The 70,680-nt window shown below is 42.9% G+C and overlaps 1 protein-coding gene and 1 long non-coding RNA gene across 2 annotated transcripts in view; both read right to left on the bottom strand.

The window, feature by feature from the left end:
* Nucleotides 1–31,173: 31,173 nt before the first annotated feature.
* On the bottom strand, nt 31,174–34,686 carry LOC138949709 (zinc finger protein 84-like). Its single transcript, XM_070321503.1, has 2 exons — nt 31,586–34,686; nt 31,174–31,397 (listed from the first exon to the last, which is right to left on the bottom strand). Exon 1 carries the CDS (start codon nt 34,678–34,680, stop codon nt 32,842–32,844), a length of 1,839 nt encoding a protein of 612 aa, XP_070177604.1. The 5' UTR covers nt 34,681–34,686; the 3' UTR covers nt 31,174–31,397; nt 31,586–32,841.
* Nucleotides 34,687–66,844: 32,158 nt separating this feature from the next.
* LOC138949765 (uncharacterized) overlaps nt 66,845–70,680 on the bottom strand; it is a 4,491-nt gene continuing 655 nt past the window's right edge. The window contains exons 1-3 of the long non-coding RNA XR_011450425.1: nt 70,554–70,680; nt 69,671–69,761; nt 66,845–68,686 (exon numbers count right to left, since the gene is read on the bottom strand). The exon at nt 70,554–70,680 is cut by the window's right edge and continues 655 nt beyond it. This is a non-coding gene — a long non-coding RNA (uncharacterized lncRNA). The remainder of the gene's footprint in view (nt 68,687–69,670; nt 69,762–70,553) is intronic.

Raw genomic sequence — 70,680 nt, 5'->3', positions numbered from 1 at the left:
GAGGATATCACGTGTGGGTTCAGTAGCTGTGACGTAGTGCACGCTACGGGAGGTAACCCTAGGTGGCAAGTTTGCTACTTTTTTGTTTGGGTTGCTTCCCTTATACTATGGACGGGATAGCGTTTTCAGACATCTTAGCATCTCGACTGCGTCAATGCTATTATGTGATTCGGAGTAAGAATATGTAATTTAATCGGACTGATGCATTAGCAAATATGCACTCATTAGAACGATGGGAGTCGCCCGACCTCTTTCTTTCTTTCTTTATTTGGTGTTTAACGTCATTTTCAACCACGAAGGTTATATCGCGACGGGGAAAGGGGCGGAGATGGGATAGAGCCACTTGTTAATTGTTTCTTGTTCACAAAAGCACTAATCAAAAAATTGCTCCAGGGGCTTGCAACGTAGTACAATATATGACCTTACTGGGAGAATGCAAGTTTCCAGTACAAAGGACTTAACATTTCTTACATACTGCTTGACTAAAATCTTTACAAACATTGACTATATTCTATACAAGAAACACTTAACAAGGGTAAAAGGAGAAACAGAATCCGTTAGTCGCCTCTTACGACATGCTGGGGAGCATCGGGTAAATTCTTCCCCCTAACCCACGGGGGGTCCGCCCGACCTCACCACTCCCGCAATCCATTGGCTGTGTACAGAGAGCATCCAATGAAAAATTGCAAGGAGGAGACCCCCTCCCCCGCCATCACCAAAGTGGAGGGCGGGGATATCGGGGGCACTTCCCTGGGGGGAGAGGCTTGCTGCTAGAGCTGCCCTTCTCCCTACCCGACAGTGATCTATTTCTCGAAACTCGAGAATCAGGCAGAGACTGCCTATTGGCTGCCAGCTTAGCTTGGCCAGAGGCCTGAGCATGCTTCCCCTGGGGGGGGGGGGGGGGGGGGCTAGCTCTGCTTCAACCCTTGCAGAGAGAAGTCGGAGACCTGCTGATCTCTATTCAACTGGATCTCCTTTCTTCTGGTATTAACACCAAAGTTCAAAAGGAGATCCCTCTACCCCGGGCAAAGCTCAAGTGTCTCTCTTAGTCTGCTCAGAGAACTAAGAATGCGAGAGAAACAAGTACCTCCAACACATGACTGTATGATCGTAGTGAAGGGAGGACAGCCTCATTTGCTCTTCATTCAACCTAGCAAGGGCTGATCAAAAGAGTGGAGATGTCATCAGCGTCCTGATACACACTAAGTGTGAAAGGATTCAGTGACTCCGTGAAAGAGCAAGAGAGCGGTCTGAAGATCATCTCCGAAAAAGAGGCAAGTTCCCAAAAACTGACGTCCAAATTCCTCCGAAGCGACAAGGGTGTGGCCTGGGAACACAACACCCAAATACTTCTAAAACCTGCTTCACCAGCAGAGGAAGAAGTTCCTGCGTTACCAGTAAAGGTGTACGCGGAAGAGCAAAGGACGCCAACAAGTTCGACCCGGCTTCGGCAAAGTGAACTTCTTATGACAAGAAGAAACAAAAGTCGAAGCCTGTGTAGCCGAAGCCAGCCAAGGCTGAGAGTGTTCCGGAACTGAACCAGGCAACTCGACAACTGCCTCAGCACCCTGTCTCAACACAACAAGGTGGTGCTCCAGTGGATACCGGCTCATGTCGGCATTGCCGGCAATGAAGAAGCGGACAGGCTGGCAAAAGGAGGTGCGAGACTTCCCCAACCACACAACTCCACCTCGTACAAAGAAGCCAAGACTCTTCTACAACGGAAGAAGAAAGAAAACTGGAAAAAGAGAAACGGAGACTACAACCCACAAGAAGACCCCATCAACAAACTAGACCGGAGAAGCCAAACCACCATTTTCCGTCTAAGGACAGGGCACTGTGGACTGAAGAAACACCTCAAGAGACTGGGCCTTGCGGATGACGCACACTGTGAATGTGGCTCGGAAGAGCAAACTCCGGAGCACATTCTCCAGAACTGCCCCCATCTAGAGACAATACGCCAGAAGTTCTGGCAAGAAGAGACCAGTGTTGGAGCCAAACTCTGGGGTCCTGCCGACGAACTGCGCAAGACTGCGGACTTCCTGGCAGCCACTGGTCTGAGGATCTAGCACGGCCACCAACATCGAACGCAGAAGAAGAAGAAGAAGAACAGGAAGTAGGAAACCTCCTCCTTCGCGGAACAGAAGTCCGACATCGCCGACTGAGCAACCGAATAGGAAGCCGTCGAAGCCGATGTACCCTCCGGAAAGTATCTGGGAGTAACCTCCGTCGCAGCGTCGAGAGCAGCCAAGAGCTTCGACGGAAATCCAGAACATGTCTGATCGCTGGCTAAACTGGAAACCCGTCCACCCGGAAACCGTCCTGTCTCAACCCCTCCCGTAAGAGGGTAAGAGTAGGTAACATCTGAAGCCACCAGAACTGAATAGGCAGTAGCAGCAACACCCAACAGGTGAAGTGACGACTGTCCCGGCCGAGGCTGAAAGCCTGAATGCCCGTAGGCCAGCCGCTGTTCCTCACTCACTGACATCCAAAAGGAAGTGTCAGGAAGAAGAACAGTGTATTTGGACAGAGCCGGAAATGCAACAGACAAAAACCGCACAATGCGGAAGCAAAGGTTGCGTGGACTGAGGCCGGAAGCCCGAAGGCCAGTCCGCGGTCAACTCCAGTAAAGAACACAACGTGTACAGTGGAGTCCAGCTATAACGAACCTGGGTATAACGAAATCCCGCTTTTAACGAACTGCCATTGATTTCCCGGCAGACAGCCTTCTATTTCTTACTTGTTACTTTCCCGCTACAACAATCCTTTTGAACTTATTTGCATAACGAACCCCTCTTATAACAAACACGTTATCATCGCCCCAGAGCCGTTTTGTCTCTAAAAGTCACAAGGTCTCTTTGATTTTTTTCGTATTTTGATACACTCGAGGAAAAAAGTCACGCCTTATGACCCGGAAAATACGGTACATGCTTTTACACGACTTTTTAAATTTTACTTCTAAAATTACAGTAAATAAAACATTTGAACTATGCCTCTCTATGGATTATATTATGAAGCTGTTGAAAACATGCAGAGATTGTACTCTCCAAGGAAAGATCGATGGGACGATCATTTGAAGGTGAGTGGGAAAACTTGTCTTGAGGCCATTTAGGGTTGAAAACTCTACAGCGAATTACTGATATAACGAACTAAAATGTATCTCCCTTGAGATTCGTTGTACCCGGATTCCACTGTACTTGCAAAGGAAGACCTATGCTTCCGGTAAACCGGAAGTGCAGCGCCGGAAACGGCTACCGCCCTTGCTTTGAAAACGCCAATGCCGCGACGAGGCAAAGGTGAGGTCAGAACAGATGTGGACTGGGGCCGGAAGCCTGAGCGCCCGTAGGCCAGTCCGCGGTCAACTCCAGTCAAGACCTCTGTGTGTACATGAGATGGAGGACCTTCGCTTCCGGGAAAACCCGGAAGCGCGACTACCGTAAACGGAAGCCGCCCTTGCTCTGAAACGGCCGTGCACGCGATGTGAATTGGGCGAGTCAGAACAGAAGTGGACTGAGGCCGGAAGCCCGAGCGCCCGTAGGCCAGTCCGCGGTCAACTCCAGTCAAGACCTCTGCGGGTAAAGATATGGAGGACCTTCGCTTCCGGGAAAACCCGGAAGCGCGACTACCGTACAAGGAAGCCGCCCTTGCTTAGAAACGGCCGTGCACGCAATGTAAATTGGGCGAGTCAGAACAGAAGTTTGCGGGTCGTGATCCCGCGTGAAAGAAACCAACAGGGAATGTCCGGCAACCTCACGAGGGCCTGTGGACCAGTTCGACTTACCTCAGTGTCAACCACGGAGGCAGAAGACAAAAAAGCAAGGAGAATCTCGCCGGAAATCGTCGCCGACAGCCATCAACGACGCCGGAAAGCGAGCGTCACCCCAAAAAGTGGGGGGGGGGGGGGGGGGGGAACACCACCGGTAGGCGGCGTGGGACGCTGCAATCCTTCTCTCCCAAACTGCGGAACTCTGGAAATAAAGAGCTAAGCAGTATAGACACCAGAGCGATGCTACGATGCCTAAAAGAGGGAAAGCAAGAAGAAAAAAGAAGTCAAAGACATGCTTAACTGCCCCCAAAACACATGTTCATTTGGGGCAGATTAAGTAACGGACATAGCGGTATTACATGCGTAGTTCGAAACAACAATAATTCCAATGGTCTGGTAGATCCATGACATAAGCCTTGCCATATCTATCACTGTCAGCCATGCTGACCACAAAAATGGCGGCTAAACAATAAGTTACCAGAAAATTTACAAGTCCAAAATGGACAAAAAGTCAGCAACTACAACAAACTTCCTGTCAAACTAATGACTAAAAAAAAAGGAAGAGCTTACCAACTAACAAAGCAGAAGGCAAGTAAGATGGTAAAATAAGGTTTACCAAGCCAAAACATCGGCCGTGCCACGTGTTATCGATGTCAGCCATGCTGACCAACAAAATGGCGGCCAAACAAAAAGTTACGGAAAAATTAACGAGTCCAAAACGGACGAAAAGTCAGCAACTACAGCAACATTCTTGTCAAAATAATGACCAAAATGGAAAGAGCTCACCAACTAACGAAGCAAAAGGCAAGAAAGACGGGTAAGTGGCCGGTGGGTGTCCAACAAACACCAAACAGCACAGCCACGAGAGCCAACAACCTCCTCTCAAGAAGCTGAAAAGTCGTATGATATTGACCACGTGTTGAGTAGCGGTAGTGACGTAGCATGCACCAATGGGAGATAACTCCCCGGGTGTATGGTCATTACCATGGCCACGTTTACACTTTTTGTGGTGGGGTTGCTTCCCTTTAAATTTTGTAAAACGCGTAGCCTTTTCAGACCTTAGCATCTCAGACTGTGTCAATGCTATATGTGATTCAGAGTAAGAATATGTAATCTAATTGTTCTTTTTATTACAAAACACAAACTGAAATGTATTATGCTTCTGATGATTTTTGACAATCTGTGGTGAATATCACACCTATATTTGGATGGTTTGCAACTTTCATATTTCTGCTTGATTTAAAGCAGTTGAGACACTTTGCCTTCAAGTGAAATTAAGACCAGGAGACATATATACAAGAAAGCTAAATCAAAACTGATGTTGCCGTCTGGGCAGGTAGCTTTTGACCTTGGCTGATCATCGAACGCAGAAGAAGAAGAAGACCTTAGCTGATTCATTTTGCTGAGTTGTGATTGGCTATGTCCGCCTCACTTACTTTTTTAGCTAACCTACCAGCAGGACAATAATAAAATTAAATATTAGGCATGGGAATTGAAAAAAGTAATAAAGGCTGAACATTTTGAAGTAATAGCAATTGACAGTAACAGCCTGCAGACAGAGGACAAAATGCTGCTTGCGTTACACAGTCACGTGCAATGTCTGGTTTCCTGTCCTCTTCAACTTCCACACCACCACAAACAAAACTCTCACCATGCGCGTACACACTTGTCGCAGGGATGTCTTCAGCTGCAGAACTGCTGGTCTCGGTCACAGCTGGAAATGCCTCAGTCTTGAAGTCCTGCCCCGCATTGCATGTACACTCCTCTTTGCACTTGTCGGAGACCTCCATCACTGGCCTTGCTCCACCCTCCCCCACACCGTCTTTTTCCCGCTTGAGATCATTAGAACATGTACCCCAATCTTGTTCTGAAAATGAAGCTGTGTCTGCAATGGTTCCAAAATCAATTGGGATTTCTGCTGCCCCTTGTTTCTGCCTAACAACTTCACTGTAAGCACTGGACGATGTTGGTCTTTCAGCTGCCTCTTGTTTCAGCCAAACAACGTTGCTGTCAGCACTGGACGATGTTGGTATTTCAGCTGCCTCTTGTTTCAGCCAAACAACGTTGCTGTCAGCACTGGACGATGTTGGTATTTCTGATGAACGCTCTATCTGCACGTTGACTGTTTTGTCTGTCTTGAAATCTTCACCTGCTGGTGCTGTAACAGAAAAAGCAAAAATCTTTTGTAAGTCTCGTGATGAAAATGTTTACATACCTTTTCTGAAGGACAGCATTCCTCAAAGATGCACAACTCCCAAAGACAGAAAGATTCTCTTCCTGAAAGAAAAGACGAGACGTGCAGGAAAGACAGAAAAAGATGTCACTTAAAGGCACACAACTTCTCAGGAAAACAGTTCGGCTAACCATCTCAGATTTGGCAGGTCTTCGCATGGAATACGACCATCTGTCCACTTGGTCACATACCAGAAATGAACAGCGTGGGTGATCCCTGTGCATAGTGGACATTAGCTGATGAATTAAATTAAATGTCATAAATGCAACCACTGGCTTCTCAAGAAATTATTTATACGTTGGAACCCCCCTTTTAAGACCCTTCAAAAATCTGAGAAAATCAGGTTTTCACTGTACAGCAATTTCAACTCACCAGGGGCAGTGAGGAATCGTTGGTATGTTACCAAGTGAAGGGATGGTCTTATTCCATGTAAAGCCTGACCTGATCTGAGATGCTGATCCAAACCATTTTCACAAGAAGGAGTGAGCCTTTAAAGTCATCTTCCCATACTTAATGCTGTATGTGGGCATAGTGCCTTGTCGAAAGTATTTCAGATGAGTTTACTCAAGTTACTTACTGGGATACACACACCCTGCAACCACAGGAACATAGGCTTAGTGGTTAAGGAATTGTGTGCAAAGGAGAATAACCACGTTTTATCTCTAACTCAAGAGGAAGAAAAGGCAGTTGCTTCCCTTAAAAGTGACTTTGAGCGAACCTTGAATTTTTATGTTTTTATATTTAGTCAAGTTTTGACTAAATATTTTAACATCGAGGGGGAATCGAAACGAGGGTCGTGGTGTATGTGCGTGTGTGCGTGTGTGCGTGTGTGTGTGTGTGTGTCTGTGTGTGTGTGTAGAGCGATTCAGACTAAACTACTGGACCGATCTTTATGAAATTTGACATGAGAGTTCCTGGGTATGAAATCCCCGAACGTTTTTTTCATTTTTTTGATAAATGTCTTTGATGACGTCATATCCGGCTTTTCGTGAAAGTTGAGGCGGCACTGTCACGCCCTCATTTTTCAACCAAATTGGTTCAAATTTTGGTCAAGTAATCTTCGACGAAGCCCGGGGTTTGGTATTGCATTTCAGCTTGGTGGCTTAAAAATTAATTAATGACTTTGGTCATTAAAAATCGGAAAATTGTAAAAAAAAATAAAAATTTATAAAACGATCCAAATTTACGTTTATTTTATTCTCCATCATTTGCTGATTCCAAAAACATATAAATATGTTATATTCGGATTAAAAACAAGCTCTGAAAATTAAATATATAAAAATTATTATCAAAATTAAATTGTCCAAATCAATTTAAAAACACTTTCATCTTATTCCTTGTCGGTTCCTGATTCCAAAAACATATAGATATGATATGTTTGGATTAAAAACACGCTCAGAAAGTTAAAACAAAGAGAGGTACAGAAAAGCGTGCCATCCTTCTTAGCGCAACTACTACCCCGCTCTTCTTGTCAATTTCACTGCCTTTGCCATGAGCGGTGGACTGACGATGCTACGAGTATACGGTCTTGCTGAAAAATGGCATTGCGTTCAGTTTCATTCTGTGAGTTCGACAGCTACTTGACTAAATATTGTATTTTCGCCTTACGCGACTTGTTGTTGTTGCTGCAGCCTCAACACGACCCCCACACACCTTATGCGTAGCGTATATCCCTATCTCAATCTTTGGACCACAAAAACCACGTAGTGGAAGTCTACTGTTCGGAAATGTCGGATTACAACATAACAAAACAGTTGCAGGTTTTGTCAGCATCAGTTTCTGCATTTTCATGTGTAATTGTTCTTTTTATTACAAAACACAAACTGAAATGTATTATGCTTCTGATGATTTTTGACAATCTGTGGTGAATATAACACCTATATTTGGATGGTTTGCAACTTTCATATTTCTGCTTGATTTAAAGCAGTTGAGACACTTTGCCTTCAAGTGAAATTAAGACCAGGAGACATACAAGAAAGCTAAATCAAAACTGATGTTGCTGTCTGGGCAGGTAGCTTTTGACCTTGGCTGATCATCGAACGCAGAAGAAGAAGAAGACCTTAGCTGATTCATTTTGCTGAGTTGTGATTGGCTATGTCCACCTCACTTACTTATTTTTAGCTAACCTACCACCAGGACAATAATAAAATTAAATATTAGGCATGGGAATTGAAAAAAGTAAAAAGGCTGAACATTTTGAAGTAATAGCAATCAAAGACGCTTTGCATCAATACAATACAATACAATACAATACAATAATCTTTATTCATCTCTAAAAGAGAAATTACAAGCTTGACTGTGTGTCTGTAAAATCAATCAATTAATCAATCAATCAACCATGCATGTAATAACATTCACATCGCATATTCACATCATATCGTTACACGCAAACATTGTACCCACAGACTTACTAAAATAAGCCTGCAAATAGAAGCAATGCATTGCCTGTTTAAAAATTATATCACATTATCACCTTATCACACTTTAACCACATTATCTTCTCACATTTGTATCCTATAAGTCAATATAACTAACAACAGAGAAAAACAACTGATAAAAGGATGTAAAGATTATGCCGTTGTCAGAGCGACAGCACCAGCACCTAGCGCCCCACCTGAGAGTTGAAGATGTGAATTGCAGATGGAATGAATGAGTTTCTGTAGCGTGTGGTTCTTGTGTATGGCTGTCTAAATCTTAAGCTTCTGTCTATCTGTCTGCTGTCAAGTTCAGGTCTGAGTGGGTGCGTGTCATCGGTCAAAATCTTCTGTAGCCTGTCAGTCAGTCGTCGTTCCTGCGTTGATGCAAAAGTGTCCTGCTTCCTCCCAACTACCCCACCTGCTTTCTTAATGAACTTCTCTAATCTATCCCTGTCCTGCTTGCTGATGCTGCCACTCCAACACACGGATCCAAAGTACAGCACACTATTGCAGGTTGAAGTATAAAACATCTGGAGAATCTCTTGTCTAACATTAAAAGATCTGAGTTTTCTCAAAAAGTACAGGCGGGAGTGGAGCTTCTTCACAATAGCATCAATATTGGGCTTCCATGTCAACTTATTATCTATGATTATTCCCAAATACTTATACTGCTCTACTTTCTCTACAACCTCCCCCTTAATCACTATATCCCCATGTACATGTTCCTTCCTCCTATTGTCCATAATCATTTCCTTAGTCTTGCCTACATTAAGTTCTAAATAATTATCATCACACCAACCAACAAACTTATCTACCTCCCGCCTGTAGTCAGAGTCGTCATCGTCAGTCATTAGTCCAACCAGTCCAGTGTCATCGGCAAACTTTGCCATGGGGCATGAGTCGCCAGAAGTACTAAAATCAGCTGTATACAAAGAAAAAAGAAAAGGAGAGAGAACTGTGCCCTGTGGGGCGCCTGTGTTCGTGCACACAGTGTCAGACACTAGGTTATCTCCCATTTTCACAAACTGAGGCCTCTTCGTTACTGGCGCGAAGCAAAGGCGCTTTGAATAGGGGGGTCCGGGTCTCCAAAGAACCCAACACCATTTGGTGTCATCTGAGCTCCGAGTTTACCATTAAAATCAGTTTTTATGCCTCCCCCATTTATTTTTGTGGTGGACACTTTTGCCTTTTTGACGGACAATTCGCATGACTGAAATTTGTTCTTTCTTTCTTTCTTTCTTTATTTGGTGTTTAAAGGTTGTTTTCAACCGTTCAAGGTTATATCGCGACGGAGGGAAGGGGGGTGATGGGATAGAGCCACTTGTCAATTGTTTCTTGTTCACAAAAGCACAAATCAAAAATTTGCTCCAGGGGCTTGCAACGTAGTACAATATATTACCTTACTGGGAGAATGCAAGTTTCCAGTACAAAGGACTTAACATTTCTTACATACTGCTTGACTAAAATCTTTACAAACATTGACTATATTCTATACAAAAAACACTTAACAAGGGTAAAAAGAGAAACAGAATCCGTTGGTCGCCTCTTACGACATGCTGGGGAGTATCGGGTAAATTCTTTCTCGTCCCAACCAATATGGGACTCCCCGTAACCCGCGGGGGGCCTGAAATTTGTTGAACAATTGCAGTGTTCAACTCCGTGCAAAAAAAGTCAATGAAACTAGATAATTTTCTACATGACTTTAAGCCCAAAGAGACCTGTGCAAGGAAATGCGAGAAGCATTGTCCTTTTAACTCATAGTTTAGGGGTCGAAAAGAAACATTGTCCTTTTAACTCATAGTTTAGGGGTCGAAAAGAAAAGAAACATTGTCCTTTTAATTCATAGTTTAGGGGTCAAAAAGAAACATTGTCCTTTTAACTCATAGTTTAGGGGTCGAAAAGAAACATTGTCCTTTTAACTCATAGTTTAGGGGTAGAAAAGAAACTTAATGGCCCTTCTTTTTTAACATACCAAAATTTTTATGTGTCAAAAGTCACAAAACAGTCGTTCTCTTGGAAACCTAGCTTATCTGTATCTGTATCTGTAGGGTACGTCGCTAGCATCCAGATTGCTAGCTTTGGCGCGACGGGTGGGTGTGCGTAGCGACGTCGTCTAGCGGCGGCTGGTAGTCAGCGCTGACTTGAATGTCTCAGTAGAGTCTGAGTGGACAACTATGTTGTCCAGGTGATTCCACTCTTTTGTGGATCGTGGGAAGAACGACTGTCTGTATTGTTCGGTGTTGCAGCATGGTACAGCAGTGTTAATCGAATATTTTTTACATCTAAAACCTGTATCAAGTAATCAATAACTGAATGTACATGATCAGTCATCACTGTTCACACACACAACATCACGTTACACACTCACTGCTGGGAGGTGTCTCCATCACCATACTGTAAGTACTGGACGATGTTGGTATTTCTGTTGGACGCTCCATCTGTACGCACACCGCTTTCTCTGTCTTGAAATCTTCACCTGCTGGTGCTGAAACAGAAAATTCATAAATCTGTTTGAAGTCTTCCCTTCATCGTGAAAACATGTTTACAGACCTTTTCTGAGCGTATGAAAGAGAACATTCCTAAAAGATAAAAATTATTAACTCTAAAAAGACAGAATGACTCTCTCCCTGAAAGAGAAGATATGTTCACGAAAGACAGAAAGAGATGACACTTAAAGCTGTAGGATACACCTGAAAGTACGCTGGAGTAGCCTCCCTTCCCGGATTTAGAACGCGTTTTGTGTCGTAACAGATTATCCACTTATTACCCATATCCGTATGCAAAATAATGAAATAAACATTAGTAAATGGCAGAAGTTTACATCTATCGACATTCTCTATCAGTGCAATAAAAAACAATCGTTAGAACTTGCATTTACGACATGTCGTGCGTGAGAACGTTTCAGTAAACAAGCACTTCTTGCCTGGCTGAAGAACCCTACGAGTCAATCTAAAACAGACGACAAGTAATGGAAAGCAGTCTGCGGATAAACATAACAAACTGCTGATGAAAAAGTGTGTTCATCCCTGCTCTGGATAAAAGACATCGGACTGATGACAACGTGGCAGCGTTCACGTGAAAAGATTTTTTTCAGATTATCGCTTCTACATTTTATTGCATGTACTTGGGGCAGATCTGAATTTCACACTGGAAGATGACAAATCGGTCTTGTGAGTTGAGAACCACATGTTCTTTGCCGACAGAAATCACGATGGGACAAGATGCAGATTGTGTTGAAGAGATGTTTGCAGATTATCGCATCTACATTTTATTGCTCAATGCACGTAGTTGGGGTAGATCTGAATTTCGCAATGGAAGACGACAAATCGGTCTTGTGAGTTGAGAACCACATGTTCTTTGGCGGCAGAAATCACTATGGGACAAGATGATGTACGATGATATATTTGGTGTTTGATAGTGTATGATTGTTTGTTAGTTGTAGATTATAGTACGATGTTTGATGTTGTAATGTTTGTGCGTGTGTTATAATGCAATATGTTATGATGTAATGTGTGATGATGTATTCGGTGTTTGATAGTGGATGTATGCTTGTTAGTTGTAGATCTAGTACGATGTTTGAGGCTGTAATGTTTGTGCGGGTGTCATATGTAGCCGTACGAGGGTTCCAGTGTGTGAGTTGTGCATGGCCGGGCGCTAGAGTGCTGCATGAATGAGTAAGTGCATGTGGAGTTGTATGGCTGGGTGAATTGTGGGTTGCGTACGTCCGAGGGGCACATGTAGCCTGTGTGTCTGAAGTAGTGGGTATGTGTGCGTAAGGGTGTGTTGATATTGAACTTCAGTTGTTGCTTTGTAAATGTCTATGTATCAGTGTATTATGTCTTGCCACACACATGCCAAATTTCCTTGTATTGATGAGGACAATAAAATTTCTTGTATCTTGTATCTTGTAGATGAGGATTGTGTTGAGGAGGTTAATACTGACTGACTTTAGATGAAGAGTTCTTTCTTTCTTTATTTGGTGTTTAACGTCGTTTTCAACCATTCAAGGTTATATCGCGACGAAATGAAGAGTTTCTAGACCTGGTTTTTGTAGAGAGGCATCATGATGATATCCTGGTTTTTTTTAACGTTCTTGGTGACAATGCGCCAGAATCGCACGAAGATCGAACTCTCGAAGAAAACAAGTTTATCGCTTAACATCGGAAATGTGAAAGTATTGCTCTTCCTGTCTGATCAGTCTCCCCGTTAAATCTACAGGCTACATTATTTATCAGGTAACTTACCAAACCGGAGTGTGTGTGTGTGTGTGTGTGTGTGTGTGTGTGTGTGTGTGTGTGTGTGTGTGTGTGTGTGTGTGTGTGTGTGTGTGTGTGTGTGTGTGTGTGCCGGATTACCACCATTAACGCATCCTTTTGGACTTTTCTACGCAACCTTACTTTGCCTGCTGTGACATTCACGAGGATTATTGTGATTCTTGGACAATCGTGTGCCTGTGCTGGACTTCCAGGAAGACAAACGGAGTCGGAACGGTATACGTGCTGCCAAGTGTGCACACCCAGAGCGCAGTGTGAACCGAGAGTGAGTGTGTCATTGTGTGGAAGTTTTGCTTGATTGATTTATTCCTGATTTAAATTGCTTTTTGGTTCAATAGAAACATCTGTGTACGTTATACTTTGTATTTTGTGGTGTGATTCGCCCGAGTGCGAGACCCCCATCCCCGAACGCCTCTGTGGCAGGGCCGGATCTGGGGGGGGGGGGGGGGGGGGTCCTAGGTTCCGAACCCCCCCCCCCCCCCTGGCCATCCGATGTACATCTCAGAGAAAAAAAAAGTGGACTTTTTAAGCTCTTCCCCCAACTCCCTTAGTTTATTTGGTCTTCTGAAACTATTTCAAATTATGAACAACATCAATTTTGATTCCCAGTTGCAAGGAAAGACCAACAAGAAGGGCAAAGCCCATACGACTCACATGCTTGACCTTCTGCTTTACACATTTTTCCTACCAAAATACATCCAAGGTCATGCAACACAAAGCTGTTAATTCAAGACATAGGAAGTACAATGGTGCTTATTGGCTCTTTCTACCATGAGATATGGTCACTTTTAGTGGTTCACTACCTTATTTTGGTCACATTTCATAAGGGTCAAAGTGACCTTGACCTTGATCATATGGGACCAAATGTGTCTCATGATGAAAGCATAACATGTGCCCCACAAAATTTTTAAGTTTGAAACAGTTATCTTCCATAGTTCAGGGTCAAGGTCACTTCAAAATATGTATACAATCCAACTTTGAAGAGCTCCTGTGACCTTGACCTTGAAGCAAGGTAAACCAAACTGGTATCAAAAGATGGGGCTTACTTTGCCCTATATATCATATATAGGTGAGGTATTCAATCTCAAAAACTTCAGAGAAAATGTGAAAAATAGCTGTTTTTTAGACAACATTTATGGCCCCTGCGACCTTGACCTTGAAGCAAGGTCAAGATGCTATGTATGTTTTTTTGGGCCTTGTCATCATACACCATCTTGCCAAATTTGGTACTGATAGACTGAATAGTGTCCAAGAAATATTCAACGTTAAAGTTTTCCGGACGGCCGGCCGGACGACTCGGGTGAGTACATAGACTCACTTTTGCTTTGCATGTGAGTCAAAAAATGACCTCAAAATGCAACATTTTCTTGGCTTCTGGGAGGCTTTGCCGCCCAGACCCCCCAAAAGGGGCGTTGCCCCTGCACCCCACGGGGGACTCAGCGGCCCCTGGACCCCTGCCTTCAGTTGGAAACCCCCCCCCCCCCCCCGCTCAAACGAACTTGGGTAGGGGGGGGGGGGGGGGTAGTAAAAGGATCACAGTTCAAGATTGTGCGCGACAAGAGGTGTGTTTCTTTTAACTGTGATGAAGAGGGATAACTCAACTTGGTATCTAACACTATTTCTGAACACTGTAACCACTTTTAATTTATCCCCCCCCCCCCCCCCCCCCCCGCTTAAACGAACTTGGTCCGGCCCTGTGTGGGTAGAATTGTATACTTGTGTGAGTAACGTGAGTGTGTAGATGAGAATGTGAAAGTTGTTTTGGACCCAGACACACACAGCAGACTTCAACGCAACAGGTAAGTTTCAGCCTGACAAAGAAATTCGAGTGACACAGCTAATGGCTGTACTTGTTATTTCTCTATTAAAACAAATGTTTCAAGATCTTTAGACCAAAAAAAAAAAAAATTGTCTGTTTCTAATAACATGGCTAAACAAACTAGGGTAGGTAGGTAGGGATTTTTTTCTTCTTTTTTTCCAGGATAGAATTCTTCAAAATAACTAAATGACACAAATTAAGAGACAAGACTCGCTATAGATAGATTTATAAAAAAACAAACAAATGTGACAAAGAATATAAAATGATTGTTTTACCTGGTCTGGAATCTTCAGTAGTAATTGCATAAAAAAAAGTCTGATATATCAATTATCATGTTAACTTTTTCTTAAAATGGGTGCGTTAAATCCCAGTCTGTTTGTTTATAATGGACTAACTTCACTAAGCAATCAATCCTTGGACTGACAGAAAAGATGTATTTTAAAAATGTCCAGTTGCTTACAATTACTTATTTTTCTAATTGGAAGAGAATATGCACTCTTTTGTGTTCAAATGGGTGGGGGGGGGGGGGGGGGGTAGTAAAAGGATCACAGTTCAAGATTGTGCGCGACAAGAGGTGTGTTTCTTTTAACTGTGATGAAGAGGGATAACTCAACTTGGTATCTAACACTATTTCTGAACACTGTAACCACTGTAACCACTTTAGCACTTTTAATTTATTTTTTCTGTCTTCCAAACTTCTAATTCAGCTTCAAAAATGAGAAAAAAAGTGCGTTTTTTCTGAAGTCAACAGCTAAATCACTATGTTGGAAAGTCTATTTTGCTTCCCTATTTATCTTCTTAAGTTTTTGATCATCTGATTACCTTGCTTTTCTATTTTGAAGATAATAATTAATATGCACTCTTTTCTGAAAAATGGGTAGGGGGTGGGGGTAGTAAAAGCATCACAGTTCAAGATAGTGCGCGACAAGAGGTGTGTTTCTTTTAACTGTGATAAAGAGGGATAACTCAACTTGGTATCTAACACTATTTCTAAACACTGTAACCACTTTAGCACTTTTAATTTATATTTTTCTGTCTTCCAAGCTTTAAATTCAGCTTATAAAATGAGTAAAAAGGTTCTTTTTTCACCAGTCAAATCACTCTGTTGGATGTTCTATTTTGCTTCCCTATTTCTGTTCTGAAGTTTTTGATCATCTGACTACCTTGCTTTCCTATTTGGAAGATAATATGCACTCTTTTTTGAAAAATGGGTAGGGGTAGTAAAAGGATCACAGTTCAAGATTTTGCGCGACAAGAGGTGCGTTTCTTTTAACTGTGATGAAGAGGGATAACTCAACTTGGTATCTAACACTATTTCTGAACACTGTAACCACTTTTGCACTTTTAATTTATTTTTTCTGTCTTCCAAGCTTTAAATTAAGCTTATAAAATGAGTAAAACAGTTGTTGTTTTTTCTGAATTCACCAGTTAAATCACTATGTTGCATGTTCTATTTTGCTTCCCTATTTCTGTTCTTAAGTTTTGATCATCTGACTACCTTGCTTTTCTATTTGGAAGATAATATGCACTCTTTTCTGAAAAATGACTAGGGGGTGGGGGTAGTAAAAGCATCACAGTTCAAAATTTTGCGCGACAAGGTGTATTTCTTTTAAAATTGGCGAAGAGGGATAACTCAACTTGTTATTTAACACTATTTCTGAACACTGTAACCACTTAAACACTTATAATTTATGTTTGACTGTGTTCCATGCTTCAAATTGGGCTTCAAAAATGGATACACAAGGGTTTTTTTCAAATTCACCTGTAAAATCACTATGTTTGATGTTCTATTTTGCTTCCCTATTTCTCTTCTTCAGTTTGTGATCATCCGATTGGTTTTTTGTTTACATATATATTCACAATACAATATCACAAATTCTTCAGTAGGGTTTGCGTGAAGAAATCTCATACCTATGCTCAAACTTCAGTCGTTATCTCAAAATTTTGCGCGACAAGCTCTATTCATTTGTTTTTTCCTGATAAACAAAACACTGAACTAACATAAAAACAAACCTTTAAAACTGCCTAACCACTTTGAAATATGGCCTCAGGTGTATACTCCAGCCTTAAAGGCACATTCCTTCTTGTGTAAACATATCTCAAAACAGTTTGGAACACAATCTTAGATGTGGCCAGGCCTCCGCATGGAATAAGACAATCTCTCCACTTGGTCACATACCAGAAATGAACAGCCTTGGTATTCCCTGTGCAAAGTGGACATTTGATGATGAATTAATTTTGAAAATGGAACCACTGGCTTCTCAAGAAATTATTTCCCATGGGGTATCATTTTAGTTTCCGAGCCTTGGTATTTGAAGATTTTTGAACAGCTAAAAAAGGTCAAGTGAATTATGACAACATAATTATACACATGCTTAGATAATTACACAACACGTTCCGTTAAAGCGCATTTTCAGAAAAAAAACACTGCAGGGTTTCATCAGTTTTCACCCTTACGTACACAACCTTCCATCACACTACAGGCTGATGACTCTTCAACAACACGGTGCTCCATCTTTCACACACACAATATCACGTTACACACTCACCGCTTGGAGTTGTCTCCATCACACTACAGGCTTATGACTCTTCCGAAAACATGGTTCTCCATCTTTCACACACACACACACAATATCACGTTACACACTCACCGCTCCCCATCTTTCACACACACAATATCACATTACACACTCACCGCTTGGAGTTGTCTCCATCACACTAAAGGCTGGTGATGATTCTTCAACAGCATGGTGCTCCATCTTCACTACCACAGTCCACGGCTGCTTCCTCTTCATCCTGATGTTAGGTGGCTTCACCTGGTGGACATACAACATATCTCATTATTTATTCAAGGCACATATAATTATGTTTGTATTCGCCAATTTTACTGAACTTAGTCATGTGAGGCATAGCTCTGTAATAGACACCCCCCCCCCCCCCCCCAACTCTACCCTTCAGCAGTGATATAGATAGATTCTATCGCTCTTGCTCTGTATCCTTCGTCCTGTTTGTATTGTTTTCGTCGGGCCCGGTTGCTGCGCTAGGTAGCACTGTGTGGTAGGCCAGCCTCTCAGCACTGGGACTGAAATTGGACGCCAGGCATGACATGTAGGGCAGCAAATGCCGAGTCTCAGTGATTATTAAAAATAATAGTGGCACTGAAGTTAGCGGATCATGAAAAATGCGAGCTTAAGCAGAACGGAGATCATCCATGTGTTCAAGCCTGTAGTTGTTAAATTAAATGCGGTATGTTTGTATTGTTTGCTCCAGAAATGTATATTTCGTACAATAGAGCGTTCGGAACTTTTCAATCGCATAAGTAGATCCAAAAAAGTCTAGCTCTTAAACCTGTGTGCTATCAAAGGTTCAGGCCTGTTGTTCTGTAAGTGATTTTGGTTGCTGGGTAATATAAGTTACCGAAATATAACTAGCCCTACAAGTTTACAGAGAGAAAGAAGCAGAGGGGGGAATAAAGCAAGCTTGGCTACCAACCCACCCATGTTATTATTTCCCACAGGCACCGGAACACTATCCACTTTATCTTTCACTCGAGGGAAATTAGGAGCACCAACCAAATGAGGATAGTTGTCCTGTACAGGGATTCATTTCCTCAAGAAAATGAAGGAGAAGAAGAAGAATAGCCCTATTGGTAAAATATGATATCTTTCTATCCTTTTCTTTAGTTTTCAAAGTCAAAGTAATGAGAAAGTCCTCCTGTTAAACCGCATTTTGCATGTCCAGGGATGGCAAAATCATCGCGCGCCAACCAGCCGAGTAACTTCAAGAAAGAAACAAGCCTGTACAAAGTTTGACAGGCCCGGTACATGTATACCACACAACAAATTATGAGCGTTCGATTTCTTTACACCATTTAAAGTAAATTAAACAGCTTTGATGCGCACAGCAGCCTCATTTTTGTTTCACTAGAACATAGCGATGATTTTTTTTTTATCTCTTTAATTTGACCAGAAACGTTTCAGTCTCCGAGAGATCTATCGAATGCCAAAGCTGATTTTAGGTAAACCTGATATCGTTACACAAATTAACGATTTAATTCCTTTTCCTGGGCCCAGCTTTCACATTTGAATATATACCACAGACTGAACTGATGCTTCCTTGCCAAAGTAACGCTGAAGGTGTCTATGTCGACCAACAGTGGGTGCATTCCCTGTCAGCATTTTCCCTGTATATATATATAAGGAATACACCCGGGTGGATTTCCAGTAGGAAAGTACGATACCTCTCAATCTCACGCCAACCTAGTGACTGCCTTTACCCGATTTGAATAACCCTAGCTTTACTTCCCCTTCCAAAATGGTGGTTCGACAGGAGAATCTTTTGGAAATCCTGAATTCATGTGCGGCATTCAGCCAAGCAAACATGCTTCGGCAAGAAAGGCGAAGAATCTGAATGGATTTAAATAAAGAAACATGCCCCCCCCCCCTCCCCCAATTTAAGACTTCCTCTCTTATAAAATAAAGACCCTGTTTTCTCAGTCTATTTGCATGCATGTTGTTCATAACCTCTGTAAATTTACTCTAACGTTAAGACTCCCTCCTTTTTAGACCAGATTTTCTCAAATTGTTGGAGGTCTTAAAAGGGGGGTTCCACTGTAGGTAAAACATATTTTTGAACAAATTTGACCCCACAATAGTGTACAGTACCTAAGGTTGATCATCAGTACTTTGGAAATGAGGGTGGATATTCCTTGTGGAGCGTGTTCATACGAGATTAACATGGACGAAAGTGCACATCTTAGCATCAACAGTTCCGGTCCTGCTAATTACCGTCAACTGCCGTCAACTACCGTCAACTGCTGTTACGGAACTACCGTCAACTTTTTGTGTGTCTTGAACTTCTTTTTTTTTCTCCCTAAATGCAGGTGGCCGAGTTCGAAAAAGTGACTTGCGAAGGTAGCGGAATCGCCATTTGGGGTGGTACTACTTGTCTCCGAAAACCTCATCAGAAATAAGAAAATTCGTCCTTAGATCGTGTTTTGTTACATAATTGTTTGCAATCATGACTTATATTTGCAACTTTCACCGTTCATGGCATTAATCCATTAATTTCGTGTTTGCGAGGATTTACGAAGGAGCGGAAGCACTAATCACATGACGTCATCAATACTTGCTTTCGAGTAACAAGAGTTAGTCTACCTCCCTTGCATTGAAATTGTTGCATCGATTTCGTCCGTCGATAATCCGGCTCTCAACACAAATATAAGGGTGCATGAATCAGGCTTACTTTTCACAGGCACGTCCAATACTTCACTTTGTCCTAGTCATCCACTTCTTGTCTTGTCTTTCCATTATTGCCCACAATCAGCAGTAGTCGATTACTTCTCATCCACTTCTACTTCGTGAATCACGAAAAATCCCGTGCTTATCGCCCCAAATGGCGATTCCGCTACCTTCGCAAGTTTCGAACTCAGCCACCTGCATAAATTTATGAGAAAAAAAAAGAAGTCCAAGACACACAAACAGTTGACGGTAGTTGACGGTAGTTCCGTAACTGCAGTTGACGGTAGTTGACGGCAGCTGACGGTAATTAGCAGGACCCAACAGTTCAGGTCTCCACAAGCTTCATCTCACCTCACTGACACTCAAAAAGAAGATATAATTCGCTATTCGAAAACAAAAGATGGGCTCAGCCGAAAAATAAGATGGTTACACCGGTTGTACAGCCTGGGGGGCTCCATAAACTACTCGTAGATTGTCCAACCATGCAGCGCCCGACACTATTGCTGGAGTAACTTGAATTTGAACTCGAGCAAGACTACCCGAAGTGAGAATTCAAGTTGCTCGGTGCGGGACTCACCAAGCGGCGTTCCACTTCCACCAGGCGGCTTTTCACGGATTGATACCTTCTTTTAGGCGTCACACACCCCGTGTCGTTTACCTTACATGATGTTGCTTCACACAAGTGTGTGTGATCACTCAAAGATTCAATGACTGTCGTTTTATAACGTTATTGTCGTGTACACTAAAAGATGCGTCGATTCGCTACACCGGAAGCAACGCGGTAGTGACCTCCCCTCCTCAGATGTCTTTGTGCGAAGTGGATTCACAGCGCGCGGCGCGTTGTGCAGCGTTGCGAAATACAACGCGCACTGTCAATAAAACGAAAAACAGAGCTCCAGTCTCTCTCTCTCTCACTCTTTCAACTGAATTCACCATATATCGCTGCGCCGATGTAAAAACGTGCCTAAGTTCGCGCATGCGCAGAGTTGTTTTTTTTTCAGTGTTTTTTTTTCCCGGTGATTAGAACGCGTATATTCAGTCTGCAGAAAGTGCAGTTTTGTTGTCTTGCAGCCTTGAAGTTGCTTTTGAGTGTCCAAAGAAAGAGTGTAAAGGCTCTTAGGATTACATCGCGATTTTTCTTGTTTTTCTGGTTTATTTGAACGCATGCGCAGATCGTTTTTTCGGGTGTTTGTTTTTTCCCCACTTTCGGTTTCCTTCTTCGTTCCATGTAAGCGGTGGAACTGTTAACTGGTGTATAGATTCACTCGAGATAATATAATAGAGGTAGGTGCAATCAATTGTTCAAAATGTTGCTGATAATCATACATTTACAAAAATGAAGCGCGTCAACAATCTGCGTGGTGAGAGCAATAGCCGCGCTCTGGGAATCGCCGCGCTCTGTGAATCGCTTGCCGTCTTTTTAGACAAATTCAAACAAATATAAACCTGAACGGTCAAATCAGACAGGAATAAGTGGAAACGTCGGTAAATGTCCTGCTGTTTGCATGGAGACTTACAAAATATAGCTAATCTGAAGGCAGCTACACTCCTTTTTATCAGAAAATGGGGTCATACTGAAATAAGATGACTAAAGCCGCAGAAGAAAAGTTCATTATTATCATTTTATTATTGATTAATCCTTATGTATTTCAAAATGGCAGTGTGGGTTTGTATGTTGTTGTTCGTTTGAGTATTACAGGAAGTTTACTTTAATAATTATTCTTTTAAAAGTAATTTTGGATATATATTGCATGAACCTGCACGCTTCAAAATAAATTCAGTCCTGGCTAAACTTTAAATTAAAGAGAAGTGAAATGCCAAGGACAAATCCGCTCTCTCTCTCGCACACACACACACACATAGCCTTACAAACACACACACACACACACACACACACACACACACACACACATACACACACACACACACGCACTGTGACACACACACACACACTCATTCACATGATACGCTCAATCACTCACATGTACTCACTCACACGCACTCACTCACACAAACTTGAGGGCCCCAAAGGGGGGGTATCATCACGATCACGGGAAGGGAAATTTTCGCTTTCACGATCACAGTTACCTTGATTTTTGTTTTCACGATCACGAACACCAGTGGCAAATCACGGTCACGGTAAAAGTTGCATGTACAGAAAGCACGTGTCAAAGTACACACAACCACACAGTAATTCGCTCCTCTGGATCTATTGTTTATTCAACACAAAGTGACAACTGTTGCACTTTATTATAATTATTTTTTTAATTCTCTTTCATACACACATAGAAATACATATCATGATTTGTAATCAGTAACAAGAATGTTGTTTTCATTGGGTTTTTTTTTTCTCTCTCTCTCTCTCTCTCTCTCTCTCTCTCTCTCTCTCTCTCTCTCTCTCTCTCTCTCTCTCTCTCTCTCTCTATCTCTCTCTCTCTCTCTCTCTCTCTCTCTCTCTCTCTCTCTTCATACACATTCAACCCCCACACCCTCACTCACACACATGAATATATACTTGCACAATTTCACATTTCCAGAGCTAAATCTTGTAAACCCATTTTCTCAAAAACTATTGGGTGGATTGAAAATAAAGTACATGTATGTGTGATGGGTTTTTTATTTTCAACTTTGCCGTACAATTTGAGGTACACCATCGCCTGGTCCCATGGCCTTGAATAAAAAAAACAGGAATGCAACAGGCCAAAAACGGTTTTACCTGAAGGCTGAAAGAAGCGCGCAGTACCAGTAGCGAAGCCACAAGCCTGAGCCTGCGAAGCAGGCGAGCCAACTAGGGGGGTCCGGGAGCATGCCCCCCCGGAACTTTTTTCAAAAAACGGTTAAAATCTGTGCAATCTGGTGCATTCTGGGCATCATTTTAGGGGTTGTAATAGTGTTGTGATCTTGTTAAAAATCCCATTTTAGCCTCCCCCCACCACCATTCAACATACCTCCAAACTGGGAGACCGGCGCCCGGTCGCGTTGCGCGATATTCACACGGATCGTTTTTGCGGAAATTTTTCAACTTCACCGGAAAAAATTTGACTTTACCGGATTTTGAAAACGGCTTTATCGGATTTCCGGCAATTACCGGAAAGGTAGCATGCCTGACAAAATCCCCAACGAACATGACTTTGATCGTCTTTGACATGAGGATCAAGTGACCCAAACTGGCGCGTCTCCCCGCCATTGTTTCTGAATTTAACCCATTGTTGATATTAAAGTTTACAGGCGCTAAAATAAATCCAAGCTTAATGCAAAGAAGCGACAATTAGAATATATGCCAAGCGTGTCCACGTTGCTGGAATGAAAAACACATTTCTAGTTTCGGTTTTGGCTAAACGCAGACTCGATCTCGAGCCAGTCGAGGTCACACTGAGCGAGTGACAGCCGGACGTGGCAATGTCGACAATGTCAATGATCTAACTCAAACTCAAAGATCTTGAACAAATTTCAAGATCTTTGCCTACATTCAGAACAGTCATAGAGCAACATAGATCAACATACCTTGGTATTTCGTCTTCAGAAAGACCGACCCGTAGCCTGACCTTCCCACCAAGGAAGGCATTCTCGCCGCCTGCTTTGGTCTGGCTTGAATCCACAAAATATAACAGAAGTTCGATGACAGTACCGCTGCACGCCATTTTTGATCTTCGAATTCGAATTTCACTCAAAACTTTTGCACGAAGCCCTTGGATGAAGTTTGGTAGACTTTTGCAATTTGCCTTCTGATTGGATCTAGCTAATCTCTTTTTGTCTGTGTGTAATTGGTTCTTTTAAAGGGAAGCAATCGCTCTCAAAATCATATTTCTGAATGTGTTGTTGCTTCCCTTTCAATCGGGGTTGGCTCCTTACCGAATAGACTAGAGGATCATAGAGTGTAATACAGCTGTGAAAAAATGTACGTTGAAAATAAAATGCTTTGCAATAATGCCCATCACGATCACGAAAACAAATGACGATCACGATCACGAGACTTGATTTTTTTGTCATCACGGATCACGGGCAAAGTCCCATCACGATCACAGAAAGGGAAATTTCGGCAATCACGGTCACAGAAAGGTAAAAAAACGCCAATCACGATCACGGTTTTAAACCCTTTGGGGCCCTCAAACTTAAAACTGACACACAAAACACACATTCATGCGCACATATAATCATACGGACACACACACACCTTTACAAACATACACACAAACTCCGGAACACACTCACGCCGACGCACATACACGGCACAGCCACTCTCTTTTTCTTTCGTACACAATCACACACACACACACATAACCACACACACACACACTCACACACACACATAACCACACACACTCTCTCTCTTACACACACACACACACACACACACTAACACGTGCACAAAGTGCACACACACACACACATCGCGCGAGAGAGACGAAGACCGCAGAGGGGGGAATGACGTCAGTGCATTGACGTCAAAGCCTTTCGACGTGATCTTCTTAGGCGAGCTTTATCCACAGACTTGGAAACTATAAAATTTCTACCCGGCCAAAGCGGCCATGGGTGGCGTTTGCTAAAAAAAACAGGGGCGCCCATGTCACCCACCGTATTTTAGTTAGTATGTTCCCAATTGTTGGTGAACTTCCATAGCCCGTGATCGGGTACAAAGAATCCTTCTTTATCATGTATTATCGGCATGAACATTTCTCAAGTCGATTACAGTATAGCGTTCATGGGATACCTCCAGCTTCGCTGGGATAAGCCACACCATTGATTTGAAGTGAGACTCTCCATTGACCGTGCTATATATATGATCTCTCTCTCTCTCTCTCGCTCTCTCTCGAATATATAGAATATATATATATATAATTATGTCAGGGAATGGACCTACACTCATTGCCTCAAATTTCAAACTAAATCATTATAGAAAATGTAACAAATTAATTACCCCAACTCCAAGAATTGGTACAAGTCGAGTCTATCATATTCTGGAGCAATTATGTGGAACCCATTCCAAATATAATTAAATTACGAATTCATGAAACATCATTCAAGGAATATTACATGCTGTTTCTTTTACAAAACTTATAAGAAATATTATCAAGCAGCTGGGAAAATATAACTATACTCTCTGATTATATTGAAAAACATGATTATATATAATTCATGAAGATTTTTTTTTATACAAACACATATTTCTCTGTTATATATAAATTTCAAGCATTGCTAAAGAATCTTAATGCATCTTAAAATGTCTTATTGGTTGCTTGACATGTTTAATTATGGTAAATATGTCCTTTCGTACTATAGTTAAACTTATCTTTTATTTCTTCTTGTTTGTTACCCCTCAATGGGCGAGGGCCGGATGAAAAAAGCATGTATACATTGCTTATTCTGTCACCCTCGTAAAATAAATTTCAATTCAATTCAATTCAATTCTCTCTTTTGCCAGAAATGTATTCAAAGCAAAACAACAGGAAAACAGGACAAAATGTTAGCTTCGTTTTGTGAAAACAATGTGTACAATCAACAAGACTGATGTATCTTCAAATAAAGTGGTATGCCAGGAATACTGATGTATCAGGACCTTCGACCTAGACACAATCATTTGTCGTAGTAAGCGTAGACATCCGGTCTGCTCCCCGCCTAATGGCCGATGTCTTCCGTCTTCGGGGGACTACGTGGGTTTAAATTTGGAGTGGTCCTTCTCCTGGAGGAGTTTCCTTGCAGGGATAGTGAGCCTCCTCTGCCCTCGTTTTAATTTTGGAGTGATCTTCTCCTAGGACAGCTGCCTTCCAGAGTTGACGAGCCTGTCCTGCCCGGCTATTTAACCCATAGTTGGGGATCAGGACCTTCAAATAAAGTGTTATGCCAGGGATACTGATGTATCAGGACCTTCAATTAAAGTGGTATGCCAGGGATACTGATGTATCAGAACTTCAAATAAAGTGGTATGCCAGGGGTACTGATGTATCAGGACCTTCAAATAAAGTGGTATGCCAGGGATACTGATGTATCAGAACTTCAAATAAAGTGGTATGCCAGGGATACTGATGTATCAGAACTTCAAATAAAGTGGTATGCCAGGGATACTGATGTATCAGGACCTTCAAATAAAGTGGTATGCCAGGAATACTGATGTATCAGAACTTCAAATAAAGTGGTATGCCAGGGATACTGATGTATCAGGACCTTCAAATAAAGTGGTATGCCAGGGATACTGATGTATCAGGACCTTCAAATAAAGTGGTATGCCAGGGATACTGTTGTATCAGGACCTTTAAATAAAGTGTTATGCCAGGGATACTGATGTATCAGAACTTCAAATAAAGTGTTATGCCAGGAATGTTGATGTTTCAGGACCTTCAAATAAAGTGTTATGCCAGGAATACTGATGTATCAGGACTTCAAATAAAGTGTTATGCCAGGGATATTGATGTATCAGAACTTCAAATAAAGTGTTTTGCCAGGGATACTGATGTATCAGAACTTCAAATAAAGTGTTATGCCAGGGATACTGATGTATCGGAACTTCAAATAAAGTGTTATGCCAGGAATACTGATGTATCATGACTTTAAATAAAGTGTTATGCCAGGGATATTGATGTATCAGAACTTCAAATAAAGTGTTTTGCCAGGAATACTGATGTATCAGAACTTCAAATAAAGTGTTATGCCAGGGATACTGATGTATCAGAACTTCAAATAAAGTGGTATGCCAGGGATACTGATTGTCACAAGCAAGTGCTTGTGCCAAATTGTGTTTTAAGACTTTTCTCATGTAAAATGTATGACATCAAGTTGTGGTACTAGCGTCACGATTTGACGTCAATAATTGATGTTTACGTCAAGGCTTGGACAGTGGTTATTCGGTTCTAGGCTGTTGCTCAAGATGACATGTTTGTCGCCTCTCATCGGATTTCCAAGATAAACCAGTGCGGCTGAAGGACGAGGGGTTGGGCAGACATGGGTCATTCAGACACAATCCTTGAGCAGTAGTCAACGATGAATCCGAACCAATTCATGGACCGATGGGGTAAGATTGGAAGAGAGCAACAAAGTCGTGCGCTGTTGGGTGTTTGTCTTCTTTCTCACACATTGGTCACATCGATCATCTCTTTCTTTATGTCACGGTGTATTGTTATTTCGGTCTGTTCGCGATTAAGGTGAGCAGTTGCATGCTTTGCCATTACGCAGTTGTCATCGCGAGCGTAGTTGCCATTATAGGGAAGCCGTTGCGGAATCGGTTATTCAATATGGTTGTCACATTACTAGAAAAGCGTTTTATTCATATTTATGAAGATGTTTTATAATTTTGACGTAAGATTTAAGTTGCAGTGGGGTTTTGAACAGTAGGCTTATAAAGGACGTCACAAGCCACGGGGCAAATTATTATTATTGTTGAATTGAGTATCATTAGTTAGCGTCGTCGGAGGTCCTGAAGTTTATTCCCTTAACTGGTTCAATGTTTTTCAGACAGATTAGCTGTCTGTGTTTGCCATTATTGATGTTTGGTGGGTGGTGTTGTAGGGTTCCAAGGGGTCAAGGTTGAGTTGTCCATAAACTTACATGAACGGGTTGAGGTTGCAATTGGGCTGTCCTTTAGCAAGCTGGTTGTTTCCTGTCCTGACAAAGTTTGTTATCGTGGACGTAAATTGCTATGGTTGCAGTTCGCTTTGCTTCTACACCTCATGGGCACGTCTTTCCAAAGAGGCTTCATCGTTGATGTCCTATCATACCACTTCTCTGTGGATCCCATCACCATCATTTATTGATCGTCAAAAGTGTTTGCTGTCCATCACCAATCATCCCAGGAAGAGGAAAAGATGTTCTTCAACCGAGTTCACTAATCTACTCAAGACGACTCGAATCAACATCATGAATTCTTAAATTCCTTATGGCTGGAGTTGGCGCTTCATAGCAGATAAGACAGTCATCCATTGTTAATAAATGAAGAGTAAATGCGTGTATCTTTCTCCTTACATTTTTGTTTCACGTCGATGCCAAATGGGCTTTTCGACCTACCATGACTTGAATGAGCTTCTTTGTCAGTACACTTTTTAATTACTGATCGAAGGCCATTCAAGCCAAGGGAGTTTGACACTGATGTATCAGAACTTCAAATACAGTGGTATGCCAGGGATACTGATGTATCAGAACTTCAAATAAAGTGTTATGCCAGGGATGCTGATGTATCAGAACTTCAAATAAAGTGTTATGCGAGGGATACTGATGTATCAGGACCTTCAAATAAAGTGGTATGCCAGGGATGCTGATGTGAGTTGCTTCTTGCTGGTGAAACCTATACTGGAAGACAATCAGTATTTGCAATTTGGTCATAAATACGAACTGACAGGTTTGGTAGTATATTCTGTGGTGTTGCCAATTTTGCGCAGTTAACAGTTCCGGGTTGAAGTCTGAGCATACTTTATTTTCCAGAGAGATGGGGGCGCGGGGGTGGGGGAGGGGGGGGGGAATATATGGCTCAGCCAAGGAGTACTGTATCAGATAGAGAGCTCCTTGGCCTCAGCAGAGATTCGAAATTAGGGCTTCTTGGGGCCGATGTCTTTATCGCTTGGCCACTCCACCAGTTTTAACCAAGAAAACCAATTCAGAATGTTATTTCAATACACGGTTGAATTAAAATTCATGCGCTGCAAAAACGTCACCAATCGCCGTTTTTGGTGCAAACATGTTTCACGAAATCGCAGCATACGTTTACGCCACCAGGCTACACAACATTATCGCCATGTGATGGCTGCGATATTGCAACATGCAAATAAAGTAGAAGAACTGTAACCGGATCACTCCAAATGTCTGCGCAGTTACAACAAACTATCAACGAAATAGTTCTATTCACTTTTGAGCTGAATAGAGGGGTTGAGATTTAAACCAGATACTGCTCCAAAAATAACGCAAAATACATTTATAACTTTTTCATCAATTCCTGTTTGTTGCCTCCCACTCTCCCCTCCCTCTTTCTCTCCCTCTCCCCTCTCCAACACCCACCTCTCTCTCTCTCTCATTGGGTAAAAACATCTGTTGAGTGTGCATAGTGTTACGGGCTTCCAACGAGACTCGAGAAAACCTTCAGATACGCACCCGAATGCATTCCCTGAAATCAGGAAAATGCCTTCAGGGAATACATCCCCTTCTGCGTTAATTAGGGACCTGTAAGAGGGGGGCGATGCTTTACCACGTGCACCGGGAATGGGCTTTTTGGACGTAACGTGCATGGGAATGGGGAAATTCTCGTAGCGTGCACCGTGCACAGAGGTCCGGCGTGCACCGTGCATGGAGCTTTTTCGTAACGTGCACCGTGGATCACCGTGCATGGTACTTTTGGCCTCAACGTGCACGTGTTAATCGGGAATCTTACTTTAATCATTCCTTGTTAATCGGGAATATTACTTTAATCATTCCTTGTCAATCGGGAGTCATTAATTTTAAATCAGTTCCTTCCTAATAGGGAACCTTATTTTTAAACTCTAAATGATTCCTTGTTAATCGGGAATCTCACTTTAATCACTCCTTGTCAACCGGGAGTATAGTTAGTCCTACATTTTCTCAACGTAAGCTATTTTCCCTTTCATTCATTAGTGTGTCGGACAACCTGCTTAATCGGTGTCCAAGAATGTGGGGTTAGTTACCAGTAAAGATTCGGACGACCTGCTTAATCGGTGTCCAAGAATGTGGGGTTAGTTACCAGTAAAGATTCGGACAACCTGTTTAATCGGTGTCCAAGAATGTGGGGTTATAGTTATCAGTAAGACTCGGACAACGTGTTTAATCGGTGTCCAAGAATGTGGGGTTAGTTACCAGTAAAGATTCGGACAACGTGTTTAATCGGTGTCCAAGAATGTGGGGTTAGTTACCAGTAAAGATTCAGACGACCTGTTTGACCGGTGTCCATGAGTAACCAGGGGAAATGATAGGTAGCGGACAGTGATGACTAGGACCGACGAAGACGTACGATGAAAGAGAGCGACAGAAAGGAAGAGAAGCAGTAACCATAAGGGGTGTGATGATTGCGTGAGAACGACCGGAACGCTTTCAATGAAATAAAGATTATGTGAAGTGTTCAACCACGGTGTGGGCCACATTATTTGAAAGAAAGATATCATCGGGGAAAAGAGGGGAAAACAGAAAATATTCTCACATACATACAAAACACAACGCGAGGCCACTGATAAGATCTTTTTCTTTCTTTATTTGGTGTTTAACGTCGTTTTCAACCGTTCAAGGTTATATCGCGACGGGGAAAGGGGGGAGATGGGATAGAGCCACTTGTTAATTGTTCCTTGTTCACAAAAGCACTTATCAAAAAATTGCTCCAGGGGCTTGCAACGTAGTACAATATATTACCTTACTGGGAGAATGCAAGTTTCCAGTACAAAGGACTTAACATTTCTTACATACTGCTTGACTAAAATCTTTACAAACATTGACTATATTCTATACAAGAAACACTTAACAAGGGTAAAAGGAGAAACAGAATCCGTTAGTCGCCTCATACGACATGCTGGGGAGCATCGGGTAAACTTCTTCCCCCTAACCCGCGGGGGGAGTGTAATAAGATCAAAGAGACAGAGAAACATTCTGCACACTCTCCCAGGGCAGCCCCCGGTCTTAATCTTTCTTTTCTTTCTGTCTTTATTTGGTGTTTAACGTCGTTTTCAACCACGAAGGTTATATCGCGACGGGGAGGGGGGGGAGATGGGATAGAGCCACTTGTCAATTGTTTCTTGTTCACAAAAGCACTAATCAAAAATTTGCTCCAGGGGCTTGCAACGTAGTACAATATATTACCTTACTGGGAGAATGCAAGTTTCCAGTACAAAGGACTTAACATTTCTTACATACTGCTTGACTAAAATCTTTACAAAAATTGACTATATTCTATACAAGAAACACTTAACAAGGGTAAAAGGAGAAACAGAATCCGTTAGTCGCCTCTTACGACATGCTGGGGAGCATCGGGTAAATTCTTCCCCCTAACCCGCGGGGGTCTCAAGTTACATACACACACCCTGCGACCACAGGAACATAGGCTTAGTGGTTAAGGAATCGTGTGCAAAGGGGAATAACCACGTTTTATCTCTAACTCAAGAGGAAGAAAAGGCAGTTGCTTCCCTTAAAAGTGACTTTGAGCGAAACTTGAATTTTTATGTTTTTGTTGTTGCCGCAGCCTGAGACAACCCGACCCCCACACACCTTTCGCGTATATCGCTATCTCATTCTTTGGACCACAAAAACCATGTAGTGGAAGTCTACTGTTCGGAAATGTCAGATTGCAACATAACAAAACAGTTGCAGGTTTTGTCAGTATCAGTTTCTGCATTCTCATGTGTAATTGTTCTTTTTATTACAAAACACAAAATGTATTTTTGACAATCTGTGGTGAATATAACACCTATATTTGGATGGTTTGCAACTTTCATATTTTTGCATGATTTAAAGCAGTTGAGACACTTTGCCTTCAAGTGAAATTAAGACCAGGAGACATATACAAGAAAGCTAAATCAAAACTGATGTTGCTGTCTGGGCAGGTAGCTTTTGACCTTGGCTGATCATCGAAAGCAGAAGAAGAAGACCTTAGCTGATTCATTTTGCTGAGTTGTGATTGGCTATGACCGCCTCACTTACTTTTTAACCTTTGCCGTGCTTCCTGGGTTCACCTGTACCCAGAGACACACTAAAATCATTGTAACTCTGGAACCATTAAAGGTATCGTTTTGAAATTTTAAGTATCTCTCACACACCTAATTTCCTCTCTGTCTGCAAAATGTTAGTGTGTACATGACAAAACATTAAAATTAATTGATTATGTTAATTAACATAAACACTACCGATTGCGCGGGTTCACACAAACCCATACTTTTAAAGAGTAGTAGTGATTGTAACTATCCCTCTGCCGACGGCGCGGGTTCTGCTACACCCATAATTACCAAAGCGGCGGAACAGTGTCTGTCTGCCTGTTTGTCTCCAAGAGACTGTCTGTCTCTCTGTCTGTCTGTCCGTATCTCTCTGTCTGTATGTCTGTTGTCAGTTGTTCTGTCTGTCTGTCTGTCTATCCGTCTATTTGACTGTCTGTCTGTCTCTGTCTCTCTCTGCCTGTCTGTCTCTCTCTGTCTCCGTCTCTCTCTCTCTTAGTCTCTCTCTCTGTCTCTCTCTCTTAGTCTCTCTCTCTGTCTCTCTTTCTTAGTCTCTCTCTCTCTCTTAGTCTCTCTCCCTTTCTAAGTCTCTCTCTCTCTCTTAGTCTCTCTCTCTCTCTTTCTTAGTCTCTCTCTCTCTCTTTCTTAGTCTCTCTATCTCTTTCTTAGTCTCTCTATCTCTTTCTTAGTCTCTCTCTCTCTCTTTCTTAGTCTCTCTCTCTTTCTTAGTCTCTCTCTCTCTCTTTCTTAGTCTCTCTCTCTCTCACTTTCTTAGTCTCTCTCTCTCTCTCTTTCTTAGTCTCTCTCTCTCTTTCTTAGTCTCTCTCTCTCTCTTTCCGATCTCTCTCTCTCTCTCTCTTAGTCTCTCTCTCTCTTTTTTAGTCTCTCTCTCTTTGTCTCTCTCTTTCTTAGTCTCTCTCTCTCTCTTTCTTAGTCTCTCTATCTCTCTTTCTTAGTCTCTCTCTCTCTTTCTTAATAGTCTCTCTCTCTCTCTTTCTTAGTCTCTCTCTCTCTTTCTTAGTCTCTCTCTCTTTCTTAGTCTCTCTCTCTCTCTTTCTTAGTCTCTCTCTCTTTCTTAATCTCTCTCTCTCTCTTTCTTAGTCTCTCTCTCATAACATAAAGCAATTCAGTAAAGCTGACACTTCAAAATGTCTGTTTAGTTACACTCATGTGTCTTTTTAAACTCCCTTTCTGAGAAAATTTCTTTAAACAATGAGGACAAGCGTGAGGCTTTTCTCCTGTATGTGTTAACATGTGGGTCTTCAAATACCCTTATAATAAGAATAATAATAATAATAATAACTGGACATTTTTAAGTGCCTAACCTATGGCTCTACGCCTTTTACAAAGGAACATATATATACAGAATAGAACAATTATAAGTACAACCTACATAAAGCAATCATGCAGACACAAATCACCACATGTACTGTTCACACAATAATCATATATGCAATACACAATAATTTTATATGCAATACACACTTTCTCCCATATGTGTCAACATGTGGGTCTTCAAAACCTTTTTCCGAGCAAATTTCTTAGGACAATAAGGACAGGCATGTGGCTTTTCTCCTGTATGTGTCAACATGTGGGTCTTCAAATCCTCTTTCCGAGCAAATTTCACTTTGCAAGAAGGACAGGCATGTGTCTTTTCTCCTGAATGTGTCAACATGTGGGTCTTCAAATTGTCTTGCCGAGCAAATTTCTTTGAACAATGAGGGCAGGCATGTGGCTTTTCTCCTGTAAGACTTAACATGTGTCTTTCCAAACTCCTTTTCTGAGCAAATGTTTTAGTACAATGAGGGCAGGCATGTGGCTTTTCTCCTGTATGTGTCAACATGTGTCTTTCCAAACTCCTTTTCTGAGCAAATGTTTTAGTACAATGAGGGCAAGCATGTGGCTTTTCTCCTGTATGTGTCAACATGTGTCTTTCCAAACTCCTTTTCTGAGCAAATTTTTTAGTACAATGAGGGCAGGCATGTGGCTTTTCTCCTGTATGTGTCAACATGTGGGAGTTCAAACTCCCTTTCCGAGAAAATTTCTTTGAACAATGAGGACACGCGTGAGGCTTTTCTCCTGTATGTGTTAACATGTGCATTTTCAAACTTTTGGTGTGAGAATATTTCGCTGTACAATGAGGACAGGGATGTGGCTTTTCTCCTGTATGTGTTAACACGTGGTTCTTCAGTTCTGCATGACTTAACATGTGTCTTTTTAAACTCCCTCTCTGAGCAAATTTCTTGGTACAATGAGGGCAGGCATGTGGCTTTACTCCTGTATGTGTTAACACGTGGTTCTTTAGTTCTGACATGTGTCTTTTCAAACTCCATTTCCGAGCAAATTTCATAGTACAATGAGGGCAGGCATGTGGCTTTTCTCCTGTATGTGTCAACATGTGAGTCTTCAAATGCTCTTTCTGGGAAAATTTCACTGTGCAATGAGGGCAGGCATGCGGCTTTCCTCCTGTATGTGTCAACATGTGAGTCTTCAATTGCCCTTTCAGAGCAAATTTCACTTTGCAAGAAAGACAGGCGTGTGGCTTTTCTCCTGTATGTGTCAACATGTGAGTCTTCAAATTCCATTTCTGAGCAAATGTCACCGTACAATGAGGGCAGGCATGTGGCTTTTGTCCTGTATGTGTCAACATGTGAGTCTTCATATGCCCTTTCTGAGAAAATTTCATTGTGCAATGAGGGCAGGCATGTGGCTTTTCTCCTGTATGTGTCAACATGTGAGTCTTCAAATTCCATTTCTGAGCAAATGTCACCGTACAATGAGGGCAGACATGTGGCTTTTGTCCTGTATGTGTCAACATGTGAGTCTTCAACTGCCCTTTCTGAGAAAATTTCATTGTGCAATGAGGGCAGGCATGTGGCTTTTCTCCTGTATGTGTCAACATGTGGGACTTCAAATGCCCTTTCAGAGCAAATTTCACTTTGCAAGAAGGACAGGCGTGTGGCTTTTCTCCTGTATGTGTCAACACGTGAGTCTTCAAATTCCATTTGTGCGCAAATTTCACCGTACAATAAGGGCAGGCATGTGGCTTTTCTCCTGTATGTGTCAACATGTGAGTCTTCAAATTCCCTTTCTGAGAAAATGTCATTGTGCAATGAGGGCAGGCATGCGGCTTTCCTCCTGTATGTGTCAACATATGGGACTTCAAATTCCATTTCAGAGCAAATCTTGCAGGGATGTTTTCAGCTGCAGAACTGCTGGTCTCAGTCACAGCTGGTAATGCCTCAGTCTTGAAGTCCTGCCCCGCATTGCATGTACACTCCTCTTTGCACTTGTCGGAGACCTCCATCACTGGCCTTGCTCCACCCTCCCCCACACCGTCTTTTTCACGCTTGATATCATTTGAACATGTACCCCAATCTTGTTCTGAAAATGAAGCTGTGTCTGCAATGGTTCCAAAATCAATTGGGATTTCTGCTGCCCCTTGTTTCTGCCTAACAACTTCACTGTAAGCACTGGATGATGTTGGTATTTCAGCTGCCTCTTGTTTCAGCCAAACAACGTTGCTGTCAGCACTGGACGATGTTGGTATTTCTGATGTACGCTCCATCTGCACGTTGACTGTTTTGTCTGTCTTAAAATCTTCACCTGCTGGTGCTGTAACAGAAAATGCAAAAATCTTTTGTAAGTCTCGTGATAAAAATGTTTACATACCTTTTCTGAAGACAGCATTCCTGAAAGATAGAAATTCACAACCCCCAAAGACAGAAAGATTATCTTCCTGAAAGAAAAGACCAGACGTTAAGGAAAGACAGAAAAAGATGTCACTTAAAGGCACACAATTTCTCAGGAAAACAGTTCGGCTAACCATCTCAGATTTGGCAGGTCTTTGCATGAAATACGACCATCTGTCCACTTGGTCACATACCAGAAATGAACAGCGTGGGTGATCCCTGTGCATAGTGGACATAGCTGATGAATCAAATTAAATGTCTTAAATGCAACCACTGGCTTCTCAAGAAATTATTTATACATTGGAACCCCCTTTTAAGACACTTCAAAAATCTGAGAAAATCAGGTTTTCATTGTACAGCAATTTCAACTCACCAGGGGCAGTGAGGAATTGTTGCTATGGTCTTATTCCATGTAAGCCTGACCTGATCCGAGATGCTGATCCAAACCATTTTCACAAGAACGAGTGAGCCTTTAAAGTCATCTTCCCATGCTTAATGCTGTATGTGGGCATACGTGCCTTGTCGAAAGTATTTCAGATGAGTTTACTCAAGTTACATGCTGGGATACACACACCCTGCAACCACAGGAACATAGGCTTAGTCGTTAAGGAATCGTGTGCAAAGGGGAATAATCACGTTTTATCTCTAACTCAAGAGGAAGAAAAGGCAGTTGCTTCCTTTAAAAGTGACTTTGAGCGAACCTTGAATTTTTATGCTTTTGTTGTTGCCGAAGCCTCAACACGACCCCCACACACCTTACGCGTAGCGTGTATATCGCTATCTCATTCTTTGGACCACAAAAACCACGTAGTGGAAGTCTACTGTTCGGAAATGTCGGATTACAACATAACAAAACAGTTGCAGGTTTTGTCAGCATCAGTTTCTGCATTTTCATGTGTAAAAATTTCATCGATTAATATACTTACCTGAATCACATATAGCATTGACACAGTCTGAGATGCTAAGGTCTGAAAAGGTTACCCGTCTAAAAAATTTAAAGGGAAGCAACCCCACCACAAAAAGTGTAAACGTAGCCATGGTAATGACCATACACCCGGGGAGTTACCTCCCATTGGTGCATACTACGTCACTACTGCTACTCAACACGTGGTCAATATCATACGGCTTTAAAGAACTCTAAAAAACCATAAGCGGGGTATATTAATCAAATGAAAATTTACTTATAACATTTTCGATTAAATTACATATTCTTACTCCGAATCACATATAGCAGATAACATCAACAAGGCGGTGGGAAAGAAACATCCAACTCACTCTTAAAACCTTGCCAGAAAACTGGCCCGCTGCCAAAGTCAGGAAGGGCCTGGTGAGAAAGAAAAATCTAACTCACTCTAAAACCCTTGCCAGGAACTGGCCCACTGCCAAAAGACAGGAAAGGACCGAGAACCATCCTGATTGACAGCCGTGATGTCTCTCAGGCAAAAGTTGTGAAAGACAACATCAGAGAGCCATTAAGCTGTGCCCAGCACTTCTTCCAATCTCCTGGATCGTAAAACGGCCCGGAAAGAGACCCAAGCCTTGGATAAACACAAGCCGAGTAGAGGGAAAGACAAGCTACCCCCCCCCCCCTTTCTATTGGAAGGAAATGCCAATGCCCTGGAACGGTCCGTGCGTAAGGTTGTCCACTCAGTACTGAGAAGGACAACCCTCACGGTGACCGTAAGACAATCAAGCCAAAGTATGCAAACCTTGGGATGGAGTGAGGCCCGAAAGGACTGTGAGATAAAAGTCAGCTCCAGAGAAGAGTGACCAATATCCAACAAAGAGAGAGAGAGAGAGAGACACCTGAGAACAAGGTACCAGAGCCCACCTCGACGAGAAAATCTCAAAAAAGAGACGGTCGCCAGTCATCCTCTACCAGTCCATGCGAAAGCAGAGAGAGAGGTAATATGAGGAAGCAGCGACTTACGATAGTGCGTAAGCCACCGCAAGTGCGGAAATCACAGTGGTCGCGGACTGATGTGACCGGTGACCATAAACAAAATGACTAAGAGGGCTGTCACACATGCGACTGAGTCGCGCGATTTACCCTGTCACACAGCCGACTCAGTCGTAGAAAACAGCTACGACAAGTCTGCGACTCAGTCTCATGCGATTCCCTCGTAGCTTTGAGGTTTAGAACATGTTCTATTCCTGCGATCCAGTCGTCGGTCAATCGCAGGGGCAGAGCCAACAGAGCCAATCAGAACGCGTTGCTGCGGCCTTGACGCCATGACCTAAAATAATGGCGGACAGTGGCGTACAGCGTCTCTTCGTCGATTCAAAACTTTTTGGAAGAACAGTTTTTTACTCAGATATAAAGGAGACGTTTTAGGCGTGTACAGCGGTCGGAAAACATTATTTGCAGCTGTCTGGGAACTTTATTTCTTGCAAAGGCGTAATGCTGAAAGGAATTTTTCAGAAAGGTAGAGCGACGTTCGAACATTTAGCGTCTGCTCTCGCAAAGCGCGTTTGCCGTGTTCACTATGACACATCACTTCCGCCCCGCTCGCGTGGAGTTATCGTTCGCCAGTCGTTCGTCTATCGTTCATCGTGTGACGGGTCAATGGCCTACGATGTGATGTGCGATCGGCCAAAGACTGAATCGCAAGACTGAATCGCAACGACTGAGTCGCCTGTATGACTGAGGCTTAAAAGCCAGAGTGTACGCATATTGGATTGGATTGGATAAGATTTACAGTCCAGTGAGGTTACCCTCATGGAAATTCGGGCTGCTTTCTCCCCGGGGAAAGCGAGCTGCCATACATACGGCGCTACCCATATTTTTTTTTCCTGCATGCGTGTATTCATGTTTCCTGAGACTTAATGCCGTGTAAGATGGAATTTTTTTAACTTTATTCCAAGTCCCACGGGTATTTGATGGACATTTTTATCTATGCCTATACAATTTTGCCAGGAAAGACCCTTTTGTCAATTGTGGGATCTTTAACGTGCACACCCCAATGTAGTGTACACGAAGGGACCTCGGTTTTTCGTCTCATCCGAAAGACTAGCACTTGAACCCACCACCTAGGTTAGGAAAGGGGGCAGAAAATTGCGGCCTGACCCAGGCCTGAACACGCAACCTCTTGCTTCCGAGCGCAAGTGCGTTACCACTCGGCCACCCAGTCTGCTTGTAGGTAATTGAATGTAAATCAAAAACCCAAAACAGAAAACAAGACTGATAAGCATAAACGGAAAACCGTGAAGCCGACAAACCATAAGACTCCCGAGACAAGAGTTCTCAGGGAAAAACCAAAAATTAACTTCGACAAAGAATGACTCCTTAAACGTCCATTGCCAAAGACAATGCCCCCTCAGGAAAATCTGAATGTTACTTCCGAGGCCAACCCAAGCGCACCGTAAGTTTGGACGAAACACTAGAACGCGTCTGATCGCAAGAGAAAGACAGAGTCAGACTCGGCGAAAGACAAACAAGGACCATGGTCCAGATGCTTGTGGCAAAAAGTGAGAAAAGGGGGTAACCTGAAGACAGAAACCCCACTCAAACGGAAATCGCATCTCCTGCATAAGATGAGAATAAAGGAAAGAATTGTCGAAGTCCGAAGCCACAAGAACAGGGAAAGAAACAACCACCACCGCCGACAGGTGGAATGGCTGTTGCACCAGCCGAGGCTAAAAAACCTGGATGCCCTAAGATCAGCCGTTGTTCCAAAAACCCAGACGTACCTATGAAACGTCTGAGAGAGAAACCACCTCTTCGGTTAAACCGGAAGTGCGACAGAAGCAGCAGCCCGTGGCTGAAACTGCTGTTGCACTGACTGAGGACTGAAGACAGTATACCCGAAGGCCAGCGCTAGATCCGACCAGAAGAGACCTCAGCGGGTGCTCGAGCTGATGGACCTAGATCACTGTGTAAAAATCGAAATTTTTTCATTTGATTCATTTGATTAATATACTTACCCGAATCACATAATAGCATTGACGCAGTCGAGATGCTAAGGTGCCTGAAAACGCTATCCCGTCCATAGTATAAGGGAAGCAACCCAAACAAAAAAGTAGCAAACTTGCCACCTAGGGTTACCTCCCATAGCGTGCACTACATCACAGCTACTGAACCCCCACGTGATATCCTCATTCGACTTCTAGAATACATAGAAACTAAAAGCGGGGAAGGTGGGAGGGAATTACCTATGTGATTCGGGTAAGTATATTAATCAAATGAAAATTTAATTAAAAATTTTCGATTAAATTACATATTCTTACTCCGAATCACATAATAGCAGATAACTCCAACAAGGTGGTGGGTAAGATCAAAAAAGTTCAAACTCACTCTTAAGTTCTGGAGAGACATAACCAGCTGCCGCCAAGGAAGGAATGGACCGAGACCCATCCTGACAGAGGGCAGCAATGTCTGCAGAACCTGATAAGACAAAATCCTAGCGCCAGAAGCTGTGCGCAGGACATCATCCAACCTCCTAGACCAAGAAGGCCAAGGAGGAGGCCCAGGCCCTGGAAATGAGCTCGGGCTGAGCCGAGGGAAAGATAGCATATAGCTATGACAAGGCGGAGGAAAAGAAAATCCCTTGCCAAGAAACTGGCCCACTGCCAAAAGTCAGGAAAGGATCCCGTGAGAAAGAAACCTCTGACTCACTCTAAACCCTTGCCAGGAACTGGCCCACTGCCAAAAGACAGAAAACGACCGAGAACCAACCTGATTGACAGCCGAGATGTCTCTCAGGCAAGAAATGCGAAAGACAACATCAGATAGCCAGTAAGCTGTGCCCAGCACTTCTTCCAATCTTCTGAACTGTAAAACAGTCCGGAAAAGGACCCCAGTCTTAAATAAACCCGACCAAGTAGAGGGAAGGACAAGCTGCCCCCCCCCCCCCCCTTATATTGGAAGGAAATGCTAATGGCCTAGAAAAGATCCGTGCGTAAGGTTGACGGCTAAGCCCTGAAAAGAACCGACCCTCACGGAGACCATAAGGCAAACATGCCAAAGTAAGAAAACTTTGGGATGGAGTGAGGCCCGAAAGGCCTGAGAGAACAGTAAGCTCCAGAAGAGTGACCAAACTCCAAAAAGGGAAAGAGAGAGACGCCTGAGTACCAAGTACCAGAGTCCCACTCAATGAGCAAAACTCAAGGGAGACGGTCACCAGTCGTCCCCTACCCATCGCTGCGAAAGCAGAGAGAGTGGTAAAATGAGGACGAAGCGACCTATGGTAGAGCGTAAGCACCGGAAATACGGACCCGCAGTGGCCAAATCCTAATGTAACCGGAGACCGGAAACAAAATGACAAAAGCCAGAGTGTTCGCAGAGCAGACTGCTTGTAGGTAATTGAAAATGAATCAAAAAACCCAAAACAGAAGAACGAGGCTGGTAAGAAAAACGGAAAACCGTAAAGCGAACCAGCCATCAGACTCCCGAGACCAGAGTTCTCAGGAGAAAAACGTCATAGTCATAGTTGCAAGTGATAAAAGGGTGACCAGGCCGGAAGCCCAACCCAGCAGAAATCGTCCCAACTCACCTCATGCAAGCATGATGGAGAAGAGGAAGAGACGAAATCCGCAGCCACAAGAACCAAAATGCCAAAGTCGCAACATGACGGGCAGGAGACTATAACACAGGCTAAGGCCGAGAGCCTTGCTGCCCGTAGGCCGGCCATTGTACCAAAGTACCCAAAGTACACAGGCACAGTAAGAAACAAAAGTTTCGGCCGCCAAAAAAGGTGCTGGCCTAGAGGCCAGCCCCGAGAAAACGGGCACATTAACTAGACCTCTGCCCAAAAGGGGAGGAGTAGCCAGAAAACCTGAGAAAAAATGACAAGCCAAGAATGACTTCTCAAACATGCAATGCCCAGCAATGCACCCTCAGGGAAATCTGAATGTTACTTCCGAGGCCAACTCAAGTGAACCTTAAGCTTGGACGAAACACCAGAACGCGTCTGATCGCTAGAGAAAGACAGAGTCAGACTCGGCGAAAGACAAACCTGGACCAAGTCCAGAAGCTCGTGGCAAAGAGAAAACGGGGAAGCCCAAAGGCAGAAACCCCCCCTTTAAACGGAAATCGACCTCTAAGGCCCGAAGCCCTAAGGCCAGCTGTTGTTCCAAAAACCCAGCGTACCTATGACGGCTGTGAAAGAAACAATCTCTCCTGTTCGTCGCGATATAACCTTCGTGGTTGAAAACGACGTTAAACACCAAATAAAGCAACAATCTCTCCTGTTACACCTGAGCTGAGGACTTAGGCTGCTTAAGCTGAGTCCGCTTAGGTATAGCCTGCTTAGGAGCGGCCTGCTTTTGCTGCTTTCAGATTTTGAAGCTCAAAAGAAGAGAACCGCTGTTCTCTGTTGGTCTCAATCCCCTGCTTCTGGCATGAGAGGCCAGGCTGCCGGAGAGAGACCGTCCACCAAGGATAACGATCTGAGAGTGTTCCTTGTCGACTCCTCAGAAACCGGGAGTGGGCAAGAAACAAGTCCCTTCTGCACAAGACCGCATGGGAATAGTGCAGAGAGGACAGCCTCAACTATGCCTCGTTCACCCTTGTAAGTGTGGAGAGGAGTGAAAACACTTCCTCCGCGTCCTGCTCTTTACTAAGAGTAAAGGGCGCCAAGGAATCTGCCAGAGCGCGAGAACGCGCCCGCAGGAGAGTCTCGGAAATGGAACTGAGTTCCAAAAGTTGTCAGCCCCCTTCTTCAGAGAATAGGAGAGTCTGCTCATAGAGTGGCAGAACAGAATCCTTCCTCAACGGCTTCATAAGAAGCGAAGAAGTTCCGGCGTGGCCGGAAACGGCGCACGCGGACGGGCAAAGGACAACAGAAGGTTCCGAGACGACCTTGGCCAAGGCAACTTCCTCTGAGCCGCTAAGGGCACGAAGGAGGAAGCCTGCGCAGGAGCGGCAAGGTATTCCAATGCCAGCTCCGGAGCTGAACCATGAGGAACCAGCAACGGAACAGACGCCGGAGGCAACCCCCTGTCAAAGAGGGGGGCTTGGCGAAGAGGCGAGAAAGGAGAAAAGCTACTAAAGGTGATTTTTCAAACCAGAAGTAGCTGATTCCTCTTTGCCAACCGGAAATCAGCCATCGCCGACGGACCGGGCGCCGAAGGCGTGGCCGAAGACGAAGCTTCTTCGTGAAGTGACTTTTGCGGCAGCTTCAAGCGCAACCCTGAAGCTGGCCGGAGCCCCCACGAGCGTCTGCTCATCATCAACGGACCTGGAGTCCGAAGCGACAATGGAAGGGGATGGCTCAAAGCCAAAAGAACCCGACAAAGACGCTAAGAGAGGAGGCCAGAAGCCTGAAGTCCTTCCTGCCGGCAATCGATTGTGCTCATTCCCTAACTGAGAGGAGGAAGAGAGGAATCAAAAACCAAGGAAAGTGGAAGAGAGGAGCTAGCGGCCACCACCGAAGTGTGTGGATGCTGCTGTCCCAACAGAGGCAAGAAGCCTGTATGCCCAGAGGGCAACCCTTGTTCGAAATTCATAGGCGACCAAACGGAAGCAGCGGGAACTGAACCAAAAAATCCGGGGAGCCGGAAGTGCGGCAGCAACAGCAGCGCTATGCCAAAGCTGGTGCTGAGCCACCTGCGAGCTGAAGCTCGGAACCCAAAGGTAGGCCGCAGGCCAGAACCGGAAGTGACAGTAACCTGTGCACCCCCCGCTTGACCTACACTTCCTGCCAAGCTGCTGTGCAAAGGGCAAAGCTCAAACCGGAAAGGGCCATGGGCTGCCCACACACTGATGAACTAACATTTCCAGCTGGAGACGGAAGAGAAGCTGTCGCGGACGACTGCTTACGTATAGCGCAGCTCAAGCCGGATGGGATCATTGTCTGTCCGCTTTCCAACGAGGCACTACTTCCGTGAACCGGAAGCGCAGCTGTCGCGTACGACTGCCGATGTAAGGCAAGGCTCAAACCGGACGTGACAGTAGCCTGTGCACTAACCAGTGAACCTACACTTCCGGCCGGAACCGGAAGAACAGCTGTCGTGGGCGACTGCTGCCGTAGGACAAGGCTCGAACAGGACATGACAGTAGTCTGTGCACTAGCCGGTGAACCTCTACTTCCGGCCGAAGCTGGAAGCAGCTGTCGCGAACGACTGCTGACGTAAGTCAAAGCTCAAACCGGACATGACAGTAGCCTGTGCACTAGCCGGTGAACTTCTTACTTCCGGCCGAAGCTGGAAGCAGCTGTCGTGGACGACTGCTGACGTAAGTCGAAGCTCGAACCGGATGTGACAGTAGTCTGTGCACTAGCCGGTGAACCTCTTACTTCCGGCCTAAGCTGGAAGCAGCTGTCGCGAGCGACTGCTGACGTAAGTCGAGGCTCAGCCAGATGGGACCATGGTCTGTCTGCATTCCAGCGAGTCCCTCCTTCCGGGAACCGGAAGAGCAGCTGCCGTAAACGGCTGCTGCGAGCACATACCTTGTACTGGCCGCATCCCCAAAGGGACATGCTCAGGCACACCTCCGCAAGCGGGAGCCACCGAGTGCCGGCCAAGGAGAGAAGAGAGTCCCAGCCGGAGGAGTCCAAAGATTTAGCTAAGTCCAGAACGGACCTAAAATTCAGCAGAATAATCAACTAGCAAAATTATAATAGCTTACGCAAGGCAGCTAAATAACAGCCTACCAAGTTAGTTTACAGTCCGATTTTCTTTTCGAAAAGACGGAAACACCTCAATAGAACACAACATGCTAGGATAAAAAAAACGGCTGCCAGAAGGCGGCCAACAACAAAAACTACTGTAGAATTCAAGTCCAGAAACGGAGGAAGAATTCTAGTAGAATAATAAACTTAGCGTTAGAACAATAGCTACAAAAAGCAGCTAAAACTAACTTCCTACCAAGCAAGTTCACAGTCCGAGCACGGACGAAAACAACTCAGTAGAAACACCACGTGCTAGCAAAAAATGGCCACCACAATGGCGACCAACAACAACAGCTACTGGAAAATTACAAGTCCAAACGGACACAAAAATTTCAGTAGAGCAAAAGAGTGCTCGAGTGCACTGAGCAAACGTTCAAAGTCCGAGCACGGACCCAAACATGTCAGTGTAAACAACACGTGCTAGTACAAAAAATGGCGACCAAAATGGAGGTCACAACAAGAAACCACTGAAGAAACTTCTGAGTCCAAAGGACGTAAAAAATTTCCAGCAGAATCAATACAATGGCAAAATATGACAAGGAACAATCTCACCAACTGGAAACCAGCTAGGAGAGGACGGGGAGCCGAGGCCGGAGGGCGTCAGGCTGACGCTCAAAAACGGCCAAGGAGCAAAGCGAAAAGACGACCTGTCTCTCTGGCTGAAAGGAGTCGAATGAGGATATCACGTGTGGGTTCAGTAGCTGTGACGTAGTGCACGCTACGGGAGGTAACCCTAGGTGGCAAGTTTGCTACTTTTTTGTTTGGGTTGCTTCCCTTATACTATGGACGGGATAGCGTTTTCAGACATCTTAGCATCTCGACTGCGTCAATGCTATTATGTGATTCGGAGTAAGAATATGTAATTTAATCGGACTGATGCTTTAGCAAATATGCACTCATTAGAACGATGGGAGTCGCCCGACCTCTTTCTTTCTTTCTTTATTTGGTGTTTAACGTCATTTTCAACCACGAAGGTTATATCGCGACGGGGAAAGGGGCGGAGATGGGATAGAGCCACTTGTTAATTGTTTCTTGTTCACAAAAGCACTAATCAAAAAATTGCTCCAGGGGCTTGCAACGTAGTACAATATATGACCTTACTGGGAGAATGCAAGTTTCCAGTACAAAGGACTTAACATTTCTTACATACTGCTTGACTAAAATCTTTACAAACATTGACTATATTCTATACAAGAAACACTTAACAAGGGTAAAAGGAGAAACAGAATCCGTTAGTCGCCTCTTACGACATGCTGGGGAGCATCGGGTAAATTCTTCCCCCTAACCCACGGGGGGTCCGCCCGACCTCACCACTCCCGCAATCCATTGGCTGTGTACAGAGAGCATCCAATGAAAAATTGCAAGGAGGAGACCCCCTCCCCCGCCATCACCAAAGTGGAGGGCGGGGATATCGGGGGCACTTCCCTGGGGGGAGAGGCTTGCTGCTAGAGCTGCCCTTCTCCCTACCCGACAGTGATCTATTTCTCGAAACTCAAGAATCAGGCAGAGACTGCCTATTGGCTGCCGGCTTAGCTTGGCCAGAGGCCTGAGCATGCTTCCCCTGGGGGGGGGGGGGGGCTAGCTCTGCTTCAACCCTTGCAGAGAGAAGTCGGAGACCTGCTGATCTCTATTCAACTGGATCTCCTTTCTTCTGGTATTAACACCAAAGTTCAAAAGGAGATCCCTCTACCCCGGGCAAAGCTCAAGTGTCTCTCTTAGTCTGCTCAGAGAACTAAGAATGCGAGAGAAACAAGTACCTCCAACACATGACTGTATGATCGTAGTGAAGGGAGGACAGCCTCATTTGCTCTTCATTCAACCTAGCAAGGGCTGATCAAAAGAGTGGAGATGTCATCAGCGTCCTGATACACACTAAGTGTGAAAGGATTCAGTGACTCCGTGAAAGAGCAAGAGAGCGGTCTGAAGATCATCTCCGAAAAAGAGGCAAGTTCCCAAAAACTGACGTCCAAATTCCTCCGAAGCGACAAGGGTGTGGCCTGGGAACACAACACCCAAATACTTCTAAAACCTGCTTCACCAGCAGAGGAAGAAGTTCCTGCGTTACCAGTAAAGGTGTACGCGGAAGAGCAAAGGACGCCAACAAGTTCGACCCGGCTTCGGCAAAGTGAACTTCTTATGACAAGAAGAAACAAAAGTCGAAGCCTGTGTAGCCGAAGCCAGCCAAGGCTGAGAGTGTTCCGGAACTGAACCGTGAGGAACGAGCAGCAGAACCGGAACACCGGGGATACCACTTACGGGAGGAAATGGACTAGCCAAAACCTGCAAAAGGTGGTACCCACATCGAAGGTGATTTTCGAACAGGAAGTAGGAAACCTCCTCCTTCGCGGAACAGAAGTCCGACATCGCCGACTGAGCAACCGAATAGGAAGCCGTCGAAGCCGATGTACCCTCCGGAAAGTATCTGGGAGTAACCTCCGTCGCAGCGTCGAGAGCAGCCAAGAGCTTCGACGGAAATCCAGAACATGTCTGATCGCTGGCTAAACTGGAAACCCGTCCACCCGGAAACCGTCCTGTCTCAACCCCTCCCGTAAGAGGGTAAGAGTAGGTAACATCTGAAGCCACCAGAACTGAATAGGCAGTAGCAGCAACACCCAACAGGTGAAGTGACGACTGTCCCGGCCGAGGCTGAAAGCCTGAATGCCCGTAGGCCAGCCGCTGTTCCTCACTCACTGACATCCAAAAGGAAGTGTCAGGAAGAAGAACAGTGTATTTGGACAGAGCCGGAAATGCAACAGACAAAAACCGCACAATGCGGAAGCAAAGGTTGCGTGGACTGAGGCCGGAAGCCCGAAGGCCAGTCCGCGGTCAACTCCAGTAAAGAACACAACGTGTACAGTGGAGTCCAGCTATAACGAACCTGGGTATAACGAAATCCCGCTTTTAACGAACTGCCATTGATTTCCCGGCAGACAGCCTTCTATTTCTTACTTGTTACTTTCCCGCTACAACAATCCTTTTGAACTTATTTGCATAACGAACCCCTCTTATAACAAACACGTTATCATCGCCCCAGAGCCGTTTTGTCTCTAAAAGTCACAAGGTCTCTTTGATTTTTTTCGTATTTTGATACACTCGAGGAAAAAAGTCACGCCTTATGACCCGGAAAATACGGTACATGCTTTTACACGACTTTTTAAATTTTACTTCTAAAATTACAGTAAATAAAACATTTGAACTATGCCTCTCTATGGATTATATTATGAAGCTGTTGAAAACATGCAGAGATTGTACTCTCCAAGGAAAGATCGATGGGACGATCATTTGAAGGTGAGTGGGAAAACTTGTCTTGAGGCCATTTAGGGTTGAAAACTCTACAGCGAATTACTGATATAACGAACTAAAATGTATCTCCCTTGAGATTCGTTGTACCCGGATTCCACTGTACTTGCAAAGGAAGACCTATGCTTCCGGTAAACCGGAAGTGCAGCGCCGGAAACGGCTACCGCCCTTGCTTTGAAAACGCCAATGCCGCGACGAGGCAAAGGTGAGGTCAGAACAGATGTGGACTGGGGCCGGAAGCCTGAGCGCCCGTAGGCCAGTCCGCGGTCAACTCCAGTCAAGACCTCTGTGTGTACATGAGATGGAGGACCTTCGCTTCCGGGAAAACCCGGAAGCGCGACTACCGTAAACGGAAGCCGCCCTTGCTCTGAAACGGCCGTGCACGCGATGTGAATTGGGCGAGTCAGAACAGAAGTGGACTGAGGCCGGAAGCCCGAGCGCCCGTAGGCCAGTCCGCGGTCAACTCCAGTCAAGACCTCTGCGGGTAAAGATATGGAGGACCTTCGCTTCCGGGAAAACCCGGAAGCGCGACTACCGTACAAGGAAGCCGCCCTTGCTTAGAAACGGCCGTGCACGCAATGTAAATTGGGCGAGTCAGAACAGAAGTTTGCGGGTCGTGATCCCGCGTGAAAGAAACCAACAGGGAATGTCCGGCAACCTCACGAGGGCCTGTGGACCAGTTCGACTTACCTCAGTGTCAACCACGGAGGCAGAAGACAAAAAAGCAAGGAGAATCTCGCCGGAAATCGTCGCCGACAGCCATCAACGACGCCGGAAAGCGAGCGTCACCCCAAAAAGTGGGGGGGGGGGGGGGGGGGGGGGAACACCACCGGTAGGCGGCGTGGGACGCTGCAATCCTTCTCTCCCAAACTGCGGAACTCTGGAAATAAAGAGCTAAGCAGTATAGACACCAGAGCGATGCTACGATGCCTAAAAGAGGGAAAGCAAGAAGAAAAAAGAAGTCAAAGACATGCTTAACTGCCCCCAAAACACATGTTCATTTGGGGCAGATTAAGTAACGGACATAGCGGTATTACATGCGTAGTTCGAAACAACAATAATTCCAATGGTCTGGTAGATCCATGACATAAGCCTTGCCATATCTATCACTGTCAGCCATGCTGACCACAAAAATGGCGGCTAAACAATAAGTTACCAGAAAATTTACAAGTCCAAAATGGACAAAAAGTCAGCAACTACAACAAACTTCCTGTCAAACTAATGACTAAAAAAAAAGGAAGAGCTTACCAACTAACAAAGCAGAAGGCAAGTAAGATGGTAAAATAAGGTTTACCAAGCCAAAACATCGGCCGTGCCACGTGTTATCGATGTCAGCCATGCTGACCAACAAAATGGCGGCCAAACAAAAAGTTACGGAAAAATTAACGAGTCCAAAACGGACGAAAAGTCAGCAACTACAGCAACATTCTTGTCAAAATAATGACCAAAATGGAAAGAGCTCACCAACTAACGAAGCAAAAGGCAAGAAAGACGGGTAAGTGGCCGGTGGGTGTCCAACAAACACCAAACAGCACAGCCACGAGAGCCAACAACCTCCTCTCAAGAAGCTGAAAAGTCGTATGATATTGACCACGTGTTGAGTAGCGGTAGTGACGTAGCATGCACCAATGGGAGATAACTCCCCGGGTGTATGGTCATTACCATGGCCACGTTTACACTTTTTGTGGTGGGGTTGCTTCCCTTTAAATTTTGTAAAACGCGTAGCCTTTTCAGACCTTAGCATCTCAGACTGTGTCAATGCTATATGTGATTCAGAGTAAGAATATGTAATCTAATTGTTCTTTTTATTACAAAACACAAACTGAAATGTATTATGCTTCTGATGATTTTTGACAATCTGTGGTGAATATCACACCTATATTTGGATGGTTTGCAACTTTCATATTTCTGCTTGATTTAAAGCAGTTGAGACACTTTGCCTTCAAGTGAAATTAAGACCAGGAGACATATATATATACAAGAAAGCTAAATCAAAACTGATGTTGCCGTCTGGGCAGGTAGCTTTTGACCTTGGCTGATCATCGAACGCAGAAGAAGAAGAAGACCTTAGCTGATTCATTTTGCTGAGTTGTGATTGGCTATGTCCGCCTCACTTACTTTTTTAGCTAACCTACCAGCAGGACAATAATAAAATTAAATATTAGGCATGGGAATTGAAAAAAGTAATAAAGGCTGAACATTTTGAAGTAATAGCAATTGACAGTAACAGCCTGCAGACAGAGGACAAAATGCTGCTTGCGTTACACAGTCACGTGCAATGTCTGGTTTCCTGTCCTCTTCAACTTCCACACCACCACAAACAAAACTCTCACCATGCGCGTACACACTTGTCGCAGGGATGTCTTCAGCTGCAGAACTGCTGGTCTCGGTCACAGCTGGAAATGCCTCAGTCTTGAAGTCCTGCCCCGCATTGCATGTACACTCCTCTTTGCACTTGTCGGAGACCTCCATCACTGGCCTTGCTCCACCCTCCCCCACACCGTCTTTTTCCCGCTTGAGATCATTAGAACATGTACCCCAATCTTGTTCTGAAAATGAAGCTGTGTCTGCAATGGTTCCAAAATCAATTGGGATTTCTGCTGCCCCTTGTTTCTGCCTAACAACTTCACTGTAAGCACTGGACGATGTTGGTATTTCAGCTGCCTCTTGTTTCAGCCAAACAACGTTGCTGTCAGCACTGGACGATGTTGGTATTTCTGATGAACGCTCCATCTGCACGTTGACTGTTTTGTCTGTCTTGAAATCTTCACCTGCTGGTGCTGTAACAGAAAATGCAAAAATCTTTTGTAAGTCTCGTGATGAAAATGTTTACATACCTTTTCTGAAGGACAGCATTCCTCAAAGATGCACAACTCCCAAAGACAGAAAGATTCTCTTCCTGAAAGAAAAGACGAGACGTGCAGGAAAGACAGAAAAAGATGTCACTTAAAGGCACACAACTTCTCAGGAAAACAGTTCGGCTAACCATCTCAGATTTGGCAGGTCTTCGCATGGAATACGACCATCTGTCCACTTGGTCACATACCAGAAATGAACAGCGTGGGTGATCCCTGTGCATAGTGGACATTAGCTGATGAATTAAATTAAATGTCATAAATGCAACCACTGGCTTCTCAAGAAATTATTTATACGTTGGAACCCCCCTTTTAAGACCCTTCAAAAATCTGAGAAAATCAGGTTTTCACTGTACAGCAATTTCAACTCACCAGGGGCAGTGAGGAATCGTTGGTATGTTACCAAGTGAAGGGATGGTCTTATTCCATGTAAAGCCTGACCTGATCCGAGATGCTGATCCAAACCATTTTCACAAGAAGGAGTGAGCCTTTAAAGTCATCTTCCCATGCTTAATGCTGTATGTGGGCATACGTGCCTTGTCGAAAGTATTTCAGATGAGTTTACTCAAGTTACATACTGGGATACACACACCCTGCAACCACAGGAACATAGGCTTAGTGGTTAAGGAATCGTGTGCAAAGGAGAATAACCACGTTTCATCTCTAACTCAAGAGGAAGAAAAGGCAGTTGCTTCCCTTAAAAGTGACTTTGAGCGAACCTTGAATTTTTATGTTTTTATATTTAGTCAAGTTTTGACTAAATATTTTAACATCGAGGGGGAATCGAAACGAGGGTCGTGGTGTATGTGCGTGTGTGCGTGTGTGCGTGTGTGTGTGTGTGTGTCTGTGTGTGTGTGTAGAGCGATTCAGACTAAACTACTGGACCGATCTTTATGAAATTTGACATGAGAGTTCCTGGGTATGAAATCCCCGAACGTTTTTTTCATTTTTTTGATAAATGTCTTTGATGACGTCATATCCGGCTTTTCGTGAAAGTTGAGGCGGCACTGTCACGCCCTCATTTTTCAACCAAATTGGTTCAAATTTTGGTCAAGTAATCTTCGACGAAGCCCGGGGTTTGGTATTGCATTTCAGCTTGGTGGCTTAAAAATTAATTAATGACTTTGGTCATTAAAAATCGGAAAATTGTAAAAAAAAATAAAAATTTATAAAACGATCCAAATTTACGTTTATTTTATTCTCCATCATTTGCTGATTCCAAAAACATATAAATATGTTATATTCGGATTAAAAACAAGCTCTGAAAATTAAATATATAAAAATTATTATCAAAATTAAATTGTCCAAATCAATTTAAAAACACTTTCATCTTATTCCTTGTCGGTTCCTGATTCCAAAAACATATAGATATGATATGTTTGGATTAAAAACACGCTCAGAAAGTTAAAACAAAGAGAGGTACAGAAAAGCGTGCCATCCTTCTTAGCGCAACTACTACCCCGCTCTTCTTGTCAATTTCACTGCCTTTGCCATGAGCGGTGGACTGACGATGCTACGAGTATACGGTCTTGCTGAAAAATGGCATTGCGTTCAGTTTCATTCTGTGAGTTCGACAGCTACTTGACTAAATATTGTATTTTCGCCTTACGCGACTTGTTGTTGTTGCTGCAGCCTCAACACGACCCCCACACACCTTATGCGTAGCGTATATCCCTATCTCAATCTTTGGACCACAAAAACCACGTAGTGGAAGTCTACTGTTCGGAAATGTCGGATTACAACATAACAAAACAGTTGCAGGTTTTGTCAGCATCAGTTTCTGCATTTTCATGTGTAATTGTTCTTTTTATTACAAAACACAAACTGAAATGTATTATGCTTCTGATGATTTTTGACAATCTGTGGTGAATATAACACCTATATTTGGATGGTTTGCAACTTTCATATTTCTGCTTGATTTAAAGCAGTTGAGACACTTTGCCTTCAAGTGAAATTAAGACCAGGAGACATATATACAAGAAAGCTAAATCAAAACTGATGTTGCTGTCTGGGCAGGTAGCTTTTGACCTTGGCTGATCATCGAACGCAGAAGAAGAAGAAGACATTAGCTGATTCATTTTGCTGAGTTGTGATTGGCTATGTCCGCCTCACTTACTTATTTTTAGCTAACCTACCACCAGGACAATAATAAAATTAAATATTAGGCATGGGAATTGAAAAAAGTAAAAAGGCTGAACATTTTGAAGTAATAGCAATCGAAGACGCTTTGCATCAATACAATACAATACAATACAATACAATAATCTTTATTCATCTCTAAAAGAGAAATTACAAGCTTGACTGTGTGTCTGTAAAATCAATCAATTAATCAATCAATCAACCATGCATGTAATAACATTCACATCGCATATTCACATCATATCGTTACATGCAAACATTGTACCCACAGACTTACTAAAATAAGCCTGCAAATAGAAGCAATGCATTGCCTGTTTAAAAATTATATCACATTATCACCTTATCACACTTTAACCACATTATCTTCTCACATTTGTATCCTATAAGTCAATATAACTAACAACAGAGAAAAACAACTGATAAAAGGATGTAAAGATTATGCCGTTGTCAGAGCGACAGCACCAGCACCTAGCGCCCCACCTGAGAGTTGAAGATGTGAATTGCAGATGGAATGAATGAGTTTCTGTAGCGTGTGGTTCTTGTGTATGGCTGTCTAAATCTTAAGCTTCTGTCTATCTGTCTGCTGTCAAGTTCAGGTCTGAGTGGGTGCGTGTCATCGGTCAAAATCTTCTGTAGCCTGTCAGTCAGTCGTCGTTCCTGCGTTGATGCAAAAGTGTCCTGCTTCCTCCCAACTACCCCACCTGCTTTCTTAATGAACTTCTCTAATCTATCCCTGTCCTGCTTGCTGATGCTGCCACTCCAACACACGGATCCAAAGTACAGCACACTATTGCAGGTTGAAGTATAAAACATCTGGAGAATCTCTTGTCTAACATTAAAAGATCTGAGTTTTCTCAAAAAGTACAGGCGGGAGTGGAGCTTCTTCACAATAGCATCAATATTGGGCTTCCATGTCAACTTATTATCTATGATTATTCCCAAATACTTATACTGCTCTACTTTCTCTACAACCTCCCCCTTAATCACTATATCCCCATGTACATGCTCCTTCCTCCTATTGTCCATAATCATTTCCTTAGTCTTGCCTACATTAAGTTCTAAATAATTATCATCACACCAACCAACAAACTTATCTACCTCCCGCCTGTAGTCAGAGTCGTCATCGTCAGTCATTAGTCCAACCAGTCCAGTGTCATCGACAAACTTTGCCATGGGGCATGAGTCGCCAGAAGTACTAAAATCAGCTGTATACAAAGAAAAAAGAAAAGGAGAGAGAACTGTGCCCTGTGGGGCGCCTGTGTTCGTGCACACAGTGTCAGACACTAGGTTATCTCCCATTTTCACAAACTGAGGCCTCTTCGTTACTGGCGCGAAGCAAAGGCGCTTTGAATAGGGGGGTCCGGGTCTCCAAAGAACCCAACACCATTTGGGGTCATCTGAGCTCCGAGTTTACCATTAAAATCAGTTTTTATGCCTCCCCCATTTATTTTTGTGGTGGACACTTTTGCCTTTTTGGCGGACAATTCGCATGACTGAAATTTGTTCTTTCTTTCTTTCTTTCTTTATTTGGTGTTTAAGGTTGTTTTCAACCGTTCAAGGTTATATCGCGACGGAGGGAAGGGGGGTGATGGGATAGAGCCACTTGTCAATTGTTTCTTGTTCACAAAAGCACAAATCAAAAATTTGCTCCAGGGGCTTGCAATGTAGTACAATATATTACCTTACTGGGAGAATGCAAGTTTCCAGTACAAAGGACTTAACATTTCTTACATACTGCTTGACTAAAATCTTTACAAACATTGACTATATTCTATACAAAAAACACTTAACAAGGGTAAAAAGAGAAACAGAATCCGTTGGTCGCCTCTTACGACATGCTGGGGAGTATCGGGTAAATTCTTTCTCGTCCCAACCAATATGGGACTCCCCGTAACCCGCGGGGGGCCTGAAATTTGTTGAACAATTGCAGTGTTCAACTCCGTGCAAAAAAAGTCAATGAAACTAGATAATTTTCTACATGACTTTAAGCCCAAAGAGACCTGTGCAAGGAAATGCGAGAAGCATTGTCCTTTTAACTCATAGTTTAGGGGTCGAAAAGAAACATTGTCCTTTTAACTCATAGTTTAGGGGTCGAAAAGAAAAGAAACATTGTCCTTTTAACTCATAGTTTAGGGGTCAAAAAGAAACATTGTCCTTTTAACTCATAGTTTAGGGGTAGAAAAGAAGCATTGTCCTTTTAACTCATAGTTTAGGGGTAGAAAAGAAACTTTATGGCCCTTCTTTTTTAACATACCAAAATATTTTACGTGTCAAAAGTCACAAAACAGTCGTTCTCTTGGAAACCTAGCTTATCTGTATCTGTATCTGTAGGGTACGTCGCTAGCATCCAGATTGCTAGCTTTGGCGCGACGGGTGGGTGTGCGTAGCGACGTCGTCTAGCGGCGGCTGGTGGTCAGCGCTGACTTGAATGTCTCAGTAGAGTCTGAGTGGACAACTATGTTGTCCAGGTGATTCCACTCTTTTGTGGATCGTGGGAAGAACGACTGTCTGTATTGTTCGGTGTTGCAGCGTGGTACAGCAGTGTTACTGCTGTAAATCGAATATTTTTTACATCTAAAACCTGTATCAAGTAATCAATAACTGAATGTACATGATCAGTCATCACTGTTCACACACACAACATCACGTTACACACTCACTGCTGGGAGGTGTCTCCATCACCATACTGTAAGTACTGGACGATGTTGGTATTTCTGTTGGACGCTCCATCTGTACGCACACCGCTTTCTCTGTCTTGAAATCTTCACCTGCTGGTGCTGAAACAGAAAATTCATAAATCTGTTTGAAGTCTTCCCTTTATCGTGACAACATGTTTACAGACCTTTTCTGAGCGTATGAAAGAGAACATTCCTAAAAGATAAAAATTATTAACTCTAAAAAGACAGAATGACTCTCTCCCTGAAAGAGAAGATATGTTCACGAAAGACAGAAAGAGATGACACTTAAGGCTGTAGGATACACCTGAAAGTACGCTGGAGTAGCCTCCCTTCCCGGATTTAGAACGCGTTTTGTGTCGTAACAGATTATCCACTTATTACCCATATCCGTATGCAAAATAATGAAATAAACATTAGGAAATGGCAGAAGTTTACATCTATCGACATTCTCTATCAGTGCAATAAAAAACAATCGTTAGAACTTGCATTTACGACATGTCGTGCGTGAGAACGTTTCAGTAAACAAGCACTTCTTGCCAGGCTGAAGAACCCTACGAGTCAATCTAAAACAGACGACAAGTAATGGAAAGCAGTCTGCGGATAAACATAACAAACTGCTGATGAAAAAGTGTGTTCATCCCTGCTCTGGATAAAAGACATCGGACTGATGACAACGTGGCAGCGTTCACGTGAAAAGATTTTTTTCAGATTATCGCTTCTACATTTTATTGCATGTACTTGGGGCAGATCTGAATTTCACACTGGAAGATGACAAATCGGTCTTGTGAGTTGAGAACCACATGTTCTTTGCCGACAGAAATCACGATGGGACAAGATGCAGATTGTGTTGAAGAGATGTTTGCAGATTATCGCATCTACATTTTATTGCTCAATGCACGTAGTTGGGGTAGATCTGAATTTCGCAATGGAAGACGACAAATCGGTCTTGTGAGTTGAGAACCACATGTTCTTTGGCGGCAGAAATCACTATGGGACAAGATGATGTACGATGATATATTTGGTGTTTGATAGTGTATGATTGTTTGTTAGTTGTAGATTATAGTACGATGTTTGATGTTGTAATGTTTGTGCGTGTGTTATAATGCAATATGTTATGATGTAATGTGTGATGATGTATTCGGTGTTTGATAGTGGATGTATGCTTGTTAGTTGTAGATCTAGTACGATGTTTGAGGCTGTAATGTTTGTGCGGGTGTCATATGTAGCCGTACGAGGGTTCCAGTGTGTGAGTTGTGCATGGCCGGGCGCTAGAGTGCTGCATGAATGAGTAAGTGCATGTGGAGTTGTATGGCTGGGTGAATTGTGGGTTGCGTACGTCCGAGGGGCACATGTAGCCTGTGTGTCTGAAGTAGTGGGTATGTGTGCGTAAGGGTGTGTTGATATTGAACTTCAGTTGTTGCTTTGTAAATGTCTATGTATCAGTGTATTATGTCTTGCCACACACATGCCAAATTTCCTTGTATTGATGAGGACAATAAAATTTCTTGTATCTTGTATCTTGTATCTTGTAGATGAGGATTGTGTTGAGGAGGTTAATACTGACTGACTTCAGATGAAGAGTTCTTTCTTTCTTTATTTGGTGTTTAACGTCGTTTTCAACCATTCAAGGTTATATCGCGACGAAATGAAGAGTTTCTAGACCTGGTTTTTGTAGAGAGGCATCATGATGATATCCTGGTTTTTTTTAACGTTCTTGGTGACAACGCGCCAGAATCGCACGAAGATCGAACTCTCGAAGAAAACAAGTTTATCGCTTAACATCGGAAATGTGAAAGTATTGCTCTTCCTGTCTGATCAGTCTCCCCGTTAAATCTACAGGCTACATTATTTATCAGGTAACTTACCAAACCGGAGTGTGTGTGTGTGTGTGTGTGTGTGTGTGTGTGTGTGTGTGTGTGTGTGTGTGTGTGTGTGTGTGTGTGTGTGTGTGTGTGCCGGATTACCACCATTAACGCATCCTTTTGGACTTTTCTACGCAACCTTACTTTGCCTGCTGTGACATTCACGAGGATTATTGTGATTCTTGGACAATCGTGTGCCTGTGCTGGACTTCCAGGAAGACAAACGGAGTCGGAACGGTATACGTGCTGCCAAGTGTGCACACCCAGAGCGCAGTGTGAACCGAGAGTGAGTGTGTCATTGTGTGGAAGTTTTGCTTGATTGATTTATTCATGATTTAAATTGCTTTTTGGTTCAATAGAAACATCTGTGTACGTTATACGTTGTATTTTGTGGTGTGATTCGCCCGAGTGCGAGACCCCCATCCCCGAACGCCTCTGTGGCAGGGCCAGATCTGGGGGGGGGGGGGGGGGGTCCTAGGTTCCGAACCCCCCCCCCCCCCCCCTGGCCATCCGATGTACATCTCAGAGAAAAAAAAAGTGGACTTTTTAAGCTCTTCCCCCAACTCCCTTAGTTTATTTGGTCTTCTGAAACTATTTCAAATTATGAACAACATCAATTTTGATTCCCAGTTGCAAGGAAAGACCAACAAGAAGGGCAAAGCCCATACGACTCACATGCTTGACCTTCTGCTTTACACATTTTTCCTACCAAAATACATCCAAGGTCATGCAACACAAAGCTGTTAATTCAAGACATAGGAAGTACAATGGTGCTTATTGGCTCTTTCTACCATGAGATATGGTCACTTTTAGTGGTTCACTACCTTATTTTGGTCACATTTCATAAGGGTCAAAGTGACCTTGACCTTGATCATATGGGACCAAATGTGTCTCATGATGAAAGCATAACATGTGCCCCACAAAATTTTTAAGTTTGAAACAGTTATCTTCCATAGTTCAGGGTCAAGGTCACTTCAAAATATGTATACAATCCAACTTTGAAGAGCTCCTGTGACCTTGACGCAAGGTAAACCAAACTGGTATCAAAAGATGGGGCTTACTTTGCCCTATATATCATATATAGGTGAGGTATTCAATCTCAAAAACTTCAGAGAAAATGTGAAAAATAGCTGTTTTTTAGACAACATTTATGGCCCCTGCGACCTTGACCTTGAAGCAAGGTCAAGATGCTATGTATGTTTTTTTGGGCCTTGTCATCATACACCATCTTGCCAAATTTGGTACTGATAGACTGAATAGTGTCCAAGAAATATTCAACGTTAAAGTTTTCCGGACGGCCGGCCGGACGACTCGGGTGAGTACATAGACTCACTTTTGCTTTGCATGTGAGTCAAAAAATGACCTCAAAATGCAACATTTTCTTGGCTTCTGGGAGGCTTTGCCGCCCAGACCCCCCAAAAGGGGCGTTGCCCCTGCACCCCACGGGGGACTCAGCGGCCCCTGGACCCCTGCCTTCAGTTGGAAACCCCCCCCCCCCCCCCGCTCAAACGAACTTGGGTAGGGGGGGGGGGGGGGTAGTAAAAGGATCACAGTTCAAGATTGTGCGCGACAAGAGGTGTGTTTCTTTTAACTGTGATGAAGAGGGATAACTCAACTTGGTATCTAACACTATTTCTGAACACTGTAACCACTTTTAATTTATCCCCCCCCCCCCCCCCCCCCCGCTCAAACGAACTTGGTCCGGCCCTGTGTGGGTAGAATTGTATACTTGTGTGAGTAACGTGAGTGTGTAGATGAGAATGTGAAAGTTGTTTTGGACCCAGACACACACAGCAGACTTCAACGCAACAGGTAAGTTTCAGCCTGACAAAGAAATTCGAGTGACACAGCTAATGGCTGTACTTGTTATTTCTCTATTAAAACAAATGTTTCAAGATCTTTAGACCAAAAAAAAAAAAAATTGTCTGTTTCTAATAACATGGCTAAACAAACTAGGGTAGGTAGGTAGGGATTTTTTTCTTCTTTTTTTCCAGGATAGAATTCTTCAAAATAACTAAATGACACAAATTAAGAGACAAGACTCGCTATAGATAGATTTATAAAAAAACAAACAAATGTGACAAAGAATATAAAATGATTGTTTTACCTGGTCTGGAATCTTCAGTAGTAATTGCATAAAAAAAAGTCTGATATATCAATTATCATGTTAACTTTTTCTTAAAATGGGTGCGTTAAATCCCAGTCTGTTTGTTTATAATGGACTAACTTCACTAAGCAATCAATCCTTGGACTGACAGAAAAGATGTATTTTAAAAATGTCCAGTTGCTTACAATTACTTATTTTTCTAATTGGAAGAGAATATGCACTCTTTTGTGTTCAAATGGGTGGGGGGGGGGGGGGGGGGTAGTAAAAGGATCACAGTTCAAGATTGTGCGCGACAAGAGGTGTGTTTCTTTTAACTGTGATGAAGAGGGATAACTCAACTTGGTATCTAACACTATTTCTGAACACTGTAACCACTGTAACCACTTTAGCACTTTTAATTTATTTTTTCTGTCTTCCAAACTTCTAATTCAGCTTCAAAAATGAGAAAAAAAGTGCGTTTTTTCTGAAGTCAACAGCTAAATCACTATGTTGGAAAGTCTATTTTGCTTCCCTATTTATCTTCTTAAGTTTTTGATCATCTGATTACCTTGCTTTTCTATTTTGAAGATAATAATTAATATGCACTCTTTTCTGAAAAATGGGTAGGGGGTGGGGGTAGTAAAAGCATCACAGTTCAAGATAGTGCGCGACAAGAGGTGTGTTTCTTTTAACTGTGATAAAGAGGGATAACTCAACTTGGTATCTAACACTATTTCTAAACACTGTAACCACTTTAGCACTTTTAATTTATATTTTTCTGTCTTCCAAGCTTTAAATTCAGCTTATAAAATGAGTAAAAAGGTTCTTTTTTCACCAGTCAAATCACTCTGTTGGATGTTCTATTTTGCTTCCCTATTTCTGTTCTGAAGTTTTTGATCATCTGACTACCTTGCTTTCCTATTTGGAAGATAATATGCACTCTTTTTTGAAAAATGGGTAGGGGTAGTAAAAGGATCACAGTTCAAGATTTTGCGCGACAAGAGGTGCGTTTCTTTTAACTGTGATGAAGAGGGATAACTCAACTTGGTATCTAACACTATTTCTGAACACTGTAACCACTTTTGCACTTTTAATTTATTTTTTCTGTCTTCCAAGCTTTAAATTAAGCTTATAAAATGAGTAAAACAGTTTGTTTTTTTCTGAATTCACCAGTTAAATCACTATGTTGCATGTTCTATTTTGCTTCCCTATTTCTGTTCTTAAGTTTTGATCATCTGACTACCTTGCTTTTCTATTTGGAAGATAATATGCACTCTTTTCTGAAAAATGACTAGGGGGTGGGGGTAGTAAAAGCATCACAGTTCAAAATTTTGCGCGACAAGGTGTATTTCTTTTAAAATTGGCGAAGAGGGATAACTCAACTTGTTATTTAACACTATTTCTGAACACTGTAACCACTTAAACACTTATAATTTATGTTTGACTGTGTTCCATGCTTCAAATTGGGCTTCAAAAATGGATACACAAGGGTTTTTTTCAAATTCACCTGTAAAATCACTATGTTTGATGTTCTATTTTGCTTCCCTATTTCTCTTCTTCAGTTTGTGATCATCCGATTGGTTTTTTGTTTACATATATATTCACAATACAATATCACAAATTCTTCAGTAGGGTTTGCGTGAAGAAATCTCATACCTATGCTCAAACTTCAGTCGTTATCTCAAAATTTTGCGCGACAAGCTCTATTCATTTTGTTTTTTCCTGATAAACAAAACACTGAACTAACATAAAAACAAACCTTTAAAACTGCCTAACCACTTTGAAATATGGCCTCAGGTGTATACTCCAGCCGTAAAGGCACATTCCTTCTTGTGTAAACATATCTCAAAACAGTTTGGAACACAATCTTAGATGTGGCCAGGCCTCCGCATGGAATAAGACAATCTCTCCACTTGGTCACATACCAGAAATGAACAGCCTTGGTATTCCCTGTGCAAAGTGGACATTTGATGATGAATTAATTTTGAAAATGGAACCACTGGCTTCTCAAGAAATTATTTCCCATGGGGTATCATTTTAGTTTCCGAGCCTTGGTATTTGAAGATTTTTGAACAGCTAAAAAAGGTCAAGTGAATTATGACAACATAATTATACACATGCTTAGATAATTACACAACACGTTCCGTTAAAGCGCATTTTCAGAAAAAAAACACTGCAGGGTTTCATCAGTTTTCACCCTTACGTACACAACCTTCCATCACACTACAGGCTGATGACTCTTCAACAACACGGTGCTCCATCTTTCACACACACAATATCACGTTACACACTCACCGCTTGGAGTTGTCTCCATCACACTACAGGCTTATGACTCTTCCGAAAACATGGTTCTCCATCTTTCACACACACACAATATCACGTTACACACTCACCGCTCCCCATCTTTCACACACACAATATCACATTACACACTCACCGCTTGGAGTTGTCTCCATCACACTAAAGGCTGGTGATGATTCTTCAACAGCATGGTGCTCCATCTTCACTACCACAGTCCACGGCTGCTTCCTCTTCATCCTGATGTTAGGTGGCTTCACCTGGTGGACATACAACATATCTCATTATTTATTCAAGGCACATATAATTATGTTTGTATTCGCCAATTTTACTGAACTTAGTCATGTGAGGCATAGCTCTGTAATAGACACCCCCCCCCCCCCCCCCCCAACTCTACCCTTCAGCAGTGATATAGATAGATTCTATCGCTCTTGCTCTGTATCCTTCGTCCTGTTTGTATTGTTTTCGTCGGGCCCGGTTGCTGCGCTAGGTAGCACTGTGTGGTAGGCCAGCCTCTCAGCACTGGGACTGAAATTGGACGCCAGGCATGACATGTAGGGCAGCAAATGCCGAGTCTCAGTGATTATTAAAAATAATAGTGGCACTGAAGTTAGCGGATCATGAAAAATGCGAGCTTAAGCAGAACGGAGATCATCCATGTGTTCAAGCCTGTAGTTGTTAAATTAAATGCGGTATGTTTGTATTGTTTGCTCCAGAAATGTATATTTCGTACAATAGAGCGTTCGGAACTTTTCAATCGCATAAGTAGATCCAAAAAAGTCTAGCTCTTAAACCTGTGTGCTATCAAAGGTTCAGGCCTGTTGTTCTGTAAGTGATTTTGGTTGCTGGGTAATATAAGTTACCGAAATATAACTAGCCCTACAAGTTTACAGAGAGAAAGAAGCAGAGGGGGGAATAAAGCAAGCTTGGCTACCAACCCACCCATGTTATTATTTCCCACAGGCACCGGAACACTATCCACTTTATCTTTCACTCGAGGGAAATTAGGAGCACCAATCAAATGAGGATAGTTGTCCTGTACAGGGATTCATTTCCTCAAGAAAATGAAGGAGAAGAAGAAGAATAGCCCTATTGGTAAAATATGATATCTTTCTATCCTTTTCTTTAGTTTTCAAAGTCAAAGTAATGAGAAAGTCCTCCTGTTAAACCGCATTTTGCATGTCCAGGGATGGCAAAATCATCGCGCGCCAACCAGCCGAGTAACTTCAAGAAAGTAACAAGCCTGTACAAAGTTTGACAGGCCCGGTACATGTATACCACACAACAAATTATGAGCGTTCGATTTCTTTACACCATTTAAAGTAAATTAAACAGCTTTGATGCGCACAGGAGCCCCATTTTTGTTTCACTAGAACATAGCGATGATTTTTTTTATCTCTTTAATTTGACCAGAAACGTTTCAGTCTCCGAGAGATCTATCGAATGCCAAAGCTGATTTTAGGTAAACCTGATATCGTTACACAAATTAACGATTTAATTCCTTTTCCTGGGCCCAGCTTTCGCATTTGAATATACCACAGACTGAACTGATGCTTCCTTGCCAAAGTAACGCTGAAGGTGTCTATGTCGACCAACAGTGGGTGCATTCCCTGTCAGCATTTTCCCTGTATATATAAGGAATACATACACCCAGGTGGATTTCCAGTAGGAAAGTACGATACCACTCAATCTCGTGCCAACCTAGTGACTGCCTTTACCCGATTTGAATAACCCTAGCTTTACTTCCCCTTCCAAAATGGTGGTTCGACAGGAGAATCTTTTGGAAATCCTGAATTCATGTGCGGCATTCAGCCAAGCAAACATGCTTCAGCGAGAAAGGCGGAGAATCTGAATGGATTAAGATAAAGAAACATGCCCCCCCCCCCCTCCCCCAATTTAAGACTTCCTCTCTTATAAAATAAAGACCCTGTTTTCTCAGTCTATTTGCATGCATGTTGTTCATAACCTCTGTAAATTTACTCTAACGTTAAGACTCCCTCCTTTTTAGACCAGATTTTCTCAAATTGTTGGAGGTCTTAAAAGGGGGGTTCCACTGTAGGTAAAACATATTTTTGAACAAATTTGACCCCACAATAGTGTACAGTACCTAAGGTTGATCATCAGTACTTTGGAAATGAGGGTGGATATTCCTTGTGGAGCGTGTTCATACGAGATTAACATGGACGAAAGTGCACATCTTAGCATCAACAGTTCCGGTCCTGCTAATTACCGTCAACTACCGTCAACTGCTGTTACGGAACTACCGTCAACTTTTTGTGTGTCTTGAACTTCTTTTTTTTTCTCCCTAAATGCAGGTGGCCGAGTTCGAAAAAGTGACTTGCGAAGGTAGCGGAATCGCCATTTGGGGCGGTACTACTTGTCTCCGAAAACCTCATCAGAAATAAGAAAATTCGTCCTTAGATCGTGTTTTGTTACATAATTGTTTGCAATCATGACTTATATTTGCAACTTTCACCGTTCATGGCATTAATCCATTAATTTCGTGTTTGCGAGGATTTACGAAGGAGCGGCAGCACTAATCACATGACGTCATCAATACTTGCTTTCGAGTAACAAGAGTTAGTCTACCTCCCTTGCATTGAAATTATTGCATCGATTTCGTCCGTCGATAATCCAGCTCTCAACACAAATATAAGGGTGCATGTAGCATGAATCAGGCTTACTTTTCACAGGCATGTCCAATACTTCACTTTGTCCTAGTCATCCACTTCTTGTCTTGTCTTTCCATTATTGCCCACAATCAGCAGTAGTCGATTACTTCTCATCCACTTCTACTTCGTGAATCACGAAAAATCCCGTGCTTATCGCCCCAAATGGCGATTCCGCTACCTTCGCAAGTTTCGAACTCAGCCACCTGCATAAATTTATGAGAAAAAAAAAGAAGTCCAAGACACACAAAAAGTTGACGGTAGTTGACGGTAGTTCCGTAACTGCAGTTGACGGTAGTTGACGGCAGCTGACGGTAATTATCAGGACCCAACAGTTCAGGCCTCCATGGCATAAGCTTCATCTCACCTCACTGACACTCAAAAAGAAGATATAATTCGCTATTCGAAAACAAAAGATGGGCTCAGCCGAAAAATAAGATGGTTACACCGGTTGTACAGCCTGGGGGGCTCCATAAACTACTCGTAGATTGTCCAACCATGCAGCGCCCGACACTATTGCTGGAGTAACTTGAATTTGAACTCGAGCAAGACTACCCGAAGTGAGAATTCAAGTTGCTCGGTGCGGGACTCACCAAGCGGCGTTCCACTTCCACCAGGCGGCTTTTCACGGATTGATACCTTCTTTTAGGCGTCACACACCCCGTGTCGTTTACCTTACATGATGTTGCTTCACACAAGTGTGTGTGATCACTCAAAGATTCAATGACTGTCGTTTTATAACGTTATTGTCGTGTACACTAAAGATGCGTCGATTCGCTACACCGGAAGCAACGCGGTAGTGACCTCCCCTCCTCAGATGTCTTTGTGCGAAGTGGATTCACAGCGCGCGGCGCGTTGTGCAGCGTTGCGAAATACAACGCGCACTGTCAATAAAACGAAAAACAGCTCTCTATTCTCTCTCTCTCACTCTTTCAACTGAATTCACCATATATATCGCTGCGCCGATGTAAAAGCGTGCCTAAGTTCGCGCATGCGCAGAGTTGTTTTTTTTCAGTGTTTTTTTTCCGGTTGATTAGAACGCGTATATTCAGTCTGCAGAAAGTGCAGTTTTGTTGTCTTGCAGCCTTGAAGTTGCTTTTGAGTGTCCAAAGAAAGAGTGTAAAGGCTCTCAGGATTACATCGCGATTTTTCTTGTTTTTCTGGTTTATTTGAACACATGCGCAGATCGTTTTTTCGGGTGTTTGTTTTTCCCCCACTTTCGGTTTCCTTCTTCGTTCCATGTAAGCGGTGGAACTGTTAACTGGTGTATAGATTCACTCGAGATAATATAATAGAGGTAGGTGCAATCAATTGTTCAAAATGTTGCTGATAATCATACATTTACAAAAATGAAGCGCGTCAACAATCTGCGTGGTGAGAGCAATAGCCGCGCTCTGGGAATCGCCGCGCTCTGTAAATCGCTTGCCGTCTTTTTAACCAAATTCAAACAAATATAAACCTGAACGCTCAAATCAGACAGGAATGTCCTGCTGTTTGCATGAAGACTTAGAAAACATAGCTAATCTGAAGGCAGCTACACTCCTTTTTTACCAGAAAATGGGGTCATACTGAAATAAGATGACTAAAGCCGCAGAAGAAAAGTTCATTATTATCATTTTATTATTGATTAATCCTTATGTATTTCAAAATGGCAGTGTGGGTTTGTATGTTGTTGTTCGTTTGAGTATTACAGGAAGTTTACTTTAATAATTATTCTTTTAAAAGTAATTTTGGATATATATTGCATGAACCTGCACGCTTCAAAATAAATTCAGTCCTGGCTAAACTTTAAATTAAGGAGAAGTGCAATGCCAATGACAAATCCGCTCTCTCTCTCGCACACACACACATAGCCTTACAAACACAGTGACACACACACACACACACACACACACACACGCACTGTGACACACACACACACACACACTCATTCACATGATACGCTCAATCACTCACATGTACTCACTCACACGCACTCACTCACACAAACTTAAAACTGACACACAAAACACACATTCATGCGCACATATAATCATACGGACACACACACACACCTTTACAAACATACACACAAATTATGGAACACACTCACGCACATACACCGTGTACAGCCACTATCTTTTTCTTTCGTACACACTCACACACACACACACATAACCACACACACACACACACACACACATAACCACACACACTCTCTCTCTTACACACACACACACTAACACGTGCACAAAGATGTGCACACACACACACACATCGCGCGAGAAAGACCGCAGAGGGGGGAATGACGTCAGTGCCGCATTGACGTCAAAGCCTTTCGACGTCATCTTCGTAGGCGAACTTTATCCACAGACTTGGAAACTATAGAATTTCTACCCGGCCAAAGCGGCCATGGGTGACGTTTGCTCAAAAAACAGGGGCGCCCATGTCACCCACCGTATCTTAGTTAGTATGTTCCCAATTGTTGGTGAACTTCCATAGCCCGTGATCGGGTACAAAGAATCCTTCTTTATCATGTATTATCGGCATGAACATTTCTCAAGTCGATTACAGTATTCACGACTTTTTTCCGTGACCTTTCGGATTTCATGGGGGCTGCCATTTTGGTTTTGATGCGCTTCCTTTTCCGGTTTACATATTTTCCGGTTGAACATAGCATTTGCGTTTTTTTGTCAGAAGAGTGATATTTGGTTATGAAGGAAGTCAAGTCCGCCATTACCTGCCACCTCAGTTGAGTGTTTACTTTGAACCAAAGAAACTACAATGGGAAGAAGGATAACTTCCTCATTGGGCATGCTTAGAAATGAGAATGGCTAAATATGAGTTATTCCCCTTTGCTGCATGCTGACCAGACTGTCTCCTGCTTTGTTATGACTAGTACAGTCGATCTTTCTCATGTTGTGACTTGCTTTATTTTCACATTTTCGGTATTTAAAACAGCAAACACACACACACACACACACACACACACACACACACACACACACACACACATACACTGAAGAAGTTTCCATTCTGATTCGGTTATTTTATTTGGTGCTATATGTTTGCTTCACATTGTTTCTTTTTTTTTACATTGCTTGAGGTATCCCCATTCGCTAAACACATCCATAATGCATGCATGGCTCATTCGAAAGAGGGCAACTGAACAACTGATGCCCAATAGCAATAAATACTGAACAACTGAACAATAAATAGCAATAAAATGATGACAGTGCCAAGTTTTTAAGTACAAAGTGAAATCATGTGACTGGACAAAGGCACAATTACAAAATACAAATAAAAAAATCGTGTTTGTTTGTTTGTTTATTTGTTGCTTAACGTCCAGCCGACTACGCAGAGCCATATCAGGACGAGGAAGGGGGGGATGAAGGGGGCCACTTGTCAAGCGATTCCTGTTTACAAATGCACTAACCCATTACTTGTGTCCCAGCAGGCTTTAGTAAAACTAAATTAATACCTACTGGAAGATTACCAGTTTCCAGTATGTTAAAATAGGCTTAACCTATCTACTGCTGGACTTACATCAGAACACTAACAGATTAAACTATACATGAATCGCGAGACAAGCGGCAAGAGAAGAGATTTTTGGAAAAAATACAGGTGAATGAGCAAGAAGGCAGAAAAAAGAAAAGAATTCATGAAGAAAAAGAGAGCATGACAGGAAAGAGGAACCAAAAATCTACCTAACAGCAAACTAGAAAGCTCCTGCGGTTCCAAAAACAGAAGGGGCCTTTAATTTCATAACCGCAGTGCCCCACTGCGGGAAAAAAAAAAAAAAAAAAATCGTGGCCCATTTTAAATTAAGTTCTCAGCTCATGGGGAAGCATAAGATGACCCTAGAAACCGAAATTAGGAGACCTCCCGCCCCCGGGGCAGACTACAAAAAAAAAAAGGGGGGGGGGGGGGGGGGGTAATTTGTGAAAAAGTATAAAAGGAATCAAAAACTGTATACATGTATTTAGTTAATACCCCAAAAAGTTGTATAGTATATACAATGTCAGACCCTAAAGAAAGTTTGTTAGTCATTGCTTAGGCAAAACAAAGCAAAATAGTCTGTTTACGGTATCCCGACCAACCCTATTATTTTTTCCCCGCCAACCCTAGACCTTTTTTTTGGCATTTGGAGAAAAAGAAAAAGAAAAAAAAATCAATTTTGTTCCTGTTTTTTTGCAAAATAATTTAAAAAGATGGTTATAAAAAAAAAATTAAGAAAAGCCGACCTACCGACCCTCTTTTTGTGTGCCTATGTTACTGTAAACAGACCAAAAGGTACATCAAAAACAACACACCAGGGATGCTACTCTCCCCTTAAAAATAGCCATGGGTCATAGGTGTGACGTTTGAATCTTTTAGCTAAATAAAACCATAGGCAATTGATCGGAAATATCAGGAAAAATCTTACAAGTTTATTATTTGTTTGCTTGGACCAATCCTCTTGCCGAAGTGTTTTACAGTAAAAATTGATTTTACGTCAAAAGTATCACAGGAATATCGAATGTTGAGGTAAGGCTGGGATAGCCAAGTTCAAGAATAACGGAAGGTGACTGTTGAATCTTTTTGAAAATGTATAAAAATATAGATGGTAGGCAATTCAAAATTAAAAAAAGGACTCTCGGAGCATGGACTTTTGAGTCAAAAATTAAAGAAGGCTCTATGAGCCGAAGTACATGTTTTGTCTCTTTTTTTTTATTTTGAATTCCCTACGATCTATATTTTGATACAATTTTGGACCCTCTTTGTACGGAGAGAGTTGGCAATTGTTAATCACATTCTCTCATCTCATCGACTCTCCTTCGGCTCCTTGGTAACATGCGTTCCGTCTCTGCCAGGAATGGACACAGCAGCAGATAACCGGTAAATATGTAACAGGCATAAATGGCAAAATAGCTCGCCTCGCCTGATAATATATGAGACAACTGTTCTATTACAAAGTCTTTCTTGGGAGGCTTGGCTAATTTACTCGCTCGTTTTACACGGGGTTCCATCGTTTTCTTTTCTAATCGGAAAACCTTGCTCCTCAGTTTGTTGACCTTCTGCCGAAGTTCCGCTTCACGAGGGGATGGGGAGGATGACGACTTTGATGCTTTACATCCTATGTCCTCCAGGATCGCCTGAATGTCATCTAAAAAAGAAAACACACACACAAAACACACATAAAATAACATAACCATAACAAGTTACAACCTGGAAGAAATTAAAACATGTGTAATTCAATCACAAAATGAAAATAAACAATAGCGTAGGAAGGCAGGCCAGAAATGAAGTGTATTAGCAACTATGGATTCGATGTGGAACAATGATGGAATTGACCTTGTTTGGTACTGAATGGGTGAGGCCATTAGAACTGTACCCACGGAATACGCGCTATATAAGCTTTATATTGATTGATTGATTGATTGATTAGGACAACAGTAAACTCCTCACACACCATGCCTCTTTCTTTCTTTCTTTATTTGGTGTTTAACGTCGTTTTCAACCACGAAGCTTATATTGCGACGGGGAAAGGGGGGGGGGGGGGAGATGGGAATAGAGCCACTTAATTGTTTCTTGTCAAACCATGCCTCTAACAGGATATGTTTCCCATCTTTACGTGTGGGAACTACAGGTACAATTTCATCCATCCATGCATCCGCCCTATACAGCTTCTTCTTCTTCTGCGTTCGTGGGCTGAAACTCCCACGTGCACTCATTTATTTGCACAAGTGGAATTTTATGTGTATGACCGTTTTTACCCCGCCATTTAGGCAGCCATACGCCGCTTTCGGAGGAAGCATGCGGGGTATTTTTGTGTTTCTAAAACCCACCGAACTCTGACATGGATTACAGGATCTTTTTCGTGCGTATTTGGTCTTGTGCTTGCGTGTACACATGAAGGGGGATAAGTCACTAGCAGGTCTGCACATAAGTTGACCTGGGAGATCGGAAACATCTCCACACTTAACCCACCAGGCGGCCGCGACCGGGATTCGAACCCTCGACCTTCCGAGTTAATAGACCGACGTCTTACCACCCCCCGTCACCCTATACAGCGATTATCAACTATGTAATGGATGGGTTTAAACATTTTTTGATGTCAGGGTGTTCTTCATGGTTAAAAATCTCTTACCTGGTTGAACAATTTGTGTATCAGGCGACAGGTCGGTGCTGGCTTCATTTGTAGCTACCCTTTGCGATGGTGGCTTCCTCCCACTAGCAACCTGCAAATTGCACAGCTCTTTAACTGACAAACTCACAACCAACACCCAGTCACAATGAAACATTTCTCCCAATTTCATGGCATTGGTCTTAGGCCACACACAAAAAGTGTATGTTTCTGGTAAGGCAAAACAAAAAATAATCTGTTTACGGTATCCGGACCGACCCTATTTTTTTCCCACCGGCCCTAGACTTTTTGGGGGCATTAAAAAATAAAATTAAAATATTCAGATGGCTAAAATACAAAACTAAAAAGCCGACCTACCGACGCTATTTTTGGGGGGCCTATGTTACCTTAAACAGACTTTTTTGTGACCTAACATGACTAAAGGTGGAGATTTTTTTTCTAACCTTTTTTTTTAAAACCATCTTTTAAACTATTTTGTTGAAAAACAGGAAAACAATTGATTTTCGAATACCCCTTTTATTTTTGAAAATGCAAAAAAAAAAAAATGTCTAGGGTCGTCGGGAAAACATAGGTAGGGTCAGGTGACCAGAAACATACAACTTTTTTGTTGTTGACGCCGACCCTATACCTTTTTTGCCATTTGGGGCTGTTTTTTTTGCAAAATAAGTTCATCATATCATCATAATCAAGACGTCGATCCAAAATAAGTAACTTTTTTTTGTTGGCCTTATCATTTTTTTGCGCTAAATGCAAACAGGCATTATTTGATGGGAACAATGCTGTTGTTTTCAATTCTTACATCAGCCTCAAACTTGTCATTACTCAACCTGCATTTAATAGTGTGCTTCTTTGGTTTGCAAAAACCTAAAACCAATAAATAAATAACCTTCGGTGGTGGATTGGGCACTGCAAACAATGTCGGGACAGCATTCCACACAAGTGATCCTCTCTGCAGGATTGTTTTACTGGTTGGCCTCAAAGTGATCAGTACAAAGCTTGAGACCTTGAACAGC

This window comes from Littorina saxatilis, linkage group LG16, assembly GCF_037325665.1.
Source record: "Littorina saxatilis isolate snail1 linkage group LG16, US_GU_Lsax_2.0, whole genome shotgun sequence".
Classification (NCBI taxonomy): Eukaryota; Metazoa; Mollusca; class Gastropoda; order Littorinimorpha; family Littorinidae; genus Littorina; species Littorina saxatilis.
The sequence above is the reverse complement of the archived record's forward strand: the minus strand, read 5'-3'. Positions and strand labels throughout refer to the sequence as shown.

Excerpts from the sequence above, each read along its gene's own strand:
- LOC138949709 (XM_070321503.1), bottom strand. The coding sequence starts at position 34,680 with ATGGAGGTCTCCGACAAGTGCAAAGAGGAGTGTACATGCAATGCGGGG.